General features: G+C 36.3%; 4 protein-coding genes and 2 long non-coding RNA genes across 11 annotated transcripts; 3 read left to right on the forward strand and 3 right to left on the reverse strand.

Annotated features, from left to right (window-relative positions):
• Positions 1-11,741: 11,741 nt before the first annotated feature.
• LOC143569106 (nudix hydrolase 1-like) lies at positions 11,742-14,905 on the reverse strand. Its single transcript, XM_077055090.1, has 3 exons — positions 14,678-14,905; positions 12,805-13,003; positions 11,742-12,166 (listed from the first exon to the last, which is right to left on the reverse strand). The coding sequence occupies exons 1-3, from the start codon at positions 14,822-14,824 to the stop codon at positions 11,877-11,879; spliced, it is 636 nt and encodes a 211-aa protein (XP_076911205.1). The 5' UTR covers positions 14,825-14,905; the 3' UTR covers positions 11,742-11,876.
• Positions 14,906-17,827: 2,922 nt separating this feature from the next.
• LOC143569107 (uncharacterized) lies at positions 17,828-20,499 on the forward strand. Its single transcript, XR_013141673.1, has 4 exons — positions 17,828-18,453; positions 18,602-18,653; positions 18,751-18,869; positions 19,741-20,499. It is a non-coding gene; the product is annotated as an uncharacterized LOC143569107 (long non-coding RNA).
• A 746-nt stretch (positions 20,500-21,245) lies between these two features.
• Positions 21,246-22,807, reverse strand: LOC143569108 (nudix hydrolase 1-like). The gene is made up of 2 exons (XM_077055092.1): positions 22,634-22,807; positions 21,246-21,538 (listed from the first exon to the last, which is right to left on the reverse strand). The coding sequence occupies exons 1-2, from the start codon at positions 22,761-22,763 to the stop codon at positions 21,246-21,248; spliced, it is 423 nt and encodes a 140-aa protein (XP_076911207.1). The 5' UTR covers positions 22,764-22,807.
• A 22,995-nt stretch (positions 22,808-45,802) lies between these two features.
• On the forward strand, positions 45,803-50,844 carry LOC143569114 (ABC transporter G family member 21-like). Its single transcript, XM_077055098.1, has 6 exons — positions 45,803-46,301; positions 47,042-47,501; positions 47,600-47,938; positions 48,524-48,718; positions 48,906-49,084; positions 50,021-50,844. Exons 1-6 carry the CDS (start codon positions 46,074-46,076, stop codon positions 50,669-50,671), a joined length of 2,052 nt encoding a protein of 683 aa, XP_076911213.1. The 5' UTR covers positions 45,803-46,073; the 3' UTR covers positions 50,672-50,844.
• Positions 50,845-51,302: 458 nt separating this feature from the next.
• Positions 51,303-59,179, reverse strand: LOC143569115 (phosphate transporter PHO1 homolog 1-like). Its single transcript, XM_077055099.1, has 13 exons — positions 58,707-59,179; positions 58,183-58,486; positions 57,372-57,759; positions 56,742-56,790; positions 56,537-56,608; positions 55,986-56,115; positions 54,201-54,321; positions 53,868-54,117; positions 53,167-53,316; positions 52,921-53,073; positions 52,546-52,824; positions 52,272-52,408; positions 51,303-51,945 (listed from the first exon to the last, which is right to left on the reverse strand). The coding sequence occupies exons 1-13, from the start codon at positions 58,929-58,931 to the stop codon at positions 51,855-51,857; spliced, it is 2,349 nt and encodes a 782-aa protein (XP_076911214.1). The 5' UTR covers positions 58,932-59,179; the 3' UTR covers positions 51,303-51,854.
• Positions 59,180-70,085: 10,906 nt separating this feature from the next.
• LOC143569109 (uncharacterized) lies at positions 70,086-72,001 on the forward strand. 6 transcript variants are annotated; one of them, XR_013141676.1, is made up of 6 exons: positions 70,086-70,110; positions 70,187-70,323; positions 70,587-70,650; positions 70,908-71,465; positions 71,602-71,683; positions 71,829-72,000. It is a non-coding gene; the product is annotated as an uncharacterized LOC143569109 (long non-coding RNA). The 6 variants fall into 6 exon arrangements; XR_013141677.1 differs by having other exon boundaries at positions 70,086-70,107; XR_013141675.1 differs by having other exon boundaries at positions 70,092-70,323; positions 71,602-71,679; positions 71,824-72,001.
• The last annotated feature ends 88 nt before the right edge of the window (positions 72,002-72,089 follow it).

Raw genomic sequence — 72,089 nt, forward strand, 5'->3', positions numbered from 1 at the left:
CAAACCACATTGATAAATGTAGTTGATGAAACGCATAATTTTGAAGCAATTGTTGTGGAATCCGATGAATCTTTCGCCACCATTTTTGTGTAATCTGGTCATTTTTTCGCAACCGAACAGGTATACGTTTTTTATTCATGTTTGTATCATGTTATCACGTTATTAACAAAAATGAATCTTATTCAGGTGTTTATGTGTTTCGATGAGTTGGAGCAATGTGCGTACAACACCGGACTTAACAATGGCTACGTGATAGTGACCCAAAGGTCTAAGATAAATGTTGCGACAAGAACAAGGTGTTTCTAATTAGATGTAATCGTGGTGGTGTATACAATGTGTTTCTCCCCAAAGTCAAGCAGAAGAGTTAGATGGATAAAATAAGAGGCTTGTGGAACCACGGTGAAACGATCATCGAAGAGCCAGAAATTTTAACCAACACTTGTGGTCGAACTACGAAGGCTCAACAAAATAAGAAACAAAATCTCGCAAAACATGGTTCGTTTGTGGTCCCCGATGAGCCTCCAATTCATAGTTCATATGTGAACACACATGATATTGAATGACATTCAATATCCAACAAGACACAATTCGTATGTGACCACACATGATATTGATGCCATTCAAGATCTCGTAAGGCACCGTTCATGCGTGAACACACATGATATTGATTACATTCAAGATCCTGCAAGGCAAAGTTCATACGTGAGCACACATAATACAAATTGCATTCAAGATCCCGCAAGGCACAGTTGTTTGACGCACAAGGGTTTATCTTTTTCACTATGGGATCAAGGGGTGATTTACGAATTCCATACAAGTATTACTCGGATGTTGGGGGCCCTAGTGCATTCGGGTATGAAGAGGCTTGTACACAAAGTTCATTTGGCCACAATCGGGATAATACGACTATACTGACCTACAATTTTATGGGTTTATCCCAAGATAGCACCTACAACCATGCAAGTGTACCCGACAACGACTTCATCGACTTGACCCAAGAGAGTGTTTCATATCAAATGTTGCAAGATACAGACGAATGTCTCCAAAATATTCCCGAATTCTTCCGTCATTATGTTACACGTATAGATAACGTTTGGGGTGATGGAAATTGTGGATTTCGGGTGATTGCTTCTGCTTTGGGGTGTGATGAAGATAAAGGGAAGACGATACTGGAACCACTTATTGAAGTGATAACAGAGTTTAAAAACTAGTACACTTATCATTTCGCAAGCAATTACGGTACTATATATGAGTCCTTAAATTGGTTTGGAAGTGGTTTTGCACCCCGAAACACTCGATGCATATGCCAGAAATGGAGTTCTTGATTGCCAACAAATTTGTGCTATATAGTTAGTAGCGGTTTTCGGTAGCTGAAACCGAACTTAAGCAACACAAAACACACGATGAAAATCATAACCGAAAAAATTTAATATAGCTTTTGTGGAACAATTACAATAAAATATCTTAAACAAATTTAGTCGGAAAATCAAATATCAAATTAAAGTTCAAAATGGAACTAAAGTTAAATTTAAATAGGATATCACATATGTGAAACGCAACAAAAGTCAACACGCTGAGTGGTTGAAATATATTATCTTTATTATAACTACGCATTATCAAAAACCAAATATTATAAATATTATAAAAATAAAATATATTAAATTTATGTGTCCAGTAACATGTAGAAATGAAAGTGAGAAGTGATATATGAACATAGATATTATTACAGAAAATTTGTGTTTTTAAAGCTAAAATCTAGTTTTATAGCTGTAAATTAAGTATACAAATCGTATAAAATAGCATATGATTCGTATAACGTTCACATGTTCTCAACCCGCCTCGTAGAATGTCATATTATCTAATTTACACAAAAGTGGGAGTACGACTAGTATACAATTTAGACGATTCACATGTTATATTATACGAACTGTATCCTTTCTAGGCGAGCGATGTATTAATTTAACACAAAAGTTCTTGATACGACTCGTACACATTTCAGATGATTCGTATTTGTGTTTATATAAGCTATATAAACTTTATCCTTTTTATACGAGCCGTTTATTAATTTTACACAAAAGTTTTTCATATGACTCGTACACATTTCAGATTATTCGCATTTTTGTTTATATAAGCTATATGAACCGTATAACATTACATACAAAGCGAATGACGGCTGAAAAAGTCAAATATAAGATTTCAGCATACGAACCACGAAACGTATGCCAAATGGTGTGTAATTAAGCCTAGTTGATAGGCCAAGGTGGTGTGTGAATAGAATTTGCCAAATTTTATAACAAACACAAGGTTTACTTAATTTAAAAAGAATATTTATGTAACATCTTTAATTGTTTTATGAAAACTTAATAGTATTATTAAGATTAAAAGTGACTACACTATTTTGCAACTGTTTATTTTTTATACAATATGAAGGAAATGAATGGAAAAAAACACACAATCAATGGTATTCGCAATATGTACATCGGAAGTCTATGAGGGTAGGGGTAACACCCTAGAATAATGATCCGGTAGTAGACGAATCACGTCTACTTAAATAATGACAAAAGTGATATTAAAATAGACAGATAACGACAATGATAGAGTGGATTCCGGAAATTAACACCCACAGAATTCTCCTAGATAGTGATGTGGAATGCTTCGAGACGAATCTACTCAAATAATGACAAAAGTGGTATCAAAATAGAAAGATAATAACCATAATCGAGTGGACCCCCTGAAATCGTACCCACCGATCACCTGGATAACGACGTGGAATGGTCCATCCTTCCTCTCCCTAGACGAATCACGCCTACTCAAATAATGAAAAAAGTGATCTCGAAATATACATATAACAACCATGATCAAGTGGATCCACCCTCCCCAAAATCGTACCCGCGGAAATCACCTGGATAGCGACGTGGAATGGTCTCTCTCCCACTCTCCTTAGATGAATCATATCTACTCAATTACTAACAAAATGATCTTAAAACAGACAGATAACGACCATGACCAAGTGGACCTGCCACATCGTTCTAATTGAAATCACTTGGATAACAATGTGGAATCCCCCCTCTCCCTAGATGAATCGCATCTACTCAAATACTGACAAAAGTAATTTTAAAATAGACAGACAACGACCATGATCCAGTGGACCCCAAATCGTACCCGTGGAAATCAATGTATAGCGACGTGAAATGGCCCCCTACCTAAATGAATCGCATCTACTCGAATAATAACAAAAGTGATACTGCCAACTGCCATTATCGAATGGACCCCTGAAATTGTACTCACGAAAATAACCTGGATAGCGACGTGGAATAGCCCCCCCTCTAGACGAGTCACGTAGGCTCAAATAATGACAATAGTTATCTTAAAATACAAAGATAACGATCATGATCGAGTGGACCCTCCAAATCGACACCACTAAAATCACCTGGATAGCGACATGGAATGGTCCCCCCCTCCCTAGACGAGCTGCATCTACTCAAATAGTAACAAAAGTAATCTTAAAATAGACAGGTAACGACAAATCGAGTGGACCCCCCTAGTGCCCCATAAAAATCGTACTCGTGGAAATCACCTGGATAGCGGCATGCAATAGCAACCCCCCCCCCCCTCTCTAGATGAATCACAACAACTCAAATAATGACAAAGGTGATATTAAAATAGACAAATAATGACCACGATTGAATAGACAGCCAAAATCGTACCGTCCGAAATCACCTAGATAGCAATGTAAAATGGTCAACATATGTGATAAACGTTTATAAGTTTATTACAAAGCTAATGAGAAAAATCCGTTTACACCATAACTATGTGCTTTTACTTTCTCATCTTACTCTCATATTCTCGTCATAATTCAATATTCCCGATAAAGCTTATATTACACAATATTTGAATACGTCATTATCTGTTTTAACATTGACGTCGTCTTGAAACTCACGATCAAGTGGTTAAAAGTAAAAAAACAAATAGACTTGAATACTTTGGATGAAATAAGGAAACTTAGGATAAGCTTCCCCAAACCAACTCTATAAGGCCCCATGACAAAGGCTAAATAAGAGAGAAAATTGATTAAACGCCAAAACCTATTTCTATGGTGTAACTAAATGGAATTTAAAAGATATTAATTTCACTTGAACTAATTGGCGAAATGTTTTATTTTGTTTCGACCTTTATATGGTTAATTATATATTCATATTCATTTGCAACCAATATGGTCATATGTATAAAATGTATAGTTTCTGCTTTATATCATATATAATTTTTATTGAAAAATAATATATGAAAACAGTTTTTTTTTTCATTTTCTTTTTTTTTTTGGGAAAAAAAAGGCTTTACACTATATACTAAGTTATTTTACTCGTCAAAGAAATGAACCAATTGGGTGGGCCGGCCTTGTGTTTCTTTGTAAATTGGACACATCTGTATTTAGCATCTTGCTGGTTATCTATATAAATAAAATACTTTGTCGATCGCTAAAATATATATATATACATGAGAAACTCCATGAATCGACTTTGCAAGGGGCCTAGTACCATAAAGGCATAAATGCTAAATAATTCTCGAACATGTTAATAGTAGTTGTATTTATTTATTTTTGGTTAGTTTATTACAATTAACAATTGCTCTTGTTTGCTGAAGAAACACGGATCTACTCCCTTAAACGGGTCTTAGATCCAATCAATCCACATGGTAGGATACGGATGACAACCAATACGATATGAACACAATTCCCAAAGTCCAGTGACGTGAACCTGTAAAACAAACACTGTGAGCTCGTTACGGGAAGAACAAGAGGGGGATCTTCCCGTAACCACCATTCGGCGTGAGAATAAGTACCGTTATGACGAAGATAAAGTATTTTAGTAAATAATGGGAGTCCAGTGCGAGCGAATGAATACCTTATGACGTTTGAGAAGGTATTTATAGCCGAAGAGTGTGGGAAGGTGGTTGGGCCAGCTGTCCTTTTCAGAAGATGCTCTCGTAACCACCTGGACACGTGTCCTCATATGATAGGTTCAGTTATACGTCGCATGTGAATGTATAACAACCTGGACACGTGTCCTCATATGATAGGTTCAGTTATACGTCGCATGCGCATGTATAACAACCTGAACACGTGTCCTCACGAGATAGGGTGATAGATAACCCTGACCATGTGCACGGTTATAACGGCTTTGCCAAGTTCCCTTTATTCATTGGGCGAGGGATCACGTACTGCCCAAGAAAGCATCTTGGTAAATCTTACAGAAGGTAGTTAGTTGTTGACAGTTGTCCCGGGGCACTACCTCATGGTCATTTACGCAGACGAATATTCCGTCTTGTGAATGACTTCTGAGGGTGCCGTGATGTTTTCGCATGTGTTGTGAGGGTGCTTCTTCCCCATATGATTATGCGGGTGATCCATATGTCCCGCGGGTGCCTTATGAGGGGTCTCTGATTGACCCGCGGGTGGTACTTAAGGGTATTTGGGTCTTTTTGGTACCCTACCTCTATAAGTCCCCCCAGTCCAGTGTTTCTTCCGCTTGAAGTACTTTATGCGGATGAAATTTTGGACTTAATGTGTATTTGGGGGTTTTTTATTATGCAAGTTGGTAAGAAATATCTTTTGTTGCTGTGGATAATCATGAAAAGGACAAATGGGCCACTCGCAGGCGCGTGAACAAATGACGAGACGCGTGTGACGGCTGTCGCTGTACCCGACTGTACAACTTTTTTTCTTTTTTGAATTTCCCACGTGACGTGGCGACTGCCTATTAGGCGATTTTTTCTCTCTCCACTGTTCATATCCCATCACATTAATTGCGATGAGTATAAATAGAAGAAGTTAACTTCTTTTCAAAGTTTATCGCATTTGATTTCTGATTATCATCTTGCTTTCTCTCTTTGAACCTTTGATTTAACCATTCAATTTCTTCTCATAAGTGCCCAGTATTCATCATATTTTTTAGTAATGGCGACTGTTCAGTCTGAAATTGGAAGTTCAATGGGATCAATCTGATTATTAGAAGCTGATTGATACTTATGGTATTTCACCAGAGTGGGGACCGGAGTTTCCTTATCCTGGTTCTATAGCCAGCCTGCTACCGCCTGGCAAAATGGTTGTATATGCCGACTACTTCTTATACGGGAATTTCCATTTCCCTATTACGAAGTTTTTTATGAGAGTAATTAATGCGTATAGGATACACTTATCTCAGTTGCATCCCTGTGCTATTATGCGGATTCGCCACTATGAGTTCATGTGTATGGCTCATGAAATGGTGCCCCGTTCTTGCGAAATTCTCCTCTCAATATATCCTCGCTAACCCCACCGATGTTAAGGCTCTCGTTTATAAAACGAGTAATGAAGTCTTCGATAGACTCATTATTTCGCCTTGTGACATCCAATATCTCTGAAGGATCACGAGTATGTTTCTTTTGTTGGCTAAAATGCTGAGAAAATTTTGCTACAAAGTCATTCCAACTTTTAATCTGTCCGCCTGGTTATTTTTCGAACCATTCTCGCGCAGCTCCCGTAAATGTTAATGCGAACATGTGGAACCAATACGGAAGAGTCCAACCAGTGACTCCGCCGACTGCCACAAATCTCAGCAAATGATCGTTGGGATTTGTCATTCCATTATATGTTCCAACAGATGTTGGAATCTTTGCATTTATTGAGAATGGAGCCGTCGCAATACTTGAAATAAACTTTGACTTTTCCGCAAATGATTCCGGACGGTATGGTTTAGAAAAATCATGCTCGGTATTACTGTAATACTCCGCATGACGGACAACTGATCGTGGATAACTAGGCTCTCCGTATGAAGGGAATCGGCTATCCCCACTGTAATAACTGCCTTCAGGACGATACGTTGAATCATGTCCGTCCAGCTCGTCCTCATAAGATGGTACCCGCATATCTATACGAGGGCGAAGACGCAACCTTTGTATCTCACCCAAATTTTTCTCCATTGGCTGACTGCATTGAATGTGACTTCCCCTTATGGGAGGAGAAATGGATCTTCTGGGAGAATCATCATACGTCAGGGTACGAGCGTGAAAACGTTTGTTTCGCATCCTACGTTCATATTCAGCTTTCAAATTATCTTGCTGAATGTGAAGCCATTCGTCCGGAGACAAAAGTCCTTCGGATCTGGAGCTATGGTGACGAACTCTTCTCGGATTAGAATCACCGGAATCTTCTTCCAGGCCTAATTCTGAGTGAGTTCGGCGGGCATCCTTCATAATTCGTTCCAAGTCTCCCAGATTTGAACTTCCTGGGACTGTAACATGTCCCAAGTCATTAGGAGTAGGACCAGTTGGCATATTGACATTTCTTGTGTCTACCGGAGTAGCACCTACTAGCGGAGTGAAATGTCCCCGAGCCGTCGAACCACCTAAAGTAAAACCTCTAGGGTTTACGGCATCGGTTCGTGCAGTAGTAGTCACGATTCGAGCAAAAACAGATGTTGCTCCTTCACGTGTTTCTGGATTAGTAATACGTGAAGACTGCACAGGGTTCCCCATCGGCCCTTCAGGTAACTGACTCATATCGTACAACGAACAAAAAAAATTCTTACTGTTCTAACAAAAATACGGATGACGCCAATGAAGAAACACGGATCTACTCCCCAAAATGGGTCTTAGATCCAATAAATCCACAGGGTAGGATACGGATGACAACCAATACGATATGAACACAATTCCCAAAGTCTAGTGACGTGAACCTGCAAAACAAACACCGTGAGTTCGTTACAATTAACAATTGCTGTTTTATTTATTTGTTGGGCTTCTTGTTTACGGATATACATATGTTTGGGCTCTAACTGGAATGGATATCATTCATCAGGTTGTGTATGAGAATTTATTTCTCGTAAACTAAGTAAAGGTTAGCTTATATATACATCAACCGACTTATGGTTGTGTATGAAAACTTATTGTAATAAGGTTTTGAGTTATATTTTTTAGTATAATAAGTGGGTTCTCTAAATATTATGTGATTGTTTATACATGTGGACTTTAATTATTTGGGCTGGTTGGTTGTAAGGGTTAACCGAATTAGTGAGTCGACTTCTTCTATCAAACAGAGATTGACTGGCTGACATGTATCACTATACTAAACGTGACCCGTTTACTTAACAAAATAGTAATATATTACTACACAATCATTACTTCTTTAGTGTTATATGTTTGACTCCTAAATCAGGTTTGAAACAAAATAAACAGTTCAATTTAAGACTCCACACACACACACCATGTATGAAGACGACAAACATCTAAACAGATAACAACATAAGTATTGCATTTCAAAACAGATAAGTTTCACACATTTATTGTTCTAAACAACATAACTTTCTTTTCTTTCAATTGAGGGAAAACAACTTGAAAGATTTATTATCATACACAGCAAAACTCATATTCAATGAGCAACAACTACATAAGTAAATCATGAGAGTGCCAATCTTCAATCAATCACATAAAATGAGTTTCGTGACATTGCTATAACGTTGCGTTAATCAAACGTCAACAGGGAACGGATTGAAGTCACCCTGTAGCAATTCTCTTAGAGCACGAAACATGGGTTCAGGAAGGTAGTTTAAGTCATACCATTCCCAACCCTCACACTTATCGGGTTTGATGTTTTGAGGCACTTGGTTAGGGTTCGCTAATTGTGCACGCATATAAGTAGCATCAATGTGTGTCTCATCGTAAACGATATTGTTTCTTGTTAACGTTTCAATATTCTTGATTCCAGTCCCGTTTCCTCCTTCACTTCTCTTACTGCACATTCTTCCAAACTTTCACCTGTATTGTTTCAAGAAAATGATAAAAAATTTCATTACTAGTTAAAGTAAACAAAATGTCTATTTAAGCGGGTTTTTTCTCAAAATATCTACTGCAAATCCGGTCGGCCAACCAACTTAATAATCATGAACATATGACATTTTCAACCAAGATTTTCCCAGGCGTCAAGAAAATCTTAGTGGAAACCATAAAAATCTAGATGGAAGTCAAAAAATCTCTAAGGCAGTCAAAAAAAGTCTCGTTAGAAGACGCGATAAATCTCGTTAGAAGAGGAAATGAATCCCGTCAGGAGACAAATAGATATTCCTTATAACGCCTAAAAATCTTGTCGGCCCGATGTTTTTTCCCATAATTTGTGCGTCTCAACGGTATATTGACTTGTGGCATGACCTTGCTGGAGAAAAAACTAGTCCGGCGAGGATCATTAAGTAGGGGTTCGACTAGATTGGGGTGGACAATTCGAAAGTACTCCATTCAAATGAACAAAATATTTATTTTGATCACTCAAATAAACATTTTCCTCATTTTCCTTTTAGTTTCAAACAAATTATAAAACTATAACCGGTAAATATTTTGTTACATATATCCTCCCTAAGCTCAAATGACAATATAATCATCAAGACATATAACACAGTAGACAAACTAATTAACAGTGTACTTAAGAGCTGACCGAACTCAAGGTGGCCGTTGGGGAGCAAATAGGTGTTGGCGCCAACAGCGACAGAGAGGCGACACCCCAAGAGGATCTTATTGTCCTTTAATATAAACACTAAAACCCCATCTTCCGGTGCATGTGACATCTCTTTGTTCTTGGTGTTTTTTGCTCCAACTATTTGAACTCTAAACCTTGAGGTGGGCGCGTTGCATGTCTAAGAAAATGAAGAACTTTGTTAATAGTTAAAGCCACTAAAATCTTGATTAATGCAGGTAGTCTTATAACTATAGTCTTAATGATTGTAATTAATAATATAAGATATTTTTTTCAATTGCGGCTTGTAGGATTAAGGGGATACATGTTATCATTACACCATATATGTAATATGTCTACTGTGGCGCAACTCATAAGTTTTAATATCGATTTATTAAACTTGATTTGAGTACAATAAAACTAATCTCGCACAATAGATACAAATTTGTATAACATGAGTTTAGATGCATAAGTTAGTTTTTAACGACGCAAGCCTTCCTAATATGGTATGTCAACCGTCTATACTGATTTTGACACTACATGGCTAACTTAACCAAGAACATCATCAATGAGGAAACCCATCACTATGGGTAAACCCCCTTGAATCAGAATTCGAACTTAGGACTTTAAGATCTCAAGTCTAAAATATCACCTCCATGACATTGGACTAGAACGCCAACTCCAACTGCGTATAACTTAGTTTGTAATGTACAAATCATTTTTCTACTTTTAAGTATAAAACTAGTATTTGATCCCATACGTTGCTGCGGGGAAGGGGGATGATAAACTATCGATTTACACATTCACTTCACTCGAAAACATGAGGCCACCACCACCACCGCCTACGGTCATCATCCCCTTTCGTAAACCATTAAGAAAACCGGATTAAAAGTAGATATAATAAAGCTGAACAATGGATGATGGGTCATATTGACAAAAAAAACGTCAAAAAAACAGTAAATAGAACAACATTTCTTTAAAGACAACAAAGCAAAAAAAAAATTTTTTGCTGAAAGAACATAAAAAGACTAAGGGGGAAAAGGTGTATTTGTTAAAGTTTATAGACTGCAATGTAACTCTTACAAAATTTCGGGACAACAACGTGAATTTGATTAAAACTAAATAGAGTTATTTAAACATTATATTTATTTAAAATAAAAACATTAAAAAGTTCATAAACAACAACACGAATTTGATTAAAGCTAGGTGGAGTTATTTGAACATTATATTTATAAAAAATAAAAAATTAAAATCAACCAAATCTAAGAGTGGATCTTGAGACATACAACTTCACTACAAACAAATTTGCCACGAGACCAATCCAATTATTTGTTAAAAATTTTATTTACGTGCGTATATATATGTTAAAATAATTGTTGTTAAAAGAAGGATAAAAGTAAAAGTTATACAGAGAGAGAGGGAGAACTAATAGCTTTATACAAAAGATGAAGCAAGCTTACCACTTATGATGGACATGAAATTGTAAATATGAAAATTTTGTAATCTAATTTATAGAACACCAGCAACTTGATTATTGATATAACCTATGTTGCATTGTCTCCACCATGTGATCAATAACTGCTATAACAATTTGCAACATCTATAAGATACATAGTCAAATCTGGCACCCATATAATAATTTAAATCTATAGACAGTAACTGAGGACCTAAACATATATTAAATGCTATAACTAGTTAAAAAAAATGCAGTAAACAATTACTCCCTACAATATTTTCAAAATGATTGAGCTCCTTAATTTTCCCCAACTAAAATGTGATGGTTAAGAACTTGATATATCAAATAAAAAAATGTGATTATTTAAGAACCGAACAATAAAACATCTAAAAAAAGTTAAAACTTAAAAACCAAGAACAAATTCAAAACAATCGTTGAACTAGTTAGACATGCTAGAACGAGACCTGAGAACCGACCCTAATGTTAAGTCGGTTAGGGTACTAGATGGGGTTCGTGTCCGTGAACCGATTGTTAGTGTCGGACCCGTTTGTTTGATATATGAGATGGCTTTTAATTAGAAAATTACCGGGTTTTCATTGCAATTTGTAGAAAACAATAACATAAACATAAGTAACAACATAAGCATTATGATTCTTGCTAATTAGTATCAGCCAGCATGTACATGTATGAAGACCGCAAACATCTAACAAAACTACTGCATTTGAAAACAAATACGTTTCACATATTATTTTAAACAACATAATTTATTTTCATCTTCTTTAAAAATTTTGTAGTATGTTTCAGTTAAGTAGAAACAACTTGAAAGATTTAGTTATCAAACACAACTAAACTCCCACTCATTGAGCAACAACTATATAGTGAGACATTTAATCAATCACTTGAAACAAGTTTTGCGACAACGCTAAACAAATGTTGCATTAATCAAACGTCAACAGGGAACGGATTGAAGCCGTCTTGTAGCATTTCGCTTAGAGGTCCAAACATTGGTTCGGGCAGATTGTTTAAGTCATACCATTCCCAACCCTCACACTTATCGGGTTCAATGTTTTGAGGTGTTTGAGCAGGGTCTACTAATTGTGCACGCATATAAGTAGCATTGATGTGTGTTGCATCAATATAAATATTCTTTGTTGTTAACGTTTCAATATTCCTGATGTCTAGTCCCGTTTCCTCCTTCACTTCTCTTGTTGCACATTCCTCCAAATTTTCACCTGGATTTAGTTTCAAGAAAATGTTCAAAATGTCTATTTTACAGGTCACGGTAAGTGAAATGTCCATTTGACAAGCTTTTTACAAAAATTTTTTCACCCCAAATCCAGTCGACCCCTATACTTAATAATCATCATCTTGCAAGATTTTCAACCAACAAGATTCTATTATTTGTAAAAAAAATCTCGGTAGAAGCCAAAAAATTCTTGTCCAAAGCATGAAAAAACAGTCGGAAATCCCATTGGAAGACAAAAAAATCTCGCCAGAAGCCGAAAAATCTCATCAGAACGCCTAAAAAATATTGTTGATCGGACGTTTTTTTTCTGGAACCGTGTGTCTCGACAGGATATTGAAATACCTGGTTGGCTAAAAATTCTATTCGCGTGATGATCATTAAGTATGCACGTCGACTGGATTTGGGATTGAAATTTTGGGAAATACCCAGTTCAAATTATGTTTATTTTGACAAGTTAAATAGGTATTTTCCACATTTCCACTTTAGTTTCAAAAAAATTACAAACTATAACCAATATTCCAAATCATATTTCATTGCATCCTTGAAATAAAGCTTAGAAACAATATAATCAAGACATGTAACAAAGTGTATAAACTAACTAATGTAGTGTGAAGAAGAACAGACCGAACTCAAAGTGGCCACCTGGGAGCAAATAGGTGTCGTCGCCAACAGCAACGGAGCGGCGACGCCTGAAAAGTATCTTATTATCCTTTAATATAAACACTGAAACCCCAACTTCCGTTGCCTGTGATATCTCTTCGTTCTTGGTATTTGATGCTCCAACTATTTGAACTCTAAACTTTGAGGTGGACATGTTGCATGTCTAAGAAAATGAACTTAGTTGTTATTAGTTAACGCCCTTAAATCTTGGTTAATGCAGTTAGTCTTTTAATCACGTATTGTCTTAACGTCTGTAATAAATATGACTCGTAATTTGTTTTATTCAACGGCAAACTAAAGTACTCCAAGATTACTATAGCCCACTTTTACATGTATTATGTAAGATTTGAATCATCGATCTCTAGAATAAAGGGGAGATGCCTTACCATCGTACCGTGTTCATTCGTGATATAACTAAGTTTTAATATTGGTTTATGAAACTTGATTTGTGTAAAATAAAACCAACCCACACCCAACAGATTCACGGAAATTATATATGATACAAATCTATATAAACAAACAACATTTGTTTTTTTAAAATCAGATACGCAATTTAGTAAAAGCTTAGCCAAACACCCTTTGTTTGCTGTGTACAAGTAATATTTTTTAGTTTAGATATAATTCTTTAATAAATTTATCAAACATTAGGAAATTGATTATTAATATTTTTTTAAAAGAAAAAATTGATTATTACTATAACCTATGTTACATTGTTTTAACCATGTGAATAACCACTCTGAAAAAAATAATATTTGAAGATTAATATTAAATTTATTGTTAAAATAACATTAAACAACCGTATCTAATTTTTTAGAGATCTGAATATGAATATCCAAATGTTTATCATACATCTCAAATATTAATTTGATGTTCAATGGAATTCAACGATGGATTGAATATTGAAGTACCTAATTATAATGACGCATGTTTTCATTGCAAGTTTATTCTAATCATACCAGACATAAAAGATAATTACAAAATTATGGTGTAATATTAACATTTCTTCTAGAAGGGATACATAGACCTTAGTCAAATCTAGCACACATTTTTTAAAATATGTAGATAGTAACCGAGGGCCTAAACATTTATTTAATTGCTATAAGTATTTCATAAAAATGCATTAAATAATTCCTCTCTCTATAATATTTTCAGAAAGATTGAGCTCCTCAACATAAAATATGAATATGTGATGATTGATGGTTGATATATCCGTCTAAAATAATGCTAAGATATTTTATTTTACATGTAATCAAAAAAGAAAAACATGTGAATATTCAAGAACCGAACAAATATACACCTAATAGAAATTTAAAACTTAAAGAACAAATGCAAACAATCTTTGAACTAGTTAGGCATGCAAGGATTCCAATATGTTGAAATTAACTTTTTTTTAACCACAATATACACAACTTATAGATTACATTCTTGCAAGACGCACACCATGACCAATAATTTAACCTGTAACCTCTCACAAAAAGACAACAAGGCTTTAACACTAGGTCAACTATCCAAGCAACACATGACCTTAACTAGAATTGACTATGCATGGTATTAGTAATTTTTTTAATGATATATGATGTTATATTTCACATGTTATATATGTATCCAACAATTAACTAACATTTATTCACTGAACATTTTAAAAATTTGAGACGAGTTATATACGACAATCATGTGATATTTATTCACTGAAGAACCTAATCAAAATTGGATATATATGAATCCGACAATCAAGTGACAACTATTCACCGTACATTTTCAAATTTTGACACAAGTTACTATAAAAACTGATTTTAACTACGCGTAGGTATCCATAGAAACTATAAGAAATTAATACCTGAAAAATGGAACAAGTGGTTGAATAGGTCGGTTTCTGGCTCGGTTCAGAGATCTTTATTGACTTAACAGGCAACCGAAGCACGGATTTCTGTACATGATGTTGCGGAGGCGAATTGATCCCGTGAATTCTTATACCGGTCGCCATTGACACAAAGATGGGTTGATAGAGTTTTGATAAGTAACGAAGAAAACTGGACTCGTGCAAAGGTTAATGAGTAGTGCATATAATTGGACTTTGTCTGGGCCTACATCAGTATTAAATTACTATAAAAGGAATATCTTATCATGCCATATGAGATTATGAGGTCATTTTTTTATGTAACTTGTGAATTTATATATTTATATAATTACTTGTTTTTATCCCCAGTGTTTAGGGCTGTTCACGAGCCGAGCCGAACCGAGCGAAGGCTTGCTCGTTGCTTGGCTCGTTTATAACTGAACCGAACCGAACGGCTGAAATTCGAACCGAGCGAAAACCGAAACGAGCCAAAATCGAATCGAGCATTTTTCGAACGAACGTCGAGCGATTTCGAGCATTATTTATTTCCTTTTCACTTTAAAATTTTCAATAAAAAACAAATTTGAAGGTTGTAAATAATATATTTTATAAATAAATTAGTAGTTTCTAGACAAACATGTAATATATTGTAACTTTTTATAAAAAAATAAGTTTGAAGTGAGATATAATGATCATTTAAACAAACTTCTAGTATTCTAAAAACTTGAATCGAACAAATAAAACTATAAAATTGACGGAATATGAAAAATTTAAAGGGGTAAAAATTATTGTAAGCTTATATTTATGTGTTTTGTCTATATATTTATATATTTGTTCATATATAATTATATATAAAATAAATTAAAAATATTCGAGCCGAATCGAACCGAGCAGACCTTTGCTCGTTGCTTGGCTCGTTTACAAACCGAACCGAGCAGAGCGGCTCGTTTTCAATCGAGCGTAAAAACGAGCGAGCATTTTTCGAGTAATTTCCGAGCGAGCGGCGAGCGAGTTCGAGCGACGAGCGGTTTGGACGGCCCTACCAGTGTTACGAGGTTATTTTACATTATTTGTTTATAATATTTATAAATTTTAAATTTATTTATTGTAAGTAAGTTAATAATATATTTCGGATTTGATGATGACAGGGTTTCACAAATAAATGAGATGTTATAACTAGGTTTAAAAATTATTTGGGTTTTGTGAGACATAGACCCGCTTAGTTTTTTTAATATAAGATTATTTTTTAATTATAAATAATAACAATAGAATTGTTTTGTCTTTACATTTTATTGTTTTTAATGTAATGTATTATATTAAAAATGAAGTGAAGGATTTATAAAATCTATTGTTATTTTATCACAGCCCCTAACTAACTATACGTAAATTTAGCATATTCGTTGACATTAAAAGTTAATTAATATTGTATTAAGAGTGTGTGAAGAATAATTATAATCCTATCTTTAACTGTAAAGATGGAGGCAGAACCGGCTCCGAGAATTGAAAAAAAAAATTGGGCCGAAAACGAAAAATATTTTGGGCCTAAAGTAAAAAAGTATTTTGTTGGGTTTAAATAATTTAATTTTTATATTGGTTTCCTTGGTTACAATTTTGGTTGTTTAAAAAACTAATGTATAAAAATAGACTAAAACATGTCTCAAATGATGCTATAACCCACAACCTTTTGGTTGGGAATTATACCTCTTTGCCACTAGACCAAGTTAGTTATGTAATTGTGTTAAAACATTAAGCATATGTATCGTTTTTCATAAAAATACATATAATTTAAAAAAAAATCTGGGCCTAGCAGGTAGTCGGGTCTATGGCTATCAACTACCCTGCCATATGCCATGGCCGGCCTTGGATGAAGGATTCCTAGGGTTACATTTTAAAAGTTCAATACAGATAATTCATTCATGAAAAAAAGTTTTATTCACGAGAAAGCTAAATACATTTTTATGGTGACAAATATGACATTTACTGATTCCAAATATTGAATACAATTCATTCACGAGAACTATTAGCATATATTCCTTGGGGTGACAATCCTCTATTTGAGATAGGGGATTTCAGGGGTTGTGACACGTGTCCATGAGGTAAAAAAGGAGATTCCATATGGTAAGTCTATGGTAAATGTTGGTAAAATAAGTTCATGTAATCGTCGATCTCAAATAGAAGATTCCACGTGTCTCACCTGTTGACATGGACAAACAATTGTCACAATTGTCGAACAACATCCGACTTGGAGACACATGTGTGACATGGACAAACAATTGTCACAATTGTCGAACAACATCCGACTTGGAGACACATGTGTAAAGTATGCTTGCGTGTATTTGTAATCCGCCATCTCAGATGGATGATTACCTAAAAGCAATTAAATTCTAGTTAACTACGGCCTAAAATCACTTTTTTTTCTACAACCCACCTAAATCATCAAAAAATTCTAGAATACTAGGTTATTGTTCCAAAACGTGTTGTTCCGGACACGCAAACCGGCTCACGCCAGACCGTCCCAGGCCCATCACGTGGGAGGTAAATCAGCCTCGTTCAGCGGCAAGGCGATTGTCGCTTAGGATCGGTATCGAACCCACAATCTCTAGGTTATTGTTCCAAGTCTTACGCTCCAGAATACTAGGTTATGGGTTTCACTATTACCGTTAACCTGACGATTTGTAAATTGTAAATTTGTAAAATTTGGTTTTCGGTACAGTGGGTTTTTGTCAACTGATCTATGAGCCTCAAATGTGATGTTTTTCTAATGTCTTGTTGGGCTAGGCAAAATGCAAAAAGCAACGGGGCTGGATGCTGGAATATGTTAGTGAATTAAAGAGAAATGCATGATTAATTTCAGTGGGTCTTAAATCAAATATGATTTTGGATAGTAATTTAGATGTGGATATTAGTTTGAGCAAGTATTGGTTTGTTAGCAATTACATGTTTAATATACAATATAAAACTTTAACAATTGGTATTGTTAAGAGTTACTTGGTTGAAATTTCGTACGAACTGTGATACTAAAGAAGGGTTTTTAAGCAATTTCAGAGGATGTAAAATACTTAACTAAGAAAGATGGAGAACAGCTTGAAACTAGCTACCAATTAAGGTCTGAATAGTTTTTTATTAAATTATTTGTGTCATCTTCAAGTCAAATTTAGTACTTTATATTGTCTTATTTTGTAGGGCGGTAGTTCACTGTTTCAAATCTAGCGAGCCTTTCGGACGAAGAGGTTATAATATAACATATAAAATAAAGAGAAAGTAATACTTTTTGTAAAATGAAAAAAGAGTATTGATTTGGAACATAGGAAGAGGTTGATATTTGTTTGGCTTTGGCTGATAGGATACGTTCACGTGACGAATACATCTTTAAGCAATTGGGATGTATTTCGTTCTTTTGTTGTTGAATGGGTTTAAGTTCGGTAAGCAATTGGAACCGCTGAAGATCACTGTGTCGAAGAGACAAGTGGTGCCAGAGGTTGATGACGATAAGAAGGAGGTTACAACATTCTTTGGAACACAAACTGGAACGGCTGAAGGTTTCGCTAAGGTGGATTATAATTTGAAAGTTAGGTTGAAAATTTTAAATTGATTTTTAATGTTTGAAGGATATGAAAAGACTGTGTTTAAAGCAGTTGATCTGGTGACTTTAATTGTATGAATTGGTTATTATTGTAATAATTGGATTGAATTAATATGCATGATGATTGTGATGCTGATGACGATGAGTACTTAGAGAAGCTAAATAAGGAGACTTATGCTTTCTTCCTCGCTATGTAAGCTTTCATGTTTATTCATTTCTTTTTTACTGTATGTAGGAAATGTTTGACTAATTTAGATTACATATCCAAATAGATTTATTAGTACCTAGCAGGTGGTTAATTGCATATTAACTTAATTTTGTATGATATTTTTGTTATGTAGATATGGAGATGGTGAGCCAACTAATTAATAACGCTGCAAGGTTTAACCAGTGGTTAGTGAGGTAAATTATAAATATTGTCTGCATTGTAGTTTAAAGTTATGTTTTTAAGATCTAGGGTTTGATCTAGAATTTGTTGCTATTTGTGTAGGAAGATGATAAAGGAGTTTGGTAACAGCCAGTATGAGCATTTCAACAATGTAAATAACAATAATGACGAATCATATATATCATGTTGATCGGGTGCAGGTACAACCGCTATTGCATAAGGTATAATGATGTCATTTATTTAAGAAAATTATATTTTGATATATATACATAAAGAAAATGTGTATTATTTTAACTTGCATAATTAATAAACCATAAACTTACCATTTATATATATTAAAATTTTGGGTTATACTTTGGTTACAAGTTATATATATTAAAACTTGGGTTTTATTTAAAATGAGTTGGCAAGCAAGCTAATGAGCCAGCTAGGCAAGCCTAATGAGCCCAACTTACCTTTTCTTGGGCTAAGCTCAACTACAGACCGAGCGCTCGGTTAGTAAAAAACGAGCCAATTTTGAGCAAGCTTTAAGCAAGCCACATAAATTTTTGAATAACCCTACTTTCGAAATATCGTCTCACTACTGAGTTTCTTTTTGACTTAAAATAAATCTTTTAAATTTATTTTATGCATGCAGAGGTTAAGATGCAAATGTAATTACCATGCACTAAAATTTGTGTCCAAAATTCAAGAACCTCTTCATTGTTGATTAGAAGGATAAGAAAATACAATGGTCCAGGTAACAAGTTAGATAAGCAACTATTAGGAAGCTTCATAACGAGTTTTTTGGTTAAACGGGCCTGATATTGCTTTGAACTTGAGATTTGAAGTTGACATGGTTGCATACTGTCTATGTGAGTTTGGTGGTGGACAAGTTGAGAAAACCGAACTCCAAGCTTATCAATACGTTCACTTTTCGTTACTTATGCAACGGTTGAAACTGTCAAAGTGAGTAACTTTCCTTCGCGTTTGTGTTGGGTACTAAAATGGGCTGGTTCGGTCGGGTCAGGTAAAGGGTAATTTTGGCATGAGCGGGCATTTGTAAGTTCTCCTTCAAATATTGAACATAAGGATCATGGTTATGGATTGTAGGTTTGTTTCTGCAGAAGAACTAAGAAGGTCAAGAATATAGTTGACACCAACATGTTACTGTCTTGAAAGATTGCAGAATGTAGATTATATAGCAGATATGTATATTGCTTGAATGGGGATTTTTGGTGGTGTATATTTGGCTTTATCTATGTATATATGTGTGTCAACTGTTAGTGTGGCTTTGTCAGTTCTGCTATTTAGTTTAAAATACTACTTTAGTTTGTGTTTGTCCACTATCTATTTATAATTTACGAGGTTCATTGATATCTTATCCTTTTTTGGCAATTTTCGTCTGTATCGTTTAATTTGGTGCTCTAGCTTTCGGGTTGAAAGCTAACTGGTCTTGAGACTAAGTATTTGCGTTGATGTTATGTTTTTTTTATAGAATATGGGTAGAGTAATGGTTGCATATAGCATGTTGTTTTCGGACTTTTATTGTTAAGCATGCACATGTCGTCATTGTTTAACGATGGTAACTGATTTGGCCTTTTGCAGAAAAGAGTTTACTCGGCTTCAACTGCGGTTCCAGTCAGTGGTAATTGTTTTGGTTTTGTTGATAGCAAAACTGACTCAGAAAATTTGTTTAAAAAACATTAAGCCAAACCATTGGTTTTTTTATTAGGTTTTGTTATTACGGTTCGGTTAATTTGGTTACGAATAATGTTTTGGGTTCGAGTTTTGAAAAGAATATTAAACATGAAGTTGTTTTTGTATGTTGAAATCGCAGATTAAAACCCAATCTCGAGCTCAAACTCCTAATGTTTCCTCAAACAGAATCAAACAATCATCCACCGAATGTGGTCGCATGATAATCTTTTATCGTCTAGCATCCATAAACATATTAATCTAAAATAAAAGACACCAAAGGTCAAAAAAATATAATTAACAAAAACAAAAATCGATTGAAAAATAAACGAATAATTAGAAAATTATAATTGCAAAATGATTAAAAACAAAAACTTAAATAAACCCGCGTAACACGCGGGCTAAAAACTAGTAGTGTAATATACCAATCCGCTATATTTGGTTATTATTTATTATATTGTTAAGTTTCTTTGATAACAAATTTATCTAGAAATTAAAATAGTTATAAATGTTTTTGAAAAACCCAAGAGGTATTTTTTTAAGAAGATAAATAGTATACATGATACCAACCCCGGGGTGTATACCTGACTGTAAAACCATGTCCAATATGCAACCCAATACATGTATGGTATTCGTTAGATAATTTGTAAAATGTTTATTTGTGAAGCTTGTGTGTATAGTTGAATTCTTCACCTTGTTGCAACCTTTAAAAATCCGAGTATCCGGTGAACGAATCAACACATGATCATTGTTTTCGTTTCCCATCATTTGATGAACGATTGTTTACATACAACACGTGACATGACTATAATACCAAGTTAAATACGATTTCTTGAAGTTTTGATCGAAGTTAAAAACCCGAACAAATAGTTAACATTATGCAAAAATCAACATTACAAAGCGATAAAAAATTACATAAGTCAAGTAACCGCAGGGAACGGATTGAAGCCACCATCGAGCATCGCCTTCAGTGGTCCAAATGTTGGTTCGGGCAAGTTGTTTAACTCATACCATTCCCAACCCTCACACTTATCGGGTTCTATGTTTTGAGGCATTTGATTCGTGTCTGATAAATACGCACGCATGTAAATGACTACGACATGAACAGTATCCGAAAGAAGATTGCTTGATGCTGTTAACAGCTCGATGTTCTTGATGTCTAGTCCAGTTTCCTCCTTAACCTCGCGTAAAGCACATTCCTCAAAGCTTTCACCTGAATTTTGTTACAAACAAGTTGCAAAACTATTGATTAACACTGAGATTAATATACAAAAGTGACCAAACAAAAATAGGAAATGAAAAACTAAAAAGAGTAAAATCATTAGATGAATATATTGTAGTTCATCTACTGAAAGAACCACAGATTAAATCATTTAAATTCAATTTCCCAAAATTTAGGCGGAAGCAAATTAAGTTCTAAAATTATTAAATACGAATAACCAGGATTAGGGGTGTGCGTGGTGCGGTTTTTGGCTAAAACCAAACCGAAACCCATAACATCGGTTTTTGGAGTTTTTGAAACCGTTCGGTTTTGGTTTTTCGGTTTTTGTTTTGGTTTCGGTTCGGTTTTTGCCATTTGAGCTTAAAAATTTAGGCCGAAAAAAAGTTGACAAAAATAATTAATTTAGGTATAAATAATTTTGTTAATTGTAAAATAATAGAATGTTATACATTTGATTAAAAATATTGGAATTACATATTTATTAAATTCTTATAAATCACTTAATATAATAAATAAAAAAACAAAATTTAGGAATTCAGTTCGGTTCGGTTTTTTTTACATGCAAAACCAAAACTGAACCGTTAGTGCGGTTTTTACAAAAACATAAACCAAACCGTCGGTTTTTGTTTCGGATTGGATTTTTCGGTTTCGAATAAGTTTATTTCGGTTTCTTACACACCCCTAACCAGAATTGGATTCGGTTAACATCCCTGGTAAAAACTAGGGATGAGATCGGTACCGTGCTGGTACCAAAAAATATTGATACTGAATTTGAACAAAATTGGGTACCAAATGGAGAGTAGGTTTAGTATTGGTATTTCGTTACGGTAATCGCTTTAGGTTTTTCACTATTGACTTAGTCAAATTCGTTCATAATCAATAAACCATAATACCAAAACATACAAAATATCCCAAAAACGTATCATTTTCTATAGAAAAACAAGAAAGAGAGATACTGATACCAGTACTTAATATCAGGTGCGACACCCAAGAAGAACTCTACATTTTTTAATCAGTATCAAATACCGGTACCGATAGCATTATTGCAAATACCAAATTCAAGAAAAGTGGGTACCGATTACTGACCAAACTCAAGGTGGCCTCCGGGGAGGGCATAAGTGTAGGCGGCAATGGAGAGTGATCGGCGACATCCGAAAAGTACCTTATTATCCTTAAATATGAACAGTGCAACCCCAACTTCTGGGGCCTGAGACATAGCTCAGTTACTGACTTGCTGTGGCTCCAACTACTTGACTGAACAGTGAAAGGCGGTGAAGCATATATATGTTCTTGTGTTGATATATATATGTAATGCCCATAAGTTATTGGTTATTTATTTATTTGTTTATTTCACGTGTAAACTTATTTTTTTATAGCTATTTAAAAATGTGTCATAACTTTATAAGAACCATTTCAACAGGATATTAATATTAAGAAAAAAAACACTTTGTATTGAATTATTTGAGCAATTCTATATCACCTTCTCCATGCATGTGTTATTTTCAGATCTTAGTAAAATTAAAAATTTGTTCAATTTAATGTCTTCATTATAGGGCTGCCACCGAAAAATTGTTAAAAAATTTTTGGACCGAATGCGAGAAAATATTTGGATCCTAAGAAAATGTTTTTTTTTCTTTTCTTTTTATGGTTTAAAAAAATAAATCTTTAAATAGAGTTATTAATTAGTTATGATATTGGGTTGTGCATTTTTTTTAATTAAAATAAACTCAAATGAGTTAAGTAATTGAGTTTAAACATTAAGAACACATATTTTTTTCAAAAAAATTATATATAAATTTTGTTTAATACGTGTCGGTCCTACCCGGGTTGCTATGGGGTGCCCGTCCCCTTAATGAAGTGGTCAACATTCGTGTGCAACTATCCACTTTACAAATGGTACTACACGACCAATCTTATTATTGTCTCACTTTTACATTTCATATGCATAAATAATCAAACCATGTTTATATTTTTGTATTTTGGTGCGTGTTATTTAATCAAATAAAATATCTCAAATCGGTTTTATTATATATTATGTTTCAACAACTTCAACATATTTCGTGAACTACCTAGCAAGGTGTAATTTACAAGGTTTATAATAATCATAAATATAAATAGTGGGAATCTTTGTGTTTTCTGATAGGCTTTTGTTTGTATCACTTTGTTTCATAATTATGGCAACGGTAAACACCTATACTCAGTAAAACAACTGAAAGAGATAAAAACGAATGGTGGTACAATGCAGTTCCACACCCCGCATGTATGGACCAAGCCGGCTTTGATTAGAGCTATATATGTGCGAGGTTGCATGTAATAAGCTATTTTTTTATCTATGATATGTAGATACATTGATAGGAGACCATGATTCAAGGTTTGGATGAGTTAGTGAAGACAAAATAGTGTTTTAGTTAGTGATTGTTCAAGTCCTATAAATCTATAATTGCTAAAAAGATGTGTTAGTAGAGAGTTTGCGAGTTGCCATTCTAAAATAACACTATTTTTCTAAAGGAAATCATATGATTTATATATTGAACAAAATAATCCAATTACAATATAGATGTGGGTAATCGGGCAACAAACTGCACCGCGAACCCTTTTTGATAATAATAAACTTAATATTATATTTTAATAATAACAGCCACGTATTTTAAGAATGACGAAAAAATGTCAACGCTTATCATTTTTTTATCGATTATAGCGAGTAGCGACCCATAAAAGTAACTAATTAGCTATTACTGGTTACGAAATCTGATTATTTATTTTTCCAACTGTGTGCTAATTAGACTGTGTTGTGGAGGGGCTTTGCCGCCCCTCAACGTAGGAAACGGGGCTTTAGAGTCCCTCTCCATAAAACTCTGTTATGGTTTAATCTATATGCGTATGAAAGAGAGAGAGAGAGAGTGTGTGTGTGAAAAGCAAAGCCTGATCCCACCAATTTCTCCTTACCGCCTCATTAATCAAATACAGCCCCCCTCATCCCCCTCCCACCCAACGCAGCCATGGCGGCTGGCGCGGTAAAGCAATAAAGCCCCCAAACCCGCCCCTCATGCAGCCCACATTGTGTAGGGGTGATCTGTAATGTGGGCCCTGATGGTAGAGGTGCACAAATCGGGTTTTTTCTAGTGCCCGGGTTCGGGTATGAACCGGTTTTGGGTATTATTGGGTATTGGAAAATCGGGTATTGAGAGAAATCGGGTAGGGTATTGAGGAGAAAAACTCAACCCTATGTACCCAGGTAGGGTATAATCGGGTTCGGGTATTGGAATCGGGTACGATCGGGTATTAATACCCGGTTTTGAATTTTATAAATTATTTATTCATTTTTAAATTTGTTTAAAATTTAAATTTGCTTTGTAATTTATAAAAATAATTAAACTATATTACAAAAACCATAAATCCACTTAAGTATAAATTCTTTACTTAATAATATGCATTTTAAAAAAAACTTAAACATAAAAGTTGTGAAGCAAACATAAAAATATACTATAAAAACTCATGTATTATTTCGGGTATTAGAAAATTGGTATCGGGTATCGGGTATAACCGGGTATGGGTATAGGGTATGACCGGTTCCGGGTATTTACGGGTATAAATCGGTTACGGTTCCGAAGTACGGGTATTGAGCTCAAAAAGCATACCCTATCCATACCCTACGGGTAGGGTCGGTTCCGGTTTCAGAAATAGAATATCCGGATATAAAAAAACCGGTTCTTCTGGGTACGGGTTTTTGGTGCACCTCTGTTCTTATCTAGATAACTTTGGAAGAAAAGTTAGTTATCGATCAAGTCATTTGTTTTGGTATAGATGATATTTTTGTTCTTTTAGGCTTTAGCATATAGTAACTACAAGATGTTTTGAGCTAGTGCATTATAATATTTATCTTCTTATTGGTTTATCGCGTTTTATTTAATACATAAAAAGTTTCAAAACATTTAGTCATTTAGATAAAAAAAAAAACAAACTGTTTATGATGATTGTTATTATATATGAATAAAATACATAGTTTTAGGGTTACTTATTATTCAAAATGTTCATCCTACTCATTTTTTATTTTAAACCTTAATACATTAAATAATTAGAATCCCCAAATTGTGGTTTGTCTAATTATTGCTTTTCTGTAGTAAGATTAATTTGAACCATGCATATTTTCTTAATGACATCAAATCATCGCGTGCAAAGTATATGTTACATTTGATTCAACGTATAACATGATAAACTCTTTCATTATTTCCTAATAATTCACTGAATGATGCTTTGGTCAAAGGCACCAAATAGTTGCGGACTTAAATACGTCCCACTACCGAAACAACATTAAGGTGCATCTTGTATATATGAGTGCTCACACGACTCAAGTGGCATAAGGCATCCCTGGTGCTTGTGTTGCTATCATGGACTATCACACAATTCGAATTAGAGTTTAAGTTGTTATTCCAACTTTAAATGTTTAGCTGTATGCACATTTTTTAAATGATTCTTTGTTCATTTTATGCATTAAGCATTAGTGAATTTCTAAACTCTTTTTTTTTTCAATAACCATTTCTTTTTCATTTCAAATAAAATGATCCAATTACAATAAAGAGGCAGGTAAGCGGGCAAAAAGTTGCGCCGCCACCCCCTTTTGAATGGCAAAACCGATCCTACTGAAAATAAAATTATCGTTCTTTAGCGTCGTTGAGTTACTGTGCACGACCCGCTGAACTCTTTTTAGAAACGTAGCAGCATTGGGAGCAAGAGACCCAAATGTATTAAAGGCAAAAGGAATGAAGGCGTGTTGATTCTCCACACACGCTTTCTCGTGTTTAGCAATTTTTCCTGCTTCTGCCTTTAACACGGCCTGCCTAGCAACAAATCCGGTGTCCCTAAACCCGACAAGAATGACTTTATTCAAAGAAAACATGTCTATATTTCAATGTGAACATGCTTCAATCAATTTCATTGATCGAAAAAACTTTTTAAATTTGATTATTTTCGTGTCATGTTAGAAATTGATACCTCTTCGTACATCCTCTGCGCTTTATAGAACACGATACCAATTTAATTGTAAAATGATAAAATTGTTTTTTTATACTTTTCATTTTTGTTTTAAAGTATGTGGATCTTGAATATTTATTATTTACTATTTTAATTCTACAAAATTAGTGCTTGCTATCGTTAAATTTTCGTGTCTATATTATTTAACTTCTTATTGGAACACAATGTGTCTTTGTAATTTATAACTTTTATTGTAAATAATTAGACTACTCATTTAACAAATAACACAACCAATCTCTCTTGAGTTGAGACCCGATCGTTCTCTCAAATCAGTTCTCAGAAACTCGTTTATCCATATCCAGTGGTCTTGTTATTCTTCGATCCAAGAACTATGAAACAAAATTAAAATGTTAGACAACATACCATTCGAAGTCCAAGTTGAAATCATGAAAAGGCTTCCTATCAAGTCATTGACTCAATTCTGTTCAGTCTTCAAGACATGGAAGTCTCTTACTGATAGATCCGATTTTGTTACTCGTTATGGCGTCACACACATAGATGTGAATTGATATCTTTTTAAGCAACTGTGAAAACTGCTTTTTGTTCAAATTTTATCAATTATTTTAATGTAACACTTAATAATTTAAGTTATAATCCGTTTGTCAATATATGCAATCACGTTTTGACAATTGGGGTTGAACTTTTTGAATTAATAATTATTGAAATAGTTTAAGATTTGATAATCTTTAATTCCCCAATCATTTCATGGTGTTCCATCCAATGAAAAATTAAGCAAGCTAAAAATTTTAAAGCTTGGCTTGTTTGGTTCGTAATGGCGCATTATTATTGATGATATTTGCACTCAAAGTTGACTAAGAAATTTTACCGAATTGATAAGACTTGATGACTGGTGACAGGATATTTACGAAACTTTGTTAAAAACACAAAATTATGTGAAGTCATGAAGGATGTCGCTTCTTTAAACATTTTAATGATTTTCATGTAATGTGTAGAAGTGAGTAGAACGGTCCTTTATCTATACTATAATAAAATAAATAATACATATATAAAGAGTACACTAAAATTAATAGTTTTAAGAGTTTAACTAAGTAACAACTGTAATTAAGTAATAGCTCACTAACGAATTAACGAGTCACACAATTTAGTTCTTTTTGATGAATCAAGATGGCCAACATACTATTCTAATATTCTTTTCACATATATATGTTGTTTATAACGCCCGGGGGTATATTTTAACGCCCGGGGCCGGAGCGTTATAGCTTATTTAACAAAGGTTAGCTAGTGGGACACCATTCTCTTTATAGGTTAAGGAGCGTTCAAGACAAGCTAGGTTAAAGTGTTAACGAACTTTAAAATCCTCTACATTCACGCACATTAATTTAAAAGTTGTTTTAAAATTAAATTGAGCGATGTTAAACAATTTCCTTTAGATCAGATGAAGAAAAAATGGGTGATGTGACGCCTAAGTGGAGTTAAGGGACATGTATGTATAACCCATGGTCTAAAACCACTAGTTATGGGGCTTCAACAACAATGGAAAAGGTGATGTGGCATGGTAACGGGACTTTAACACACCGCGCCAAGGCGGTAAACAACGAAATCATAACGTGACGGGGTGTTATGAACACTGATCCAGGCCCATTTGGTAGCCCAAGTCAAGATGGGCAACCCAAGTCAAGAGAAGTAATTAGGCCCAACGAGAATGAATTGACGAGAGACCGTTGATATAAGACGTTAGGAAGGGAGTGTAGGGTATGAATGAATATTGTTAGAAGTTGGTTCTAGTCTTCTCATCTCTCCCTTCTTAGAATCTGTTTCCCATCTTCTATATGTTGTTTTGATTTATTCTTGTAATCCTTCCATTGAATCAGTAGAATCACACAGTTAGTTCATATTTGATTATCTTTCGTTGTGTCAATTTGAATACACAACACGAGGCTTTAAAAAAGAAATGACTGGGCCCAAGTTCTTTAACAAGGAAATGGTACTGGGGCTTAAACGTGGTAATAATGGGGCTTTAAACCATAACACGATGTTAAAGAAATACGTTACTTAAAGTTTCACTGTCTACGTGACAGTAACGTGGGACTTTACCTTGACGTTCCTGCCAAACATGTTGACTTCATAATGTCTAATGATACAACAATTCATAAGAGAATAAGAGATTCCTTTCGATGGGGCTAGTTTATGAGTTGACACAGGTTCGAATAAAAGACCCCACAGAACTAATTATAGTGTTTACTTAAGCATAAACTGTGACATCTGCCCCGATCCGACCCGACCCAGGTACCCGTTTCTCTGACCCGATCTCCTTTTATGATTTATTATTTATTTATACTTATATTTTACTTTTAATAATAATAATATATTTTCCTTCCCGCCTCTTTCTCTCTCTTTCTTTCCGCCGTCCCGTCCCTCTTCTTCTCTCTTTCCGTCTTCTTTTCCCTCTTGTCGCCGTCCCGCCCTTAAGCCTTGAACTCCTTGTCCTTTGTTTCTTCCCGCCTAAGGTTGTCTGCGCAGCTCCACGCGCCAGACTCCTTACGAGGGAGCCGGCGTGAAGACCACCTGTTACTGCGATATGCGAGACGAACTGTCCCCGCAGCGCGCTAAGGATTTTAGTTCTTCCCGCGGCGCGCTATGGATACCGTTCTTCCCGCGACGCGCTAAGGAATATAGTTCTTCTCGCGACGCGCTTAGAATTGAAGTTCTTCCCGCGGCGCGCTTAGAAATGTAGTTCTTCCCGCGACGCGTTAAGGTTGGTTCTGTCTGCCTTCGCGCTCGCGCACTCTTGACCTTCTGTGTCTGCCTTCGCGCTCAAGCTTTCTCGCGCTATGTCTTGAGTCTTTTCTTCTGTTTTGTCCAGCCGTTTACTTTTGTGTTGTCTTATCTTCTGTGCTGTTGACCTGACCTATCTTATGTCTGAAAAGCCACTTTTGGCGCAGCATGCGCACCAACCCCATTGGTTGACAGAAAAAGTGACTGACATTATCTTTTGAGATCTGCTTTTTCCATGCTTGACCAGTACCTTTATCTGACCCGCCCATGCCTGTTTACTGTTCCCTGTCAGCTTTCTCTTGTCCCCTGCAGCTGCCATATCTTTTGATATCTTTTGCTTTTGGAATTTTTTACTTTTTGGAGATCTTTTCCCCTTTTCTAGGGATTGTGTTCCCTAGGGTTTCTCTATAAATAATAATGTTAATTTCCTAACACTACACACACAAAGCACTTAAACTCTCCTGTTCTCTCTTGCTCTTTGCCGTTGTTCTTCCTCTGCCGTCTCCTCTCTCTTTGCCTCCGTCTTCCTCCCTGTTCTGCCCTGCTTTTCCGGTAATATATATAATATATAATAATTTACTTATTAATTATGCTAACTTATAATCAGGACTTAAAACAAATCATTAAAACAATAATCGTATTTATAGGTTAACTTGTGCTTGTTTAAAGTTGGTTCTTGCTTTATCTTACACCGCATCGTTTATCAAGTGAGTAATCTCGTACCTAATCCCTTTTTATTTTTAATGTTTTGGGATGTTCATGTGTTCGTACAAACTTGAGTCTTAAACTGGTTTATTAACTTTAGTCGCGCAGTATCCCATGTGTTGAGGACGTTTACTTGGCTGTTTATTTGTATGTGTGTATCATTAACCTCTTTGTTCGGCCTATTCCGAAGTTTTTATGGATCCATTAGATGAACACGGGAGACCTATCGTTTACGGTTTTCTTTGTTTACACTTGCACAGATGTTTTCTTGTTTTTGTGCTCATTTGGGAGCACGGATTGAACTATGAACTATGATCAATTTAGGCTTGATCACAATCTGATTACACCCTTGTTAAACACCAGACATACACGTGTTGCGCGCAGATTTATCGTTATCTATTATCTATTAAACTTGATTTCTCACCAACACGCAAGTGTTTGACGTTTTATTTTAACACATGTTCAGGTTTGCAGTAGCTGTTTTGGAGCTTGAGGACACGTAGGAAGTTTTCTTTATTTTGGACCTAGATTAAAATGTATCAAGACAAGTTTTTTTTGCTGTTCGAATATTATGATTTATATATATTGATTTATGATGATTTATGTTATCTTATGTTTACTTTGCGCGTGCGCGAATGAATGTATTTATTAAATATTGACACCCAATAGTGTCACGAGTAATGAAACAATATGTGGCGCCCCGATGTATAATCCGCCTTTGGTCGGGGTGTTACAGATTGGTATCAGAGCTCGTTGACTTTAGGATAGGTGGTTAGACGTAACGGCCTAGAATACCTAAGAGTCCCTTCTCGCGCATGAGAGAAATCTCATGTTTGCGCGCTTATTGTTAATTACTCGTTATTTATGAATATGCTCGCGCCTACGTAGTATATGATTTTATGTTTTATTCCGCGATATTTCGATTTTTGTTGAATTTCGATTTTTATTGATTTTACTTACATATTCGTTTGTTGGATTTGAAAATCCGAAAAGTCATGGTGATACATGAATAGTTGATTTTCAATTTCCATTTACGATTATGTTATGAGGTTGGAGACTTGAAAAGTCATGGTGATACATGAATTGTCAACCTCCAATACTCATTTTCTTGTATATTTTATATTGAAGATTGAAAAGTCATGGTGATACATGAATCGTCAATCCCCAATACTCGTTTGCTCGTATATTTTAAATTAGGAATTCGGAAAGTCATGGTGATACATGAATTGTCGATTCTTGATTCGAATTTGTTACCTTTATTAAGTCTGCATTTAGGGTCATTTATTTTACTTTAACTTTTGACAGTAACTGACTCCGCGAAACCAAGCTTTATAAGATTATACTTTGCGCTAAGATATTAACAAAACTAAAACTTTTATAGAATGCCTCCGCTATCTCGCCGCCATCTGAGGAGAGAAGCCGCGCGCAGACGTTCGCAGCAACGTTCCCAGGAAATGGCCGCCGCAATAGCCCAAGCCTTAAACCAAAACAATGCTAACACCTCCGGATACAACATTAAGTCCTTTAACGTGGGTAACCCTCCAAAGTTCACAGGTCTTGAAGGAGCCACCGTGATGCTCCAGTGGCTTGAGAAAATAGAAAACACTTTCCTCCACACCCAATGCCCCTCAGACAGACGAACCCTATATGCCTCCAGTGTCCTGGAAGCAAGGGCGCTTACATGGTGGAATGGAGTAGCTCATGCGCGTGGCGCAGAAGCTGCTTCCAGCATGCTCTGGGAGGAATTTAAGGAAATTCTGACGCGAGAATTCTGCCCTCCCAACGTAGTTAAGCGCCTGGAGGAAGAATTTTGGAACTTGAAGCAATACAGTGGCGAAGCGCGCGAGTACGCGACGCGCTTCCATGAACTAAGCCTGCTTGTCCCTCACCTTGTTACCCCTTCTCGCCGAGCCATCGAGAAATTCCTTGGGGGTCTCCCCATGGAAATTCAAGATTCTGTATGGGCCAGAAACCCAGTTACCCTCTCTGACGCCATCGAGTTGGCCGCTGTGCTCAGCGACAACCATGTCAGAGCAGGAACCCTGTTCCTGCGGGGAACTGAGAAGACCAAACTCATCAAAACTGTCCCTGAACCCGCAGAAACCAAACCAGAACCCTCAAACCATAACCAGAAACGTAGGCGCAGACAAGTTTACGCGCTTACCAGCCCGCCCATTGTCCAGCAACCCGCTTACCAACCTCCAGTTTACGCGCCTAACCCACTGTCAACCTACCCAACACCTCCTGTAGTCCATAACTATGCCTTAACCAATCCCGCACTCCCTGCCCCGCCACCTAAGAAACCTTACACAGGAACCCAACCCTTTTGCCCAACCTGTAGACTTCACCACCCAACCCAAATCCCGTGTCGACAATGTAACCGATGTGGCCGCGTTGGTCACTCTGCCGAATACTGTAGAGTCCCTCCCGCCAACCCAATTGCGCAAACACCACCAACCTACCTGCAGAACCCACAACCAACCTACCAAAACCCACGACCCAGGTCGTGCTATAACTGCGGTGATCCCAGTCATTTCCGGAACGCATGCCCGAGACTACAAGTTCAGATTACGCAAGCGAATCCGGTGAACCAGATTTCGAACCAAGTGACACGCGGACGAGCTTTTAACATAACCGCGCACCAGGCGCAAGCGAATAATGACGTAGTTAATGGTACATTTTTGCTTAACGGATTTTATGCTTCTGTACTTTTTGATACTGGCGCCGATCGAAGTTTTATTTCTCGCGCGTTTGAGCAGAAGCTTGCGCGACCGCGCAACGATTTAAAAGAAAATTTTTCAGTTGAATTGGCTAATGACGAAACTGTTTTAATTAACTCAGTGATTAAAGATTGCACGCTTAACCTTAACGAAAACGATTTTCTAATCGACCTCATCCCCATGCCTCTTGGAAGCTTTGATGTTATCATTGGTATGGACTGGCTTACGCATAATCGCGCCGAAGTTATTTGCGCCAAGAAGATGATTCGCATACCTCGAGAAAATGGTGTTCTTATCTACGGCGAGAAACCTTCCCGCGGTCTTAAACTTATGTCTTGCGCCGAAGCCCGAAGGCTCATGCGGAAAAGGTGTATTGCATTCTTAGCCCATGTGGTTAAACCTGCTGAAGAAAAGAAGCTTCGCGATATCCCTGTTGTGCGTGATTTCCCTGAAGTTTTTCCTGATGATCTTCCTGGTATCCCTCCCGCTCGTGAAGTCGAGTTTCGTATTGATCTTGTCCCTGGTGCTTCCCCCGTAGCCAAATCTCCTTACCGTCTTGCGCCCGCTGAGATGCAAGAATTGGCAAGCCAACTTCAAGAGTTGACTGCTAAAGGATTCATTCGCCCTAGCTCTTCGCCCTGGGGTGCTCCGGTGTTGTTCGTTAAAAAGAAAGATGGATCGTTTCGCATGTGTATTGATTACCGCGAGTTGAACAAACTCACCATTAAGAACCGGTATCCCTTACCGCGTATTGACGACCTCTTTGATCAACTCCAAGGTGCCTCTTGTTTTTCCAAGATTGATCTCCGCTCTGGCTATCACCAGTTGCGCATCCGCGATGAAGATGTTCCGAAGATTGCTTTTCGAACTCGTTATGGCCATTTTGAATTCTTGGTCATGTCCTTCGGTTTAACCAACGCACCCGCCGTTTTCATGGATCTAATGAATCGGGTGTGTAGGCCTTTCTTGGATAAATTCGTGATTGTGTTTATCGATGACGTTCTGATTTATTCTAAGACCAAGGCCGAGCATGAGCAACATCTTCGGTTGGTGTTGCAAAAGCTTCAAACCGAGCAGCTCTATGCTAAGCTCTCCAAGTGTGAATTCTGGTCTGATGAAGTACAGTTTCTTGGCCATATTGTGAACAAGATGGGTATTCATGTCGACCCATCCAAAATTGAAGCAATCAAGAACTGGATTACGCCGACCACTCCTTCTGAGATCCGTTCCTTTCTAGGCTTAGCTGGTTACTATCGGCGATTCATTTCGAACTTCTCGAAGATCGCTTTGCCTTTAACAGCTCTAACGCACAAAGGTAAGCCGTATATTTGGGGCTCGAAGCAAGAAGAAGCCTTTCTAACGCTCAAGCGTTTGTTGTGTGAAGCTCCTGTTCTTGCGCTACCTGAGGGTAATGATGATTTTGTCGTGTATTGCGATGCATCCAACCAAGGTCTCGGTTGTGTTCTTATGCAACGAGGCAAGGTTATCGCTTACGCATCAAGGCAACTCAAGGTTCATGAAAAGAATTATACAACTCACGACCTCGAACTTGGTGCAGTTGTTTTTGCCTTGAAAATCTGGAGACACTACCTTTATGGTACTAAGTGTATCCTCTACACCGACCATAAAAGCCTTCAGCATATCTTTGATCAGAAGGAACTTAACATGAGACAACGCCGATGGAACGAACTCATCAGCGATTACGATTGTGAGATCCGGTATCATCCTGGTAAGGCTAATGTGGTAGCCGATGCGCTCAGCCGAAAACCCTGCCAGCTTAACTGTATCTTGCCGCGCACGCAGCTTCACTTCGCGCCGATCCAAAGCAACCTTGAATCGCGCATTCGTGACGCGCAGCGCGCATCCATCAGTAATGGTAACCTTCGCGCCGAGTTAGCGTGTGGCGCGGAAGCGCACTTTGTCCCTAATCTGAGTGGAATTCTCTGCTATCTCAATCGCATCTGGATTCCCTTTGATGAGAATCTTCGCGCTGATATCCTGAGTGAAGCGCATAAATCTCGATATTCTATTCATCCTGGCGCTGATAAGATGTACAAGGATTTGCGCATTACTTATTGGTGGCCCGGTATGAAAAAGGATATTGCTGTGTTCGTAGCTAAATGCCTGACTTGTTCTAAGGTAAAAGCTGAACACCAACGCCCATCTGGTTTGCTCGAACAACCAGAAATTCCTACGTGGAAATGGGAAGGTATAGCGATGGACTTCATTACCAAGTTACCTTTGACAACAAGCAAACATGATAGCATTTGGGTAATAGTGGATCGTTTGACTAAGTCTGCTCACTTCCTGCCCATTCGTGAAAACTACCGTGTTGAGCAACTCGCGCAGCTTTATGTCAAGGAAATTGTCTGCCGCCATGGTACTCCTTTGAGCATCATATCCGATCGCGATGGCCGGTTTATATCTCGCTTTTGGAAATCTCTCCAATCTGCGCTAGGAACTCGCTTGGACACGAGTACGGCATATCATCCTCAGACTGACGGTCAGTCTGAGCGAACTATTCAAACTCTTGAGGATATGCTCCGATCTAGTGTTCTTGATTTTGGAGGTAATTGGGATTCGCATCTGCCTTTGATCGAGTTCTCTTATAATAACAGCTATCATTCCAGTATCGGTATGGCCCCATTTGAAGCACTTTACGGTCGTAAGTGCCGCTCCCCGATTTGTTGGAGCGAAGTGGGAGAAGCTCAAATCACAGGACCCGAACTTGTTCAAGAGACAACCGATAAAATCGCCAAGATCAGTGATCATCTGCTGACTGCCAGAAGCCGACAGAAGAGTTACGCAGATCGTAGGCGGAAGCCTCTCGAATTTCAAGTTGGTGATCTTGTTCTCCTCAAAGTGTCGCCCTGGAAGGGTGTTGTCCGCTTTGGGAAGAAAGGTAAGCTTGCTACTCGATAATTTGGACCATTTAAGATTCTCGCGCGTGTAGGAAAAGTTGCCTACAGACTTGACCTGCCGCCCGCGCTCAGTAATGTGCATCCAACGTTCCATGTATCCAATCTCAAGAAGTGTTTAGCTGACGAGAACCTTCACATTCCACTTGATGAAGTTCAAGTTGATGAATCTATGCATTTCGTTGAGAAGCCTGTTGAGATTATGGATCGCGAGGTTAAGCAAACCAAGCGCAGTCGTATCCCTATCGTGAAAGTTCGCTGGGAGTCCAAGCGCGGAGCCGAGTTTACATGGGAAAGGGAAGATCAAATGAAGATCGAGTACCCGCACCTGTTCTCTGCGCAACCTACCTCGAGATAAATTTCGGGACGAAATTTCTTAAAGTAGGGGAGACTGTGACATCTGCCCCGATCCGACCCGACCCAGGTACCCGTTTCTCTGACCCGATCTCCTTTTATGATTTATTATTTATTTATACTTATATTTTACTTTTAATAATAATAATATATTTTCCTTCCCGCCTCTTTCTCTCTCTTTCTTTCCGCCGTCCCGTCCCTCTTCTTCTCTCTTTCCGTCTTCTTTTCCCTCTTGTCGCCGTCCCGCCCTTAAGCCTTGAACTCCTTGTCCTTTGTTTCTTCCCGCCTAAGGTTGTCTGCGCAGCTCCACGCGCCAGACTCCTTACGAGGGAGCCGGCGTGAAGACCACCTATTACTGCGATATGCGAGACGAACTGTCCCCGCAGCGCGCTAAGGATTTTAGTTCTTCCCGCGGCGCGCTATGGATACCGTTCTTCCCGCGACGCGCTAAGGAATATAGTTCTTCTCGCGACGCGCTTAGAATTGAAGTTCTTCCCGCGGCGCGCTTAGAAATGTAGTTCTTCCCGCGACGCGTTAAGGTTGGTTCTGTCTGCCTTCGCGCTCGCGCACTCTTGACCTTCTGTGTCTGCCTTCGCGCTCAAGCTTTCTCGCGCTATGTCTTGAGTCTTTTCTTCTGTTTTGTCCAGCCGTTTACTTTTGTGTTATCTTATCTTCTGTGCTGTTGACCTGACCTATCTTATGTCTGAAAAGCCACTTTTGGCGCAGCATGCGCACCAACCCCATTGGTTGACAGAAAAAGTGACTGACATTATCTTTTGAGATCTGCTTTTTCCATGCTTGACCAGTACCTTTATCTGACCCGCCCATGCCTGTTTACTGTTCCCTGTCAGCTTTCTCTTGTCCCCTGCAGCTGCCATATCTTTTGATATCTTTTGCTTTTGGAATCTTTTACTTTTTGGAGATCTTTTCCCCTTTTCTAGGGATTGTGTTCCCTAGGGTTTCTCTATAAATAATAATGTTAATTTCCTAACACTACACACACAAAGCACTTAAACTCTCCTGTTCTCTCTTGCTCCTTGCCGTTGTTCTTCCTCTGCCGTCTCCTCTCTCTTTGCCTCCGTCTTCCTCCCTGTTCTGCCCTGCTTTTCCGGTAATATATATAATATATAATAATTTACTTATTAATTATGCTAACTTATAATCAGGACTTAAAACAAATCATTAAAACAATAATCTTATTTATAGGTTAACTTGTGCTTGTTTAAAGTTGGTTCTTACTTTATCTTACACCGCATCGTTTATCAAGTGAGTAATCTCGTACCTAATCCCTTTTTATTTTTAATGTTTTGGGATGTTCATGTGTTCGTACAAACTTGAGTCTTAAACTGGTTTATGAACTTTAGTCGCGCAGTATCCCATGTGTTGAGGACGTTTACTTGGCTGTTTATTTGTATGTGTGTATCATTAACCGCTTTGTTCGGCCTATTCCGAAGTTTTCATGGATCCATTAGATGAACACGGGAGACCTATCGTTTACGGTTTTCTTTGTTTACACTTGCACAGATGTTTTCTTGTTTTTGTGCTCATTTGGGAGCACGGATTGAACTATGAACTATGATCTATTTAGGCTTGATCACAATCTGATTACACCCTTGTTAAACACCAGACATACACGTGTTGCGCGCAGATTTATCGTTATCTATTATCTATTAAACTTGATTTCTCACCAACACGCAAGTGTTTGACGTTTTATTTTAACACATGTTCAGGTTTGCAGTAGCTGTTTTGGAGCTTGAGGACACGTAGGAAGTTTTCTTTATTTTGGACCTAGATTAAAATGTATCAAGACAAGTTTTTTTTGCTGTTCGAATATTATGATTTATATATATTGATTTATGATGATTTATGTTATCTTATGTTTACTTTGCGCATGCGCGAATGAATGTATTTATTAAATATTGACACCCAATAGTGTCACGAGTAATGAAACAATATGTGGCGCCCCGATGTATAATCCGCCTTTGGTCGGGGTGTTACATAAACCGTACGCGTGTCTTGAGTTTATGCCAATAGAAGAAAGAATATATTTGCTAACATGCTTAATATTCCATCATTGTGTAGGATAATAAATTACATGATAAAGAAGTCTCAGAATAAAAAAAAATACAAGGAATTGTATAAAGGCATTAGCATATGCGGTGGCTTGAGAATTTAACAAAACATAACCGACCAAGCCATGATAATTATGCTTAATAGGCCATATTTATTCAAAATTTCAAAGTTTAAACAGGAAAGGAGAAAAAGTATATAATTAAACGACTAATAAAGAGAAATTAGATTTAATACATTTAAGTTAATTATTTACTTAAACAAGTTTTATTGTATGAAATTAATATAGTCGTTTATAAACGGGTAGTTTTTGAATCCTATTTGTGAGCAATTTTCGAAAACCTTTTCATAAGTAGGGTTACTGTGTTTCTTAAAATTATGTATGCATATACGTATGTATGTACGTAAATATAGTTATGCATGTATGTGCACACATTCATTGTCATTGATAATTAATATATAGTTTCAATTATTCTAATATTTAGTAGTTATACTATTTTCATATCATAACATCTATAATATATATAAACGAAGACATAAAAATCCTACGTGTCTCGATGTGGTTGCTCATCAGTTTTTTGGAGTCACCAGATTTGTTTGATTTTTAAATGGAGGCTTCTCATGCATTTGACCCGATTTCATAGGCATGGGTCTTAACAAACCCATATATTCCTTAAACGGGTTATAGCATCTCATTAAATTAAAAATTATTCTCACCAAATTATTGATGTAAAAATCTTATAAAATAGGATATAATAAAAATTAATATCTTATTTATTTAAAAAAAAGATATATATATATATTATTTAAATTAAAAAACCAATTTGATAGTAAAAAAATATACGTGTATTGGGTCTCATCAAACCATAAGTATATTATTAACTTTCATAAATATTATTTATAATTAAAAAACCAATTTTATAGTAAAAAGAATAAACGGGTCTTGGGTCTCATCAAAACCATATAGCTTTTAAACCGGGTTATAACATCTCATTTATTTGTGAAACAATTTATCATCAAACCATAAGTATATTATTAACTTTCATACAATAAAAAAAATATAAATTTAAAATGTGAATAAATATTAGAACAAACAATATAAAACAACCCCCGTAATACGGGTGATAAAAACTAGTTATATATATATATATATATATATATATATATGTGGTTAAGATAGGGTGTTGTATGTGATTTTGGTTGAAGATTTGATCGAATATCCCATTGATGTTGTAACTTGTTTTATATTCGATCCGTAAGTGTTAATTTGTATGTGGTTTGGGCCTGAAGTGTCTGGTTCTAGCTAATTGCTAGGCTGCCTTTTGGGTTTTGTTTATGATATGTACACCTACCATTCAAAAAAAAAAAAAAAAAACAAGTTAAAAGAACAGAAAAGAAGATAGGGTGTTGTTATGAAAAGCTATTAGCAGTAGGAGTTAATACACTTTTGGGTGTTTAAAATATGTGGTCAGCTGCTGATGTGGGAGTGCAATTCTGGTTCCAATGCATCAAAGGAAAATTTTATAAAAGAATTAAGGATGTGCTCATTCCCAACTTGTTCTTGATATGATTAAGGGATACTTGTTTCTGAAAAGAAATTTATAGTTATTGTCCAAAACTCATAACTAGGAGAGTCAAGAACGAACTGATAACAGAAACATAAATGAGCACACGATGTTTAGGGTAAACAACTCGTATTATTATAATCAAGAAACTAGCTAAAAACTTAAATATAATAATCTCTCTCATAATACAATAACTTTATTATGGCTATGTATATATAGGGTTATCCAAACTTGGCCAATATGTAATTACCAAATATAAAGTCCAATTGCAATCCTATAAACCCATTACAACATTAATGAATTTCATAGGCCCAATAGGTTCAACCCGGTCACTTACACGTGACGGGTCTAATAAGATGAAAATTACCAACAACCACCTCCTAATTTCCGACTAGAAACTAGGAGATCTTCAACACCGTGCAATCTTCTCATCTCGTCAAACTTGATTCTTGCAAGTGCTTTTGTAAGATTTCTGCTCGCCGTTCCTTGCCACTAAAATGCTCCACCGCTAACTCTTTCCGCTCCACACATTCTCGTATATAGTGAAACCGAGACTTTATGTGCTTGCTTCGACTATGAAAAAGAGGATTTTTAACCAAGGCAATCGCCGAGTGTTATCAATAGGCCCAATAGGTCCAACCCGGTCACCTACACATGACGAACCTAATAAGATGCAAATTACCAATAGAGAGGCCTAAGCTGAATGAAAAAACTTGCAATAAGGATAAAATAATCAAGCCATGTCGATCCAAGAGTTATGAATTATGTTTAGAGAAATGATCTACAACCGATTTTGTACGCTACAACCATCAAAACTCCTTCGTTACTACAATAAATAATGGTCAGGGGATGGCCTAGACGACTTCTAGACTTGAAGGCTTGAATGGTCTTGTACATATATGAACCACCCGTGAGCTCAACGCAAAACCCCTTCGACGTGAGAATAAGTTAGATGTTATTTGAGAGGGATAATTAGAGATGAAAAGAGTGAAATTGAAGATGGAAGAATTAGGATCACAATAAATGTACATGGGATGCTTAAGGTATAAGGCACCCTTGTGTAGAGAAAACTTGCAATAAACTTTTATTTTTTTCGACTGTAGGTAAGACTTTTTCCTTTTTTGCGAGTGAGGCTAGCACCTGCTAAATTAAAGGTGTGCCTCACCCAACCATGTGTTTTAGAATATATGCCTTTTGTATTCGGCGCAACCCTGGTCTTCTGACCAATGTTGTTCACGTCTTATCAAGAGACGCTTTTGACTACTTTACCATGTGAGTTTTAAAGCCAACGGGGTTATCTGTTGCTAAGTAATACATTTTGTCTTGTGTGGTAACTGGTAAACCTATCCTCATCATCATAGATAAACCTCGACTAATTAACTATTCTTAGAGCATTCACAACCTGTTCTATATATTTTGTGAAGGGGGCAAAAAAAACTTGAGAGTGGGAAAACTTATGGCTGGTAGTATCAATTCATGAAACACTCAGTCAAAGTTTTTTTTTTTAAATTATTGAAATTAGTTATATTTTTGCATACGAGTTTTATGTTTTTTTCAATCAAAACAAAACAAGACCACGAAACCTCCCGACAAGATTGTATATTTAGATATGCATCAAATTACTTTCTGGAAAATAAAAGGAGAAAGTAGCTATTTCAAAGGAGAAAGCAAGCACATTTTACAATTATACATGCAATTAGGATGTATGAGAAGACCAATATTCATACCATAGGTGGTTTCCTATATTACTTTTAATTCCTTTGACCTTTACCTTCCACATGCAGGCAGACTATATGTTGGTGTTAAATCAATAAAGTCTTGCTTCTTTCTTCTTGTCTATGTAAATGGTGTCACAAGGGTTAGTGAGTGGTGTTTATGTTTTAATGTCTACTTAAAAGTGATGCCACTTTGTACCCATCTCAAAAGGGGGCTCTTTAATTGTTGATTATATATGTCACAATAATCATTATATAACAATAATAATATTAAAAATAGTAATAATAACAATTAATTTAAAGAAAGCTAGAAAGTAATTAAAGTTTGAAGTGATAAAAACTTATAATAGATAACGAGACGTGATTTCATACGGTCTTTATTTTTCTTTGATGGTGAAATTTTACACTCCACCGAGATTGAATTATTGACTTCCTATTAATTAATTCATCCTGATTCTTGTTCAATAGTAAATTTTTAATGCAAGATCGAATATATATTATTCTTCTCTTAAAAATATAAAATACATTTCTATTTTGGATCACTAAAATAGCTACATTAAAATATAAAATTTAATTTTAACTTTTTAAGATATTAAAAAAGGTTAGGAAGATGAAGCTATCATATGGTAAAGAGTAGGGAACACAATGCTTAAAGTGATCATATATACAGTAACATTGAGTAAAGGTTCTTGTTAGTGCTAGTATAACTGTAACTTTTCCTAGTCTTACAATTAAAGGCACAATGCATAATAGTCTTTCACAAGAAGGTTCCCACATGGATTATATGTTTTGTACGTGCACGTTTGCTTGATCCTTCTCAGACAAATGCTCTTATAAGTTTTGTCGGTTTATGCATTAATTTTCGAAACACCCTAGTTAACATGTCACATAAGCTTTTTACATGTTTTTCACAAACATATTTATATCCCAACACTACAATACATACATATCCTTCTCACTTGAAACTTACTTTTTAATATTAAATTATATAATAATTCACGAGACAATATTTTATAATTAAATATTTACAAATACCGCAGCTGGCCAAGAATGGAGCTCCAACGGCAAGCCATTCCCACATGTGGCTGCCACAAAGGCCTAGGAATTAGCTAGGATGGGGTAAGAGACGGGCGTTAGAAGCAATCCGGCCAATAACATTCTCATTATCCGTGCAAATCATCAACTATAATAATATACATTGTTCTGTCAATTAGTGATGTATTATGTCCATTGACGAATCCAATAATTATTTTCAAGGTTGTTAAAAATTTTTTAGGGTCAGTTGTATTAGTCTATCGTGTTGTTTGGTTCTAATTGGGTCGAATATAAAAGCAAATTTTATACTTTTCTGTTAAGAAGTTGTTCCATTACGGTTTTAAAAATAATTGTTTTTCTTAGTTCATATTTTCGAACGGTTTTGGGCTCGTTTTAAGCCCAAAACCCCATGCACACCACAACAATCAATGACAGTAGTCATCTCGATAGATCTTCAATTGAGTTTTTAGTTTAATAGTCAACTTGTGGGTGAAAACAATTTATCAAAATGTCGCTCTTTCACGTCTCACTTCTGTTTATTAGGTTAATTTTTATCGTTAAATGTGGTGGTGGGGCAATTGTTTAAATAGCTATTGGGTATTTCTATTTAATTAATGGTTAATGGGTTTTTAGTTTAAAACGAGCTTATTTATTTAACGGTATAAGTTCATCTCTTGAATTAAACAAATGGTTACTGATTAATCTGGCTGTTTCTAAAATATCTTTGCTTTGAGGTCAGACATGTTAACATCCCATTGATCCTAGTAATAGTTCATCCAAATATCCAGAACAAAACCAACGGATATGATGGTACAAGATTGCAAGCTAACACGTACATGATCTACTTTTGGGAATATCCTTGTCGAATTTCATTTCGTCGATACATGATAAATGTCTTGACGACATGTGGCAATGCAAAACCAAAATCATAGACGATTGCAAAAGTAAAATGGATTGCGGCTTTGGCCAATCGAATCACGAGACACCACGATGCACAAATACATATTTCTAAACAAACTGAAGAGAAAGAAAGAGTGACATTAAAGCAAAGGAAAAGCAAGGCTTCCCCTACCTAAAAGCTTAGTAAACAGAAAAATAAAGACAACACTTGGGGCTTCATTATTTGGCCAAAGTAAAACGTGTCCACAACATATAACTCTTGAGTTTCTTTTGCTTTTGCTTTTTAGGGATATTGTGTCCATCGTTTGTTACGAACGTCTTTTTATGATGTCAAATCATTTTGTCATGTGGTATGATTAATCAATCAAACATAGAACCATACAACAACACCTATATATGAACAAAATATATAGTTCTATCCAATATTCTCCCTAGGGTGAGGCTAGATCGACATGTTCAAGCTATATGATGATTTTTGATATTCTCTAATCATGTAAGAATTTAAGATCCTTCCTAGATGGCCGCAGATGCTTTGAGTTTTATCCATCAATAAACTAGACACGTAAACATATACACGGATATGTATATTATGTCTTGACTCATGACTCAAACAATTGTAGGCAGATAAAAAGAATATTGAAAATCAAACAATTGTAGGGTGTTTATGTGATGTAACTTGGCTCTATCCTTGGAGTTTCCGCCTCTTGTACAATTCGGCTCCCCTCCCCCAATGTTTATGGAGTCAAGCGTTTTAAATCTTTTTCTGAAACGACAACTCAAATATTATAGACCAAAGAGCGATGAACATTTATGATTAAAAGGTCAAAGAAAGTGTTGGGCCGGCCAAACACATGAATATGAAATAAAACTATTTAAACAAACCGGTATATGTAATAATTAATAGGTTGACGTGTCTTAACACTGCGAACAAGACAAGTTCTTTACGTTACAAGAGTGTTTACACATCACATTGCATTGATTTTCTACTTTCTAGTTCTAGTTTCTCTTGATTAGATACGCATACTAGGGTCAGGTTAATTTATGATATTTCTTGGCTACCAACGATTCAAAGTGATAACACTGACCATCCACATCGGGGGTGTCCGTGGCTTAGGTGACCACACCTTTTAAGGTCTAGGGAAAAAAGGGAGTCCGTCCTTGGGGTAACTATCACCCGAACTGCTATACAGTATCGTGTTCATTTAACATTACCTATCATATAGTCCCAATCTCTAAATTATGTTCTTTACCTATATATTTATGTGTTTAAAAAAATTTTCTTTTAAATTTGATTTAACATAAAAATTAAATTAAATATTACACAATGCTACACGATGCAACTAAAGGATAATTTATACGTCATTGTTCTTATGGGATATGGTGTTGTGATAAGATGTCTCCCTGTATTTTAGAAGTCAATGTTTCAACCTGAAAGGTATGAAGTAGGTTAGTTTGTCGTTAAAGAATGGTTTATACGCGATTGAATTTGGATTGATACATATTTTTTTTATCTATGTATAATTTTGCTTGTTGTCCCCCACGCCCATCCTCTATTTCCATTTATGAACGATAAAGTAGATGCTAATACACTTTATCTCTCTTTTTTCTTCATGGTTGCGTGGAAGGAGAGGTAGAGAGAGAGGATTAGAGATTTAAGTAGAAAAGTTTTGTTACATGAGACACCTATCATCCATTTATAGAGTTTTATAATAAATATTCTTAATTTTAATAGATTCTTTGCGTTGTTTTTTTGAAGTATATGTAATAATACAAAAATCAACGAACCATATGCAAGCATCTATGCACATCTGTGAGTTCTAATTTAGCATACATGTCATTCTAAGTGGGATGTATGGTGGACATCAACATAATTGAGAATTTAGAATGAAAAAATTAATTAAATTCAAACATGTTTTCTTGAATATTTTTTTTTCTAGTTTTTGTAAAACAATATATGAAGAACGGTTTTTGCTGATTGACAAATCTTAACATAACGAAAGTGGAAAGGTGCCATTTTCTATAAACTCAGAAACATGGTCATTTCATAGAATCATTTAAATTTTTTGGGTTAACATATAAGAAAATTTAGACATTAAGTAAAAAAATTTAATTTTTTGGGTTTAAAAAGTTAAAATTTTAAATGTATTGATTATGCTATTATTTAGGTTGCGCAATATTTTTTAAAATAAAAAGGAGCTTAAATGAGTTGAGTAATTAAGTTTAAACATTAATAACATACATATTTTTTTTCAAAATAGTTATATATGTATAAAATTATTTAAAAAAATTATGGGCTTACCTGGGTGATCGGCCGGGAGCCGTTACCCTCCCAGCCACCCCCAAGCCGCCACTGCCGGGAAAATGAGATTTTGTGATTTTTAGTCTAGTTAACACCACAAATTATACAAAAACAAAAATGGTAGTTAAAAGTATTTTGATATATATTTTATTTGAAACATGTATGTATATGTATAAATTTTAATTAGCATACTTTACCCTTTTCTTTTATCTTTAATAATCATTTCAATTAGCATAAACTAAAATTTTATTCATTAAGTCAAAGTGTCACGTTATAATCCATTAATACAAGAACTGTAGCCATCGATGACTCACCCATATTACTTTTCCCCCTATACTTCTTTTCCTTTAAATGCTCTCTCATTTCCTCTTTTCTCCGCATGTGATCCTATTTAATTACCTTTAACCTCATATCTATTTCCATGCTCTAATCCCATTTGTACACATTTTAAGTTCCATTTTTCTTTTTATGTGTAAACATGCCAATTCTTGAGTTTGAGCCCACTATTTCAAGTGTAACAAGTAGTCCAGCTTCTACAAGACCTCATATTAACACAAAAATGGAGACCTCCACAGTTCATGCCGAGCCACCGGGGTCGACTAATAACATCAATCCTACCTTGGAATCCAGAGTTTCAAATCAAAACCAATCGACACCATCACAATTGCCTTTTCTACGCGAATCTTTACGTCCTATTACACTCAAGGTAGTTTTCATTTAATAGAGTGGTTCACATTTATTATAGACAAGTAATATTAGCAAAATCTTTGATAGAAGTCATGATTTTTTGTTATTTTGGTTATACTAGTGTATATTTGGACGGGGGCCGTCTATACACACACCGTCTAACATATTATATCACACCATTTCATACGGTCATTCGAATAGAGGTCAGACGGCCAATATGAACAAAAATTTCAAAGCGTGACCATCTATATATGATGAAAATGGTTGTCCAGATATTTGTTAAATGACCTTTCTGACTAATTATTTTTTAAAAGTTTGACCCCTTGTGGTTAGAGTACGGTCGTCTGGATATTGTGTTAATGAATGTTCAGACAAATAATTTTGAAAGTCAATATGAACAAAAATTTCAAAGTTTGACCATCTATATATGTTGAGAATGGTTGTCCAGATATTTGTTAAATGACCGTTCTGACTAATAATTTTTAAAAGTCTGACCCCTTGTGGTTAGAATACGGTCGTCTGGATAGTGTGCAAATGACTGTTCTGACAAATAATTTTGAAAGTTTGACCCTTTTTTTGGTTCAAAACAGACGTTTGAGTGTTTTGCGGAAGAACGTTTGATGGTGTTAAATCAAATGGTTGTGGTCTAGTTGTAGCATGACCATCATTAAAAATTTGAACAATATGTATTAGAAAGATATAACATTCACATTGCATTATGGTTAATTAATAACTTTCTGGTATTAACTAAACCTTCAGTTTGAAGATCTGGCATACTCTATTAACTTGAAATCCGGAGAAGACCATTGTTTCACATCATCCGAATCAAAGAGAACGCGAACGGTTCTCAGTGGAGTCAGTGGTGTTGTCCGGCCAGGGGAATTACTAGCTATGCTTGGTCCATCAGGCAGTGGGAAGACCACCTTATTAACAGCCCTTGGTGGTAGACTACAAGGAAAGATTTCAGGTAGCATAACATACAACGGCCAGCCGTTCTCAAGCTCTGTGAAAAGAAAAATCGGGTTCGTGACACAGGATGATGTGTTATACCCGCACTTAACGGTTTTAGAAACCTTAACATATGCTGCAATGTTGAGGCTGCCCAAGAATTTGACACATGAAGAGAAAGTAGAGCAGGCTGAGCTTATTATAACCGAACTCGGGTTAACTAGGTGTCGAAACAGCATAGTGGGTGGGCCGCTTATTCGTGGCGTTTCAGGTAATTAATTGTTGTAAGATTTATGGCTGTACATCATAGGTGTGATACTATATGAATAGTCATACATTATCACTAATGTTACTATTGGTCTAATATAGGCGGAGAGAGAAAGCGGGTTAGTATTGGACAAGAACTACTGGTGAACCCGAGCCTCTTGCTTTTGGATGAGCCCACTTCGGGGCTGGACTCCACCACCGCCCTACGGTTAATGGCCACATTGAAAGGATTGGCTCGAGGAGGGAGGAGTGTGGTCACAACGATCCATCAACCGTCAAGTAGATTGTATTGGATGTTTGATAAGGTTGTGGTGTTGTCCGATGGATGCCCGATTTATAGTGGTCACGCGGGCGAGGTTATGCCGTATCTTTCTTCGATCGGGTTTGTGCCCGGTTTTAATTTGATGAACCCTGCTGATTTTCTGCTTGATCTTGCTAGTGGTATGTAAATGTTTTGTTCTCATAATCTTGTTGTTTAAATAGAAGATTAATTAGTATAAATGGAAATGCTAAAGGAAATGTTAAATTATGACATGCACTAAATGATATGGTGCCTCCCTCTTATTACTTCATCCGTCCCATAAAAAGTGTCGTGTTTAAAAACACAAAGTTATGATTACTTTTTTTTATCTTAACAAATGACAATAATGTCTTTGAAGATTGGGTCCATCAATATCTTTCATTAATACTAGTTGTGTGTGTTTAAGGGTAAACTTGAAAATTAACTAATAAATTTTGAAAATAAACATTTATAATGAAATAGATAAAAAAAAATATAGACACTTGTAATGGGACGGATGAATTATTTAACTTTAATAATTAAATATCTCCAAAGTGCTAGCTGCTTTTCTGATTTTTCAAGCTTTTCCATGAGATATATTTCCTAATTTTATATGTTTGGCTTGTCCCTCTCATTTTAGATAGTTATCTTTATGATAATTTTGTTCTAATATATGCTTGTTTTAACATTTATGAAATATGGTGAAAAAAATATGGTGCATAATATTATTATGATATCACACACAGGAGTGGCTCTTGGTACAAACCCAGATGATCATCAACAATATAAACAAACACCGGACTGCCAGGAAGATCGCGACTCGGTTAAATTGTTACTCATATCATCTTACAAGAAAACCCTTCACCCTCTCATTAAAGTTGACATCCATAAAAATGACAATGATACAACTCGTGCTATTAGAGGACCACAGTCTTCTAGAAGTAAGTTCAAATCAATAAATGTCATCTTTTTGTAGTCATTTAATTAGTTGTCACATGATTTATGTCATATAGGTGGTTAAGCGTTAAAAAGTGAAATAAAAAGATTTCTAGTTATGATCTTAATTACTTTGTCAAGAAAATATTTTTGTTCCTAGTTAAATATATAAGTGGTGTGTGAATATCACAGGTTGTGACAACAGATGGACCACAAGCTGGTGGACACAATTTAAAGTGTTGTTCAAAAGAGGTCTTAGAGAAAGGCGGCATGAATCGTACTCTGGTTTACGAATTTTCCAAGTGATGTCTGTCTCAATCTTATCGGGTCTTTTATGGTGGCACTCTGATACATCACACTTGCAAGATCAGGTACCACAATCGTCTTTCGCTGTTTTTGTCACTATGATCATCTATGCAAATATATACATGATCTCACAATAAAGTACACAATTGATATACATATATGGCTAGTCCAATTAGTGGACAGGCCTAATTAATCCATAGCCACAATAGAGAGTGTTAATTTGTTATTGATGTTATTGTGGGGTTAATTTACAATTGCATGAGAGGTGAATTTGTAAGTGGTTTAGAGATGTGCTAATTGTACTTTTAGATCATTTCTGAAAGTGTTTGTATTACTGGACCGTTCACAACAAGGACATATGGACTTATCAAACAACTATCGAAACTAACACATATAATTTACATTTTATATAAATTGTAATACTTAATTTAAAGAATGTCTAAATACACACTTTTTGTTTACAAATATTGTCTAAATTACCATATAAATTTTATTGAAAACCAAGTTATATTCAAAATAAATTACTTTTTTAATATTAATGAAACCGAAAAATAATTTTTTTTGAATACAACTCTATTTTGTATACTCTATATCATGATATAGACGGAAGTTTAAATAAAACTGTGTAACAATTTTTTAATTAAGATTAAAAATTATAAGAGAAAAATAAAAAATATTAGAAAAGGGAAATGAAATTAACTACTCTTCGGTGAGTTTGCTTGCATCGGGAGCGAAGTTGGTACTCGAAGGCCTAATCCAACGAACTTGACTAAGTTTTGTGCGTTGTTGCATATGTTCGGTTGTCCATGTAACGAACTACCTAGATTATTTACAAACACTTCCATAAGTCATCTAGTACTTAGCTCCTCTAAACCACCTACAAATCCATAAATATATGGTTGTTTAGTTCACAAACATGATCCAAACTAGTTGCTATGCATAGAATTACATGTTTACGTTCGTCTTAAAGTGCTTACGATCGTTGAATACATGATCTACAGGTGGGACTTCTTTTCTTCTTCTCAATATTTTGGGGGTTCTACCCTCTATCCAATTCCATATTCACATTCCCTCAAGAGCGCCCAATGCTAATAAGAGAACGCTCATCGGCTATGTACCGCCTTTCTTCTTATTACTTTGCTAGAATGGCAGGGGACTTGCCAATGGAACTAGTTCTCCCAACCATCTATGTAACCGTTACATATTGGATGGGTGGGCTCAAGCCGTCACTCATCACATTCGTGCTAACAGTTCTAATAATTCTTTTTAACGTGCTCGTTTCACAAGGACTTGGACTAGCTCTAGGAGCCATACTTATGGATCTAAAACAAGCAACCACCTTATCATCAGTGATCATGCTAGTGTTTTTACTCGCAGGGGGTTACTATATTCAACAAATTCCACCATTCATTTGTTGGTTGAAATACATCTCTTTTAGCCATTATTGCTATAAGCTTCTAGTGGAAGTACAATATAGTGAAAACGAGGTTTATGACTGCGGTAATGGTAATCGATGTAGAGTTTTGGATTTTCCGGGGATCGAGTATTTGGGTCTCGGACATTTGTGGTGGGATGTGGCCACTTTGGGTGTAATGTTGGTGGGGTACAGGATTCTGGCTTATGTAGCATTGAGGATGAGCAAATCTCATTAACTGTCTAGCTAGATTTGAGTTCTTGTCTCATGTGTTGAATAATCCCAAAAGTAATTAAGTAAAAAAGAATTTATTATATATAAGATGGAGTTGATGCAACACTAGAAATAGTTGAGTTAACTTGTAAATGTATATTTATGCAGTTCTAACTATATTTGTAAAGTTTTTGTACTCGGCTCATTATAGTTATTGTTCTTGCTTGTGATTGACTGATTGGCATATAATTTTCCTAAGGAATACATTGTAACTCCATATTAAACAAGAATATAAGCATTAGAAATTATAAAGAATAATTCATTCTAAGAGTGGAGAGGAATGCGGGAGTGCGATGTCGATTTAATTCTAAATGTTATTTGGGCTTTATAATAACTCTGGGTTTATTATTTAAGCACTTGGGTTGGGTTGGGTTGGGTTTACGTGTTATGTTAATTGGGCTTAATTGGTGGCCGATGTCTTCCTAGTGGCGCCCAATCTCTCTCTTGATCGATCAGGTAACACCAAGTTTTATTATCTGATAGTGATTACATGATTTAAAGAATGATCCAGGTTTCAATTTTTTTATTTATAGTTTCATACAAGTTCCAGGTTTGTTATTTTATGATTTCTTGGATTTTAGAGTACAATTATACAACATTAGTAAACTAAAACTTATGTAGTAGTATAATTATATATACATTTAATTAGGTGATATCATTGTAAATAATTATCAAACTCGAGACCGGATTTTTGACAGTTGAACGGCGATGACTAAGAGTTGAAGACCGTTTGTGAGTTAATATTGCTGACAACTCAACCGCCAAAATTAAAGTTCTTATTGATGTATATAATGGTGTATTCAGAGACTAATTCCGACACCAAGATTAATCATATTTCCTAAGATTATTCCACATTATTGTTCACTGCAAGTCTTTGGTGATCTTAGATTTCGTTTCATTCGATCTTCCTTAAACGATGATTTTGCCACCAACACGTACTATTAAACTGAGGACAAAAATTGTGTACAAAATAATATGAATTATTTGCACAATCTGACCACAAGAAAGATAAAGGAGAATAAAATTAAGTTCCTAAAGCCTCAACTTGTGAAGCTAAAAGGTTCCTTTGTGAACCATAGGTGGCTTAATTGATTGAAGAATCCTATTCTACCATCAACTCTTCTTGAGAATTTGCATATGAATAAATATCAATCTTGCTCATCCACCTCATGGAATGGTAGAGGTACCATCTTCACCGCTCTAAACTTGCCTGCATTATTCAGATGCTCATTCTCCAACCTGCAAGACAGTTCAAAAGGCAACACATGTAAGTTATTTGTGAAGCATAACGTCAAATTTTGAGGTCAAATTCTACATTAAACATTCAAAGTCCGTGTTGATTTGTCTTTATTTTCAGATAAAACAAAATTGTGCGCACTAGCTATAGTTACATTTACCAAAGCGCGCCTTTGGCCTAATGGTATCAAGATGTTGCATTTAATGTCCTAATTTACTCTACAAAGTTTATCTAGTAAGGAGTAATTTCTTACCTTATGAGTAATTAGTTTATTTTCATATGAAGTAAAATCTCTCTTTTAATTTTATTTAAATGCGGTTTTTGTTACCTGTAGAAATTCCAATGGCCTCTTCTAATGACTTCAAGGGCTGCTAAAAATAGCCCTGTCAATCTGGAATCAATGCCCCCAAATTTGTAGTGTAACACAGTTTGTAACCAAGCTAGTCTCAGAACAACATTCAGCCCCTGTAAAACGTTGCAAACGAAAGATTTAACAAACTTTCGACACGTATTTTACAACTATTCATTCTGGTTTAAGTTGCTAGAATGCTAGTGATCATATTAATTCACAATTTCTATCAAGCATAAGCATATTTATATACCATGGATAAAAAGTAAATGAACTTCCGACGAAGAATCAATTCGTTTCTTAACCAAGGGTTCTTGGAGTTCATTTGTAACAAACCCCAATCCTTAACAAAGTCCCAATACAGTTGATACACAGTTGTGATACTTGACATTATCACTACCACACATAACCATCCCACACTCTTTTCTTTTTCATATGCCACTTTTGCCCCTGCGGCTAGCATTGCCGATACATATTTTCCCAAATTAGTCAGATGTCCCGTGTCGCCTTCATCAAGCCACCTCCGAGCACACTACATCGTAATATGAGGACGATTATATTAATTTATCAGTGATTTGCTTTTTATCAAATATTTAAGTATAGGACAAAATATATATTGTTTCCAAACCTGCATAGCTCTCCAGTAATAAGGCAAAAACGAAACAGCATAGGCGAGATCTCTGTAATTTTTCGTGCGAACGCAATATCCATAGTCTTGTGTTTTGTAACTACCAGTTAGGTAGTAGCATCCTACATATTCAAGGTTCCTAAGCATAGGCACCTGTTTCACATGAAAGTTAATGTTAAACAATATGTTATGATTTATACAATATTTACTAAATGATATATTAATAATACAAAGAGAGTATTGGACCTGACTACAAAGTTGATCAGCCATGAAGAAATCCAGCATCACAACTTTATAAAGAGGCGATAGAATGATGTTTCTTAGTACGCTTAACAAACGGTAGCGGCTTGACTTGTAAACTATGTTGATGGGGCACACAAGCAACAGCAAAAAACCCTGTAAAATAGAAAGCAATACACATGTTTTATAACCTTTTAGTATGTATAAATAATATTCTACTCCAATCAATGTTGCAAAAGTCGTTAGCGGACCCTAGACGGACGACTGCGGAGTTGGGTGTACTTGGAGTACTCGGAGAGTACTCTGAGAGTACTCGGACATGGTAAATATAAAGAAAATTAATTTTTGGATATTATATATATGTTAAGTATCATAAGTTTACTAATATTTATAACAAAATAGGTGAATATCAATATAAATAAGATAAATACATTTTTCAATAATAAATTATTCAAAAAATTGCTAATCATTAATTAAAGAAATGATATTTGTTCTTTAATATTATAGAATTACGAATTACGTTTCATTTTTTTTAACTCAAAATCGCCCAAGTTCATCGACTAAATTTGATTTTGTTAAAGAAACTCGCATCAACGACATACCTTGTAGCGAGTACTCTGGGAGTACTCGGCCGTATAAACCTACTTTTACAATATTGACTCCAATACTTGAAAACCATTAAAAGGGTATATAAGTAGTCACTTTACCAATAACAGCAGGCCAGGGATCAACTCAACTTGAGAATAAGAATACCCTTTTTCCAGCAGCGAAAGATGAACAAACAAGACCCCGACTACAACGGTTATCGACGTGGTACAAATCAAGAAGATATCTCTATACTTGAGTTCTCGCGTTGGATATAGCTCAAAGATAAAACTATAGTTTATACGGGTTTTTCTCCACATGAAAATGTTGCATCCATAGAGGAAAAAGTGCAAAAACAATAGGCTGAACATGCTGAAATCAGGAATAATGTATTGTCACTTAGTATGTAATGTATAGATGTTTTTAATATTAATGTGTAACAAGATAATGCATACCTAAGAAGAGGGTACACTGTTTCCATGTAGATGGTGTTACTTTGTGGTCCATATGTTCCGGTGCTATGAGCCATGACAGCATATCCCGCTAAGAGCGCAATGCAGCATCCCGTAAATAGCCCTATGAAGACCATGAACTAATATCAGACATAAAATTCTGAACTAGTTAATTGTAAGCCAATGATTGAATCAATATAACTCAAATTACACAATAAACCAACGCGAACACGAAAACTGGATAATAGTATAAACCAATTTATCATTTTAACTCGTTTTCTTGAACTCACTGGTATTTGATAAACATAAATTAACCTACTATTACTATATAAACTTTTTGTTAGAAATAATCTAATTAAATTAAATTACAAGATAAATGTATATTAAGTTAAGATTAAATGATTATGCTAGGATTTCAAATTAGCACAGTATTAAAAATGAAAAGCTTTAAGGAAGAATATTATTAAGATATTCTCTTTTAGTGTTCATATATTGAAAAGGAGATAGAGAGAATTGTTGTCCAATGTCACAAATCATGGAGATAATATTCCAACACGATGTTATGTCTCATGCCTATAGGACAAACAAATGTTTTCGATTTTTTACGAGAAACACTAACACATGGTGCTGAGAAAGATCACACTTCAAAGTGATGTACTAGAAATCCATGCTGTGTTGGTTTTCCACATATTTTAGTGGCAGTCAAAAAAGCTAAGTAACATATTTGTTGCCCTTTATCTTTGTAAAGGCAAAGATAGGTCAATCAATTGTGAATAGATTTGTTATATTACTTATATATACTTATTTATATATGAGGATAAAAAGGTCTATTTGCTCTAGCAAGTCATCACAAAGCTTTAACTAGTAAAGTAGTGGCAAAGTGACCCACTTGAGCAACTTTTAAAAGGTGTAATACAGTCAAACCAAATTTAACTCAATCAAATAACTTTATTACTTATTAACATATTCATACACCTAAAAAATGTATATAACCGTAAAGTTGCATCAAAAGTGTGTCATGGCTATTACTTTTAATAAAATTAATAACAAAGAGAAAGTTAGTGAAATTCCACACATTCTAAAACCTGTATATTATATTTGCACATAATTATTAGCTTAATAGCTTGAACTATATTTAGTAGTGTACAACATTATATTTAACTTATTATATTTAAAAAGTATGGGAAGGTTAACGTATAAATGAAATTTGCGTGTTAAACATGAGAATCTAGCAGAGTAATTATATATACAGGTAGAGTAATTATATAATTACATTAGAGTAATGTAATTAATTACTTTATGATGTAATTACATAATTTTACTACCTGTATATATAATTACTCTACTTGATTCTCACGTTTAGCATATTAACTTTATTTGTATTTGATCCAAACCCTTAAAAAGTAATACTAATCTTGTAATTAGTCTTACATAGAGAACCAGAATTGTGCCAAATAAATAATGTTAAAAGGAACTTAACTTGCATGTATCTTTAAAAAAGTGGCCATACAAACTTGAAAGTTAAAACTATGATTATTGTTAGACAATTGTTCTTGTTGGTAGTACATCGTTTCAGTCACAGTGCTACCAGGGTATATACCTTAAAAATGCTCAATAATAATGGAAAGATGATTTGGAAAAAAAAATGGGGGTTATTGTTTTATATATTATCTACAAATTCTTGATCTCTTTTTATTTTTGGTGGCCAATTATTTTCTTAGTCTACTTCTCAATCATATTGATCATTTCAAAAGAGAAAAGGAAACAAAAGAAAGTAAAGATACACACCTATGAAAAATGTGACAACATGAGACTCTTTGCACTGAGTCGGTTTTAAGTATTTCATCGCCTTTCTTCGGTCATCTTGTGTAAATTGTTTCACAAAAATCTCCTCAACTTCATCTGCCAGCTTGATAACCTGCCATACAGATAAACTGATTGAGATGTGTCATGAATATAGGAACTAAATAATATTAATTGAATGAATCTTTAATATTGTAGTGTATGTTTATTGGCTTCATGAAAAAGATCGAATATAGGAATTAAGCCACTTCATATGGTCTGAATTTTTCCAGCAAATGGGAAATCTCGTACTCGATTACGCGCATTCATCATTATATCCTTTGACATATTATTGTGGCTATGCCATCAAGCACTACTCAATTAAATTACTAAAGCTATAAAAAAAATCAGTTTATGTATAATGATACAAATATAGATGTAATACATTTTTTTATATATATTATGTATTGTTTTATTCGTAACTTAATTATTTAGATTATCATGTGTGTTACACGCGCTCTAAAGCTAGTAATAATAATAAAATGAAATCAATTTACCTTGTCTGAACTGTTAAAGTAAGAGCTCTCGACAACTTTAAGGTAAATGGGAAGAACTTGTTTGTTTGTAACCTGTAAAGAACAAGACAACATAAGGTGGCATATCTATCTTAGTTAAAAAAAGTTTAAGGAAAAAGGAAACAAAAAATAAATAAGATTTTGTCAATCCACTTGAGATATCAAACTTACACCATGTACTACTTACTTTGTCAAATTTCTTTAAGATCTTCGCAAAGGCGAGCATGTTCAAATTCCTGAAAACAATCAATCGTCAAAAGATTCTTAGGTGAGCTTCATTGCAAAATAATAAACTGTTAAAAAAACGTAAATAGTTTAATTTTTTGATCAACGGTTCATATTTTTTGATTGTGTACTGTCTAAATAAAAATGCGTATGTTATATACATAGAAAACAATAAATTAATTCATTCACATGTTTTTTTAACTGTTATCTACACATTTGTAGGTTATGTTTAATATACTATGCACATAACTAATACATAGTTATATATATAAAAGTAATTTGTTCATATTTTTTTCAAGAAAGATTAATAAACATAGCATTTCAATTATTTTCTTAGATATTGATAATTCTTATAATTAGATATATCAAGAATTTATTTTGTTTGGTATGTTCTAACCCAGATTCTTAGTGTCAATAATTTATTGTGATTGCTTTAAGTAAATAAAAGTTCTCTTGGTGATAATGTGGATTAAAGTATATATATGTGGTATATTAAACTTAAGAATATAATGTAACAAATGTCATCCAAGCTTTAGGCTCCAAAGTTAGAGAAAGTTAAATAAAGAATAATGTACCTAAACCAAAATAATACCTGTAAGTTTTGAGATATCCTAATCCTTTATAGAGCTCAATGAGAGCTCCTCGAATCATTTTTTCAGCATGATGGAGCTTTGTTTTATTAATGTGAAGCTTTTTATCCGGACCATTTTGTTTTTTGGATGACTGGTTAATCAAATCTTCCCAAAGTAGATAAGAGAAAGTTCGTGTTGGGTTGGTTAGCGGAATGCGAATTTTCAATTTTTTTTCTTGGCAGTTACTAATACAACGAGCAAGACTCTGTTCACCCTCGTTTTTTGATCTTTCTTTCTCAAGTTTTTCTGATCCCGGTAAACATTGCATAACATATGCTTCCACATCTTCTGCTAAATTTTCCTCTTCCATAAAATCGTGGTCTATCATGCCCCTACTGGATTCTTCATCTACGGCCAGATAAGAAAAGAAACACCCTCATTTAATATCACACCATCAAATGGTTGTCCACAAAAGGACTAAAAATTTATTGGTTAGAATGGTTGTTTGATGAACAACATCTGATCATAGAGGTTCAAACTTTGAAAATTATTGGTTAAAACTGACTTTTGGCCAAAATCCGGACAACCATTCTGACTATAGATGGTCAAACTTTAATTTTTTTTTTGTCAAAACGGTTGTTTGACCTATCCGAAGGCCGTTTGAAATGGTGTAGGATTAAATGTGACGGCATGTATAGCTGGCCCCATAAAAAAGTGTCAAGTGAAAAATGAAATGGCTATATAGAAAGCAGACAGTGTTTTTTTTATATGTTTTGTCTCAAATCTACTTAATTGAACCAAAGTGACCATTATAAAATATTACTTTCTTACCACTTGAAATAGTTCCAGATATAGAGTCTTCATCCTTGGAGTCATGGTAGGATGAATTAGCTTTATTTTTGTGCTGGTCTTTGAGAGCAGTTTTGAGCTCCACAAGAATGTGTAATTGTTTCTCAAGACATTCCCCTCTATCCAGGAACTCTTTTTCTTTCTTTCGGTAGAACTCGTTCACTTTGTTAAGTTGGAGATCCAAAAGTGCAAAAAATGCACTTGTGGCTTCCGTGTGATCAAATTGCTCTAGCAATTCAGTTTTGTATACAACTCCCTTACTAGCCGTCTCAAGCTTACTGTGAACCTGATAAAAGATAAACCAAACAACATTAGTTAAGCCATACGTGGTAATGATCACAAATCCGTTGGTTAACTGAAAGTTGACTGTCAATGGGTTGGTGGACCAGTGGTAGAGCCAAAGTTTCTTAATCAGCTAAAGGTCTTGGGTTCTAGTCCCAGGAAGTAAAAGAAATTTGTGGTTTGAAATAAAAACTAAAAGAGTGGGAAAGATCTAGAATGAGTACATGAATGAATTCTCTCTCTCTACATTGATTCCCAAATAAGGAAAGTTTATGCATAGAGGAGAAGAGTGTGTCAGTTAAAGAACTTTTTTTTGTTGGTTTTGATGAAGAGGAAGTTGAGTCACAATGAATCTTCTTGATGTCTTTCTTGAGCTGCCAATAATCAACAAAGGCTTCTTTCCATTCAGGAACTAGTTGACCCTCAAACTGCTTAGTGAATTTCACCATCTTCTCTTTTAACGTGACTATACGAGTTAACGGCCTCACAATAGGTGAGAGCGTTTTCGTTTATGCACTTGTGAGTTGAGAGTGTCTAATAGAAGCCCATGATCACATTATTTATGGACTCATGAAATTAGTGTAATGAAAAAGGTTAACTTTAAATGAAGTGGCTAGTACTGATTCTCTTGCAGCACATTCTAAAATATCCCGTGTTCTATATTTCCTTTATCCTATGCTACCCTCCACTTGGAGTTGTATAGGACCTAAGTTTATGGTTGATGTTCATCAAAAATTTTTTTTTGCAAACTTTCAAATATGATGTGCCAATGCCCGGATGCCCTAACGAAAAGTTCGAATTTCAAGGAGTAACGTATAGAGTACATATGTAATGTAACATTATTTTATGCCCCTTCCGTTGTTTTTCCTAGCAAATGGGCATATCCTCTACTAATCATAATCCTAAATTTACACCATTTGTTCACTATCTACTAGAAAAGAACCCATTTTCCTACATAAAACTCTGACATATTTCCTATGATCACTACAAATTTCCAACAAGGTTCCCACAAATATAATAATAATAATAATAATAATAATAATAATAATAATAATAAAACTAATTTTGCCGACAAATTTACTACAATACAACTTAACGCTAGAAAAATATGAGTCGGAAAACACACTATTTCCTACACATTTTTTAACATAAAGTTGTGTAAGAAACTTATAAGTTTTCTTATAATGTATGAAACTCGAACACTCAACCTTTTAGAAGGATACAAATTTACATGTATACATTGATACCGCTAGTAACAAGCCTTTATTTGTTTTTATTTAACCACAGTTAGTTAGTTGTTAAAAAGATATGTGCCCAAAGTGCTTACGTAGCCGGTCACCGTTTAGCTAAGATCCTTGATGACCGATTCACAAACCACTCTAGCTTGATTTCAGTCTTGTGTTAAGTGTTCGCAACGACTCAGGTCCTAACAACTTGATGTCAGACTGTTCAACATGAGGGACATCTAACTCCTCTAACACAGAGAACATAAAGACTAGGATTAGATGCTTAACATAACGACTCGTATGCTTTCACGAAAGAAGAAGGAGCTCGCAGACATTTAACAAAGGATTGTGTTGGTGTTCTGCACGCTATCTCAACTCCTAGTTCTAGTAGTATAAGCTTGAATGTGATATATAAGAATAGCGAAAATAGAGCTCTTTGAAATTGAAAGCGGTATTCCCCCTTATATCCAAAATAAATATAATTATGGACTCCTCTCCAAGAGCTGCTGAACTAACTAGAAATTTGAATTAGCAACTTTTATTTTTCAATAATATTTGTTTTACTTTATTTTGTTTTTATACCCTTTATTTTGTAGAAAATGTTAAAGGTTAAAAACGGATTCAAGAGTAAAATGGCATTAGACATATATGAATGTGCACTACTAGAAATTGGACTTTTAATGACAAGCGAACTATGACACACCATAAATAAATGACATTAAAAAAAATGGTTGTCATAAAAAGTGTCATCTTTAATAAAATACCAAGGAACGATGAGACGAATTTTTGTATGTCATCGCGTAACTGTCATAAAGTAATAAAAAAATCACGGAAGGCAGTTTAATTTTTTGTGTGTAATGTTTTAAGTGACACTTTATAATTCATCCGCACTCCTGATCAATTTACACGGGATACAGTACAAACACAAGAGTTGGAAGCAAAAAACCCTAGAGATCTAATCAAAGCGAAGAACCCTAGAAATTGAATCGAAGCTCTTATTCCTTCGATTACGAGTTCGTAGTATGCTAAACAAGCTCTGAAACGCCCAAAACACGAGCAAAACCCTAATCAATTTGTAATTATAGATGCTTCAAAATATTAACAATAAGAATGGTTGGCTATTAATGTGATTTCTTAATTGACCCGTGATACTCCTGATAGATACAAAACTGAGTGTTTAGGTATTTTGAACAAGTTATGCATGGAGTATCTTCTGTATATAATCTTCACTTCATGATTATTTTTTTGTTGCAAATGGCAAACATCTATATGAGTGAGAGGCATACCATAAATTTAACGTTTCTCATATGTCTTTACTTTCTTTCAGGATTCATTTTACTGTGGTCTTAATGCTGAAGAATCTGAACGTGCGCACGAGTATTGTCACACCCGGCCCTGAGCGGCGGAAACAGCCGGGCGCGCGCGAGTGGGGATTGATACTTAAGCACGGGCCATTGCAAAACATTCAAAGATTTTTATTGCGCATGAGAAGTTTAATACAAATACATTACATTGTTTAAGTATTACATAAAAACATCCAAGTACAAAAACTGAAGATTTTCTCGCCATATCCCCTTGCGCGGCGGGTAACCGTGCGCATCGAGGGGATAAAACCAAAATCTTCCAAAAAGCTTGTTTTAGATGTTCAGCGTGTGGTGCTCTAAGTGTGACTCCATGCGCTACCTAGTTATCTCCTGAAAGACACGTAAAAACATTTGAATCAGTATAAACTGAGTGAGTTCACAAGTTTTAGTAACTTGATAAATCGTATTGCATCATAATCATTCTGAAACATAATTCTGTTAGCATCATTAAAACACATGCTTGGTAAAACATAGTTCTATCAACATATTCTGATAAAATCGTTCCGCGGGTTACGCGCGAACATTTCTGGGAACTGTGCTCGTCTGTGTAAGTGGCGCTGCCACTACGAGCTAAAATAACGTAATACCGTCCCGCGGGTTACGCGCAGACACTTCTGGAAAACTGTGCTCGTCTGTGTAAGTGGCGCTGCCACTACGAGCGAATATATGCTGTAATACCGTCCCGCGGGTTACGCGCGGACGTTGTGCCGGAAAACAAGGCGCTCGTCTGCGTAAGAGGAGCGACCTCTACGAGCGGGCTCAAACCCATAGTACTGCCCCATGACCATACTAGGCACTCGTCTATGTAAGAGGTGCGACCCCTACGAGTGGGCGGATCAAACCAGCAGTCCCTACCCTTAGAGTTCCAATGGTAAAGTGATCACTTACTCGAATCTGGTGCACTATCATCGAAAAACCATAGATAACTGTTCGCATTGCTCATCATGAAACATAACTTAAACACGTAATCGTTTGCTTAGCTTGTAAATATACCATGATAAAACATTATTTAAATACGTGTCCCTCGCCCCGAAAGCAGTTTAAAATGGTGAAAACAGTGAAAATAGGGGCTGTGAGACTCACCTGTGGTTCTTGTTAAGGGATTAATCGAGATTCGGGTTTTCTTGGTGTTGGCCTCGGAATCGAAGGTCTAGAATACGATTAAATAACAAATATATATATTAAGATCAAGATATAAGGGTTGGAAAGTAGATCTCAAGGTTATAATCTCGGCTTACCTAGTAACAGGATCGGAGCTGGAAACAACGGATGCTTGGGAAAAGATTAGTGCAAGTTTGTAGTTCTTTGAAGTGTGTTTTGGGTGATAATTTAGGCTACAAATTTATAGGCAAACTCAAGGGAACATAATCCCTTGCTTTAGGGAATTGTAATCTTTTGAAATGATGATAAAGTATGGAAATTATTATTATTTATTAAAAAGAGTAGAAAAGTAGATTAAAGATTCTGATTTGATATGGACAGGACATGCAGGGCTGTGGTTGGTGAGAGTGGGTGGCTGGCAGTTGACTTTTACAGTTTGCTTTTTCAGTGCTTTAGACAGTGTACAGTAAAAAGTAGAAGTTTTCTGAAACACGCAACCGCCCTCTTTTGGGCGGGGACAATTTCCTTAAATCTGAACATTTTGACTAAGTGTTGTTCTGCGCGTATAACTTGGTGCGCATAGCTTTCTGCGTGTAGGACATTTCTTTGCTGCGGGTAGGTGCGTAACCTTCTCGCAGTTAGGGACGTTTGAGTTTCATTTGTAGATTCTCCAGGTGGTTTTGGTATTTCAACATAGTGATCAGTCATGTTGAAGTCAATTCCATCCTGGAGCTTCAGACAAACTAGCTCTCAAAGTTCCCGCCATGCGGGTAGGTTAGTTCCCTTCCGCACGCGCATAAACGATGTAGGATGCACCCGCCTTAGCATCATGCGGGATGGTCAACCCATAGACAACATAACGTTTGAGTTACATGAAAACATAAGGCCAATACGTTCACGCATGGCGCATATAACATATGCTCACGCTGGTTCTTAACATAGCGCGCTCGCGCAGGGCGCACATAACAAATGCACGCGCTGACTAACATGGCGCGCATAATATTTACAATCACCTAATTATTAGGTTGATTACTTAGTTTAAGGGGTTGGGAAATTTACCGGGTGTCACATTCTCCCCTCGTTAAACGAATTTCGTCCCGAAATTTAAGAGACGTTGCTGGCAGAAGCCATATTCTGAAAGAGGTGTGGGTATTTTATGCGCATCTGATCTTCTCTTTCCCAAGTGAATTCAGGCCCACGCCTTGAGTTCCATTGAACTTTTACCAACTTGATTCTGCTTCTGCGCAACCTTTGTTCTTTCCAATCGGTTACTGCTATAGGCTCTTCTACGAAGTGCAGCTGTTTGTCAATATGAATTTCTTCCACCGGTAAAATTAACGTTTCGTCAGATAAACATTTCTTGAGGTTGGATACATGAAACGTATCATGAACTCCACTGAGTTCGGCGGTTAGACGGAGTTTATAAGCAACTGGACCGATCCTCTCCAGGATCTCAAAAGGTCCAATGTAGCGCGGATTTAGCTTTCCTCGCTTACCGAAACGGGGGACTCCCTTCCATGGAGAGACTTTCAAAAGTACTTTATCCCCTACTTGAAACTCCAACGGTTTCCTTCTCATATCAGCATAACTTTTCTGTCTGTCGCGTGCTGCCTTAAGGCGATCCCTTATCTGAAAAATCTTGTCTGTTGTTTCTTGGATCACTTCTGGACCAGTCATTTGCTTGTCGCCCACTTCAGCCCAACACAGTGGGGATCTACACTTGCGCCCATATAAAGCTTCGAACGGCGCAGCCTTAATGCTTGTGTGATAACTGTTATTGTAAGAAAATTCAACCAACGGGAGGTGGGTATCCCAACTACCTCCAAAATCGATCGCGCACGCGCGCAGCATATCTTCCAATGTCTGGATTGTTCGCTCGCTTTGCCCATCCGTTTGAGGATGATAAGCTGTACTCATATCAAGGCGAGTACCTAGAGCTCCATGTAACGATCTCCAAAACCTTGATGTAAACCGACTATCTCGATCAGAAATGATGGACACTGGGACTCCATGTTTTGAAACTACTTCTCGAATATATAGTCGGGCTAACCTTTCCATTTTATCAGTTTCTTTAATCGGCAGGAAGTGTGCTGACTTAGTTAGCCGATCTACAATAACCCATATTGTGTCATAACCCCCAGGTGTCCTTGGTAGTTTGGTGATGAAGTCCATAGAGATTTGTTCCCACTTCCACATGGGAATTTCTGGCTGTTGAAGCAACCCCGATGGTTTCTGGTATTCAGCCTTTACTTTTGAACACGTCAGGCACTTACTGACATACATCGCGATGGCGCCTTTAAGATTGGGCCACCAATACAGCGTTTTAACATCTTGGTACATCTTGTCTGCGCCAGGATGTACGGAATATCGCGTCTTGTGAGCTTCGTTTAATACCTGCTCGCGCAATCCTCCCTTGAGAGGGACCCATATGCGGTTGGCAAAATATCGAGTGTTGTTCCCTTTAAGTTCCAAATTCTTAATCATACCCCCAAGGCATTCGTTTTTAACAAACTCTGGTTTCAAGGCTTCTTGCTGAGCGTCTCGGATGCGGGTAGAGAGATCTGCGTGAATGGTCAACCTTAGAGCCTTGACTCGTAGCGTTTTTATTCGCTCCTTTCTGCTTAGCGCGTCTGCTACCACATTCGCTTTCCCCGGATGATACTTGATCTCGCAATCATAATCATTCAACAATTCAACCCATCTTCGTTGCCTCATGTTTAATTCCTTCTGATCGAATATATGTTGGAGGCTCTTATGATCCGTAAAGATTACACATTTCGTACCGTAGAGGTAATGGCGCCAAATCTTTAGCGCGAAGACAACAGCTCCAAGTTCTAAATCATGCGTTGTGTAGTTCTTCTCATTGGTCTTAAGTTGGCGCGAGGCATACGCTATAACTTTGTCTCGCTGCATAAGGACACATCCGAGTCCCTGGTGTGAAGCGTCGCAGTAAACAACGATGTCATCTGTCCCTTCGGGCAGGGATAAGATTGGCGCACTACATAACTTCTGTTTCAACATTTGAAATGCCGCTTCCTGATTCTTGCCCCAAATAAACGCCTTGTCTTTCTGAGTTAGCGCGGTCAGAGGTAGAGCTATCTTGGAGAAGTTCTCAATGAAGCGTCGATAGTAGCCAGCTAGTCCAAGGAATTGCCTCACCTCAGTTGGGGTTTTTGGCGCTTCCCAGTTTTCGATGGCTTTAACCTTAGAAGGATCGACGTGTATTCCTTTCTCGTTTACAACGTGACCGAGAAAGTGAACTTCTCTAAGCCAAAACTCGCACTTGGAAAACTTTGCATACAACTTTTCTTTCCTTAACAATTCCAAAATCATTCTCAGGTGTTGCTCATGCTCGGCCTTGGTTCGAGAGTAAATCAAAATATCATCTATAAACACAATCACAAACTTGTCCAAGTATGGTTTGCACACGCGGTTCATCAGATCCATGAATATAGCCGGCGCATTAGTTAGCCCGAAAGGCATTACTAAGAACTCATAATGGCCATATCTGGTTCGGAAGGCTGTCTTTGGCGCGTCTTCCTCATGGACCCTAAGTTGGTGGTATCCTGACCGTAGATCTATCTTCGAATAATAACTGGATCCCTGCAACTGGTCAAATAAGTCGTCAATCCTCGGTAAGGGGTACCGATTTTTGACTGTCAGCTTGTTCAGCTCCCTGTAGTCAATACACATTCTGAACGAACCATCTTTCTTCTTTACAAACAGTACTGGAGCTCCCCAAGGTGAAAAGCTTGGGCGTATGAAACCCTTATCCAATAGTTCCCGTAACTGATTGGATAGCTCTTGCATCTCAGATGGAGCTAAGCGATAAGGCGCTCGAGCTACTGGCGCAGCTCCTGGGACCAAATCAATACGAAACTCGACTTGTCGCGGCGGCGGTAACCCGGGCAAATCTTCAGGAAAAACTTCTGGAAATTCGCGCACTACTGGTAAGTCTTCAATTCTTCGCTCATCTCCTTTCTTTACTACATGCGCCAGGAAGGCGTAGCACCCTTTCCTTAGGCACTTACGCGCCTTTAGGCATGAAATCAGTTTCGTCGCAACTCCCCTTCTTTCCCCTTGAATCATCAAAGTTTCTCCGTTCAACAGTGGAATTCGAACCTGCTTCTCATGACAAACAATCTCCGCGAGATTCTCGACCAACCAATCCATACCTACCACAATATCGAAACTTCCCAAATCTATTGGCAACAAGTTTATATTGAACTCATGACCTCCCATGACTAACACACATTGCTCAGTCCTTTCATTCGCGCATAACTGCCTACCATTGGCTAGTTCTATAGTATAAGGTTTGTCTAGCCTACTGGTCGCTAAGCCCAGGGAGTTTTTAAACTCATGGGATATAAAACTTAGGTCAGCGCCAGTATCAAATAAGACAGATGCATAATGACCGTTAAGCAAAAACGTACCGGTTACCACATTCGGCTCTTCCTTTGCTTCACCCGCGCCGATCACAAAAGCTCTCCCGCGAGCTTGGTTTCCTTTCTGTGGGCAATCCCGACTGAAGTGTCCAGGCTTCCCGCATGCGTAGCAGCTGTCGCTCGATCCAGCTTCTCTGATGCGACAATTCATCGCCTTGTGTCCTGGTCTGCCACATTTGGCGCACGTGACGTTCGCGCATTCGCCTTCGTGGTGATACTTGCATTTGTTGCACCATGGGTAAGGCCCGCTGTATCCTTTCCTTGATGGTTCCGCGGCTTGAATCGCGTAAACCCTTGTGCTTTCCTGCTTCTTGGGCGGTGGCTGCTTGAAGTCTGATCCTCGGTGGGAGTTCCATTTCCTCTTGGAGTCAGAGGTTCGCTGCTCGTTCAAGCGGGTGGTCAACATACCCGCACGAACCGTATCCCTTGTAAGGGTGATGGCTCGCGCAACCGCCTCGTCAAAGGTCGGAGGTGCGGCGGCGTTGAGCGGGACCCTAACGACAGGAGGTAACCCAAAGATGTACCTCTCGATTTTCTTTTCTTCTGTGTTTGCCATGTCTGGCACCAACTGGCAAAGCTCGTTGAAACGATTGGTGTAGGCATCGATATCCGTTCCTACCATGGTGTGGTTCCAGAATTCTTGTTGCAAGCTCTGAATTTCTGCGCGAGAGCAGAACTTTCTCATCATCATTTCTTTCAATTCTTCCCAGGTCTTGTGAAGAGCAACTTCTCGCCCCAAAGTCTTTACTTGGAGCTTCCACCAAGACGAAGCTGCTTCTTGGAACATGCAGGTCGCGTAAAGGACCTTCTGGTTTTCACTACATCCGCTGATGGAGAGAACTGTCTCCATCTTGTCAATCCAATTGTAGAGCCCAATGGCTCCTTCGGTGCCTTTGAACGGCCAAGGCCTACAGGCCATGAATGTTTTATAGGAGCAACCTTTGTCCAAGGCTCCTGATTCGGGTTCTGGGGTCTCGTTCTCTTGGCGACCCTGACTAGATTCGGCCTTGCTGGCCTCATGCGTTGCAATCGCCTGCGCGATTATTTCTGCGAGCTCCTCGGGTGTCATGGTAATTCCCTTGGCTCTGGTTGGAGGCATTCTTTTCATAAAAAGAAAATGTAACAAACTTAGCGCATGTACTCAGAGCACATAATGTTCTTATCTCTAGACACTGTGACCCGTGTTCCTAAGTGCGTGTGTGATTTTTCTTTTGAAAATATTCTTTGAAAAATATTTCATGCGATTCCCCAAAGGTTATAGTCTAGGTTAAAAACTTCTTTTCCTAGTTCGCTATAACCAGTGCTCTGATACCAATCTGTCACACCCGGCCCTGAGCGGCGGAAACAGCCGGGCGCGCGCGAGTGGGGATTGATACTTAAGCACGGGCCATTGCAAAACATTCAAAGATTTTTATTGCGCATGAGAAGTTTAATACAAATACATTACATTGTTTAAGTATTACATAAAAACATCCAAGTACAAAAACTGAAGATTTTCTCGCCATATCCCCTTGCGCGGCGGGTAACCGTGCGCATCGAGGGGATAAAACCAAAATCTTCCAAAAAGCTTGTTTTAGATGTTCAGCGTGTGGTGCTCTAAGTGTGACTCCATGCGCTACCTAGTTATCTCCTGAAAGACACGTAAAAACATTTGAATCAGTATAAACTGAGTGAGTTCACAAGTTTTAGTAACTTGATAAATCGTATTGCATCATAATCATTCTGAAACATAATTCTGTTAGCATCATTAAAACACATGCTTGGTAAAACATAGTTCTATCAACATATTCTGATAAAATCGTTCCGCGGGTTACGCGCGAACATTTCTGGGAACTGTGCTCGTCTGTGTAAGTGGCGCTGCCACTACGAGCTAAAATAACGTAATACCGTCCCGCGGGTTACGCGCAGACACTTCTGGAAAACTGTGCTCGTCTGTGTAAGTGGCGCTGCCACTACGAGCGAATATATGCTGTAATACCGTCCCGCGGGTTACGCGCGGACGTTGTGCCGGAAAACAAGGCGCTCGTCTGCGTAAGAGGAGCGACCTCTACGAGCGGGCTCAAACCCATAGTACTGCCCCATGACCATACTAGGCACTCGTCTATGTAAGAGGTGCGACCCCTACGAGTGGGCGGATCAAACCAGCAGTCCCTACCCTTAGAGTTCCAATGGTAAAGTGATCACTTACTCGAATCTGGTGCACTATCATCGAAAAACCATAGATAACTGTTCGCATTGCTCATCATGAAACATAACTTAAACACGTAATCGTTTGCTTAGCTTGTAAATATACCATGATAAAACATTATTTAAATACGTGTCCCTCGCCCCGAAAGCAGTTTAAAATGGTGAAAACAGTGAAAATAGGGGCTGTGAGACTCACCTGTGGTTCTTGTTAAGGGATTAATCGAGATTCGGGTTTTCTTGGTGTTGGCCTCGGAATCGAAGGTCTAGAATACGATTAAATAACAAATATATATATTAAGATCAAGATATAAGGGTTGGAAAGTAGATCTCAAGGTTATAATCTCGGCTTACCTAGTAACAGGATCGGAGCTGGAAACAACGGATGCTTGGGAAAAGATTAGTGCAAGTTTGTAGTTCTTTGAAGTGTGTTTTGGGTGATAATTTAGGCTACAAATTTATAGGCAAACTCAAGGGAACATAATCCCTTGCTTTAGGGAATTGTAATCTTTTGAAATGATGATAAAGTATGGAAATTATTATTATTTATTAAAAAGAGTAGAAAAGTAGATTAAAGATTCTGATTTGATATGGACAGGACATGCAGGGCTGTGGTTGGTGAGAGTGGGTGGCTGGCAGTTGACTTTTACAGTTTGCTTTTTCAGTGCTTTAGACAGTGTACAGTAAAAAGTAGAAGTTTTCTGAAACACGCAACCGCCCTCTTTTGGGCGGGGACAATTTCCTTAAATCTGAACATTTTGACTAAGTGTTGTTCTGCGCGTATAACTTGGTGCGCATAGCTTTCTGCGTGTAGGACATTTCTTTGCTGCGGGTAGGTGCGTAACCTTCTCGCAGTTAGGGACGTTTGAGTTTCATTTGTAGATTCTCCAGGTGGTTTTGGTATTTCAACATAGTGATCAGTCATGTTGAAGTCAATTCCATCCTGGAGCTTCAGACAAACTAGCTCTCAAAGTTCCCGCCATGCGGGTAGGTTAGTTCCCTTCCGCACGCGCATAAACGATGTAGGATGCACCCGCCTTAGCATCATGCGGGATGGTCAACCCATAGACAACATAACGTTTGAGTTACATGAAAACATAAGGCCAATACGTTCACGCATGGCGCATATAACATATGCTCACGCTGGTTCTTAACATAGCGCGCTCGCGCAGGGCGCACATAACAAATGCACGCGCTGACTAACATGGCGCGCATAATATTTACAATCACCTAATTATTAGGTTGATTACTTAGTTTAAGGGGTTGGGAAATTTACCGGGTGTCACAAGTATAAATTTGATTACCGTGGTAATATTCTTAATAAATTTGGGCTGTCAGTTTTTATTTTGCTTTGTGTAATGCTGCCATCTCATGATGTGAACAGGTTTCGGTTTTGGTGGTTCTGGAAGCGTCAATAATGTCGGTGGCAGAAGCAGAGGCATACTCGATGTTGATGTGCGTTTGCGGCGTTTAGTGCTTTTGCATGTTCAACCACCCATCGAAAATGCTACACGTTTAGAGGTTCACAATAATTATTCTTTCATGATTATTTATGTTTGATGTTGTTTTGATTTTAGTAATAACAATTGTAGTTCTGATCTTTGAATCAAACTGGGGTAGTTTACCTATTGTTGAATTTGGGATATATCATTTATTAATATTTGCAATTGAGCTTCAATTCATCCTGATTAAGTTTAAAGATATCACTATTGAAATTGTTAATGGTTGTATATGGATTCCTTCGATTGCAGCTTAACTTTTTTTTTGTTACTCCTTTCTTGCAGTTTCAAGATGGCAGACTCCGAGTTAATGCTATACTTGATTTATATTCACAGAGATTTGATCCAGGTAATACTCACCCATGTACATATAAACTTTTTGATATCATTATTACTTTGTTATTTTCTTTCCATTGTTGGTTCTATTGAGGGACACATTAATGGTAAAAGTTGTTTATGATAAGTCTCACAAATGGATTGAAGAAAAACAATCCAGTAGAAGCTAAAAATTTTAAATTGTTGACCTTTCAGTAACTTAATTCATTATAACCTGATAACTAGGTTAACTTTATAACATATTTTTTCATTTTCTTTAATTGTCTTTAGGGAAAAAAGGTGCGGCTCAGAAGAAGATGAATGCTATTTGTGAACTAAGGCGTTTATTATTTTGATATAAGTTTGCTTCTATTGAAACTGCCATCACATATGCACGATATCTTTCGTTTGACTCTCAAGATGAACATGTAAACAGACCTTTTTACTATCAAAGTCATATATCTACATGTTGTATGTTTACATCATCTTCAAGATGTAATGAAGAAACAACATCCTTTCAACCATGGAATGAAGAAGCATGTACTGTCATCATCAAATGTAGCTAAAACCAATCTCATCTTTTATAATGAAACTATGTATGCCATAACCAACTTATAACTTAGCAAGGTGTAGACTGCTTAATCAATGTGAATGCTCTACAAAGCAAATTATCTTATAAGATGTCCAACACACATAGAACATGGTACCAACTCCACCCGCTGCAATGCGCGGGTACGTTTACTAGTTCTATTCAATGATTTTCCTTTCTCCAGTTTCATGCTCTTATCAGACCAGTTTTACAGATCACCAGAGAATCATAAATTTGTGAGACGACAAGTGCTTAATCAGGTAATCTTTACTTCGCGTTGTCTCTTATATTATAGAACACAAAATATAGAACACAAAAAAGCTTTAAATAAAATGTTTTATAACGATACATGATTTAAACACTATAGAACATATTTCATGTTTGTTGATTTTGCAGAGTTTGATGGAGAGCGGGTATGATATCGTATATGTTGGAACTGATAAGCATTTGGTCTTGGTAGATTTAAGAAACATGGTATGTCTACTTAATAAATTTGCAGAACATATTTTGTGGCTGAATGTCATTTTGTGGAATTGAGGCTTAAAAATTAAAATTAAGTAGTTAGGCTTTTATTTAGTTCTAAATCTAATTGTTTTCACTGATCCAAAACTTTCTCAGGTTAGGAGAAGAAAGATGAGTACATAGATGCTAATATGGATGAAAATCGTGAAGAATGGTCGACTTTTGTGGCAAAGTTCATTTTTGGTGAAATTGTGTATCACCATTAATGAGATGTTAATTTTGAAATGTTTGTAATATAAATTTTATAAAATACTGTATGAAATGGATTTTTTTTGGCTATATACGTATATTATTTGTATTGTGAGACATTACCTGCTGTGAAAATAGTAATTTTATAAAAAATATTTTTTTAAAAACACTTA

The sequence above is a fragment of the Bidens hawaiensis genome, unplaced genomic scaffold (genome assembly GCF_021521415.1).
Source record: "Bidens hawaiensis isolate Kalapana, Puna unplaced genomic scaffold, B.hawaiensis_p1.1 tig00024336_1, whole genome shotgun sequence".
Taxonomy (NCBI): Eukaryota; Viridiplantae; Streptophyta; class Magnoliopsida; order Asterales; family Asteraceae; genus Bidens; species Bidens hawaiensis.

Excerpts from the sequence above, each read along its gene's own strand:
- LOC143569108 (XM_077055092.1), bottom strand. The coding sequence starts at position 22,763 with ATGTCTCAGGCCCCAGAAGTTGGGGTTGCACTGTTCATATTTAAGGAT. Across the intron at positions 21,539-22,633 it reads CGGAGGCCACCTTGAGTTTG|GTGAAAGCTTTGAGGAATGT; the intron begins GTCAGTAATCGG and ends AACAAAATTCAG.
- LOC143569106 (XM_077055090.1), bottom strand. The coding sequence starts at position 14,824 with ATGGCGACCGGTATAAGAATTCACGGGATCAATTCGCCTCCGCAACAT. Across the intron at positions 13,004-14,677 it reads CCACTTGTTCCATTTTTCAG|ACATGCAACATGTCCACCTC; the intron begins GTATTAATTTCT and ends TCATTTTCTTAG. Across the intron at positions 12,167-12,804 it reads AGGTGGCCACTTTGAGTTCG|GTGAAAATTTGGAGGAATGT; the intron begins GTCTGTTCTTCT and ends AACTAAATCCAG.
- LOC143569115 (XM_077055099.1), bottom strand. The coding sequence starts at position 58,931 with ATGGTGAAATTCACTAAGCAGTTTGAGGGTCAACTAGTTCCTGAATGG. Across the intron at positions 56,791-57,371 it reads GGATATCTCAAAACTTACAG|GAATTTGAACATGCTCGCCT; the intron begins GTATTATTTTGG and ends GATTGTTTTCAG. Across the intron at positions 56,609-56,741 it reads TCTTAAAGAAATTTGACAAA|GTTACAAACAAACAAGTTCT; the intron begins GTAAGTAGTACA and ends TGTTCTTTACAG.
- LOC143569114 (XM_077055098.1), top strand. The coding sequence starts at position 46,074 with ATGCCAATTCTTGAGTTTGAGCCCACTATTTCAAGTGTAACAAGTAGT. Across the intron at positions 47,502-47,599 it reads GCTTATTCGTGGCGTTTCAG|GCGGAGAGAGAAAGCGGGTT; the intron begins GTAATTAATTGT and ends GGTCTAATATAG. Across the intron at positions 49,085-50,020 it reads CATCACACTTGCAAGATCAG|GTGGGACTTCTTTTCTTCTT; the intron begins GTACCACAATCG and ends CATGATCTACAG.